The 60,948-nt window shown below is 40.8% G+C and overlaps 1 protein-coding gene across 1 annotated transcript; it reads right to left on the bottom strand.

Annotated features, from left to right (window-relative positions):
* Positions 1-3,458: 3,458 nt before the first annotated feature.
* On the bottom strand, positions 3,459-45,209 carry LOC126267655 (trypsin-1-like). Its single transcript, XM_049972955.1, has 8 exons — positions 45,093-45,209; positions 38,345-38,437; positions 35,519-35,651; positions 25,490-25,652; positions 17,703-17,911; positions 7,836-8,038; positions 6,309-6,363; positions 3,459-6,173 (listed from the first exon to the last, which is right to left on the bottom strand). Exons 1-8 carry the CDS (start codon positions 45,207-45,209, stop codon positions 6,055-6,057), a joined length of 1,092 nt encoding a protein of 363 aa, XP_049828912.1. The 3' UTR covers positions 3,459-6,054.
* Positions 45,210-60,948: the final 15,739 nt, after the last annotated feature.

Here is a 60,948-nt window from a genome sequence, read left to right as displayed (position 1 = left end):
AATTAATTTTATTGCTGGGTTAACTTCTTGTTTCCATTTTTCCATTCTCTAACAGTGTCAAAAATAGGCACACAGTGTGAATGTTAGTAGAACTACCAGACTGCAGGGACAGATTCCTGATTGGAAATGGAGGAAAAAAAGGTCCTATAAACATGTGTGTGGGAATGCATTATTGCCATGTTAGAAGGCACTGTCAATTGCAAGTTCCTCTGACCAAATCCTGTGTGATCTTTATGTGTTACAGGCTGTGACTGATGCAGCATACTGTAAGCAGCAGAATGGTTTATCAGTAGAGAGGAATGATGCCAGAAATCCCAAATTGTGATGGCCAGATGCAAAAACCATAGACAAAACCCATCTCATAGCGAGACCCCCGCTGCTGATAATCCTTGCACTTGTTGCAAGTGACAGGGATAGTAGGGGTTGTTATGCGGGACACATATGCTGGCAGACCACCTGCCTGGAACTTGGTCTAGGTTTTGTCTCAATATCCTTTAGGACCTGGTCCTCCAGATCTAGTGTATGCACAGCCCACTGCCTCCTTCCACATCTGTCAGTCTGAAAGAATCCATGATACACAAACACTTCTGCTTACAATACACTACATCAATCACACAGTCTGCCACACATAAGTAATATATGACACATGGTCATATGAACTTTCATTCATCAGGGCCATCTACTGTAGCAACAATACATTTTTGGGCACATGTTCATAGAATCTTTCTCCCTCAATTTCCAGTCAGGGAACTACCCCTGCAGTTTGTCGGTTTTAAAAATGTTCCTCAAAGAAACTGAGTGAGAAACTGCAACCTTGTTGAATTTCTTTTTTACCATAATTGCTACTGGTTCTGTTTTCTCTTTGCTTCATTAATTAAGATTTCATTATACAAATACAACTTTTTTTATCACTTTCATCAGATTTTTACAGTACCTTTGCTTCTCCATTGTACTGCACAGCATATTCCTTTTCACTGTGTTGAAGACTTTTTCACAGTCTACAAATGCAATATGAGTCTCCAAATTATGTCCTCATATCTTTCCAGTTATCAGCTGCACTACAGTAACATTACACCGCATGATCATCCTTATCTAAGACAATTTTGCTCTTCCAGCAAGAGGGTGTCAGCCACTCTTTTCAGTCTGTTGGTAATTATTCATGGATATAATTTATGGCCAGTGCCCTACAGCCTTATTCCTCTATTTTCTTTTTTATATAGTGATATTACTTTTACCATTCTCCAAGGGCCAGGTATCATCTTTCATTTTAGAAATTTATTTAATAGATGGAACAGCCTCAGTTCTAAAATAAATCCTCTGCAATAAATAAATTCTGAATTAACTTTATCAGATCTTGCTGCTTTTCTATTCTTTATCTACTTTGAAGCTTCTTGTATGTCCCCCCAATGTAAGATTGTCTTTTAAAGTATTGTAGAACAAAAGCAAACTGGTGTTTTTCATTTATTATAATGTTGTTCTACCAAGAACTGACGGAAATTAGTGTTAAAATAAGATTGTCTTCTTGGTTTATTTTATCATCTTGTTCTTTTTCCTGGGCAATCTTAATTCATTCAATATTATCATTGTTTTCAATTTATAATGCTTGATAGAGTTATATGAAAGTCAGCCCCTGCTCCCAATCCCTTATCTCATGGCTCATACCTCTGTAATAGACCTAGATGAAAGACCTGTCCCATATGTCCTCTCACCACCACCTACTCCAGTCCGGTCGCTGACATCACCTATCCCATCAAAGGCAGTGCTACCTGTGAAACTAGTCATGTAATTTACAAGCTAAGCTGCAACCCCTGTGCTGAATTCTATGTAGGTGTGACAACCAACAAGCTGTCTGACCGCATGTATGGCCACCGACAAACTGTGGCCAAGAAACAAGTGGACCACCCTGTTGCTGAACATGCTGCCAAAACACAATATCCTTCATTTCAGTGACTGATTCACAGCCTTTGGCATATGGATCCTTCCCACAAATACCATCTTTTCTGAAGTGTGGAGGTGGGAACTTTCCTTGCGATACATCCTATGTTCCCATAGTCCTCCTGGCCTTAACCTTCATTACTCACTGTCCTCACCCATCCGACCTCTTCTTTGTTCCCATTCCAGCACTATGCAGCTGTCATTCCACCACCACACCCAGTCTCTTTATTTCTCTCCTTTTCTGCTACTTCCGCCCCCCTCCCCCTACCCCCTTCTCCCTTGCCCTCTGCCTAACCTGCAGCATTTCACTTCACTGTCTGCCACCCCCCCCCCCCCCCATACTATCCCTCCTATTCTCACCCCAGCCTTTTCCTCACCCCCACCCAGTCACCGTACCCATCATGCACTGGTGCTGCTTCTTGTAGTGTGGTTTCAGTTGCCTGAGACTGCAGTCGTGTGTGTGTGTGTGTGTGTGTGTGTGTGTGTGTGTGTGTGTGTGTGTGTGAGAGAGAGAGAGAGAGAGAGAGAGAGAGAGAGAGAGAGAGAGAGAGAGAGAGAGAGAGTTGCGTTTGCATGAGTATGTGCCTCTGTGTGCATATGTGAGTCTATTGTTGATGAAGGCCTTGGCTGAAAGCTTTAATTGTGAGTCTTTTTGTTGTGCCTATCTGTGACTCAGCATCTCTGCTATATGGTGCACAGCAACATTCCTTCTCATAATAGTGTTATATGAAAGTTGCTTTGTCTGTTACATTTAATTCTGCAAAACCTTTCTCCTGTTTGTTAAATGGTTTCAGGAGTTATAAGCCATCTCTTGTATATCGTGGAGGTCATTTCCAGTGTTTCAATGTTTGGTATTGATTTATTTCATGATTTTTCTATGGACTTTCACATTACTTTTTTAGCACTGGTTTATTTTTCACTATACTGCACTTTGCTTATTTTGTATTGTAGATTTGTATGTAAAGTTTTTATTTCTGTTTAACGGCATTTGCTGTATGTTCATTCTATATTTTGATACCCTTTCTCTTTCTAAATTGCTTTGTCTTTCTTATTGACTCCATCGCCACATGGATCCCACATGGTTTTGTGTTTTCCCTCTTTGTCTTTGTACTATTTTCTGTAAATTTACTTTGTAAATAATGCGGAAGTCACTGTTGAAGAAGATCCCTTACACTGTATTGTTACAGAAGGCAGATTTTGGAAACTTCAACTTTGACTTTGCTCCTCATACTAGTTAAGAGGTTTACCTTGGCAATCACCAGGAAATGATCCATCTTGATATTGCTACCTCTATGTAATCTTACATCTCATACTAGTCCTCTGTGTTCCGTTCACTAAGGCACAATCAATAATTGATCTATAACCTCTTCCCCACATTGTGGATTTTTGATTATCCCTCTGCCCAAAGAAACTTTGATAATTTTCACATTACTTTTCATCCATTTAAATGTGAAACAGAGGGAAAACATGAAAGTGTTGATGATGAATAAACAGTGGCAAACTTACTTTATCAAAAATAGATATTTTCAATTAATGAAGCATATTTGTTTAGTCTTGAAACAAAATCATAAAGTATAAAGCAAATATCACAGGGAGGCACTAAAATCATTATACATATCTTAATATAAAGTAGACACTACCTTTGTGACAAATAATGTTTGCTGACTATCTTTAATGACTTACAAGTTGTTCATGTACAATATAACATAAATATCTTTTAGTCTTTATTGTTGAAAGTATAATTTGATTGACTACAATGATATAAATATTTTATATACAAGCATTTCACTTAAAGAAATATTCAGTGTTTAAGATTTCATAATCATTTGCTGCCCCTGCTATTGTGTATTTGTTTCAGGATTGATACCTCTCTTTTTAAAGCTTATTTTTGTGTGTTTTATTGTTTAAGAAATAATAATAATGGAAAATGTTTTTCTCATAAGAATCACACTCCCGAAAGTAGAACCCAGTATTAGAGCCATTTAAAGAATGAACAGCCAATAACTAAACCAAATAACTTCATTTCTAAAAACTGTATAAGTATTACCTCAAATTTTTGCCTTTACATTGTTATTGAAACTGTAAGTGATCAATGTTTTAATATTTTGTAATTTATTTGTATAAAATTTCTTTTACAAGTTTTTAATCAGACACAGTGGGCTGAGCCATTAGAAGACACTTCTAATCTATTACAAAAGTTAATTTCTGTCTAGTTACAGCTGTTATATCTCATTAGCTATGGCTAAAAAACTATGATTCATACAGTTACTTTTATAAGTAAGTTAAACTTCTTGAAGACTATGTAGGCTACTAACATAATTCTATAAACAGTAATTAACAATGTGAGCTACAAGCTGACTATCATGTATGTGTTCATGTAAATGAATGTGCACTGACTACAATGTACATATCAACAGTGCTGCCTTAACATTTAAAACAATTTACCAGTATCCACTCACCAACTGATCTACAGAGAAGACACCATATTGGACATTAAGGTCAGTAATCTGTTAACAGTAGTGTACATTTTGACTCATTCTGTGGACCAGAAGATACTCCATTAAGACTAAATTTACTGAAACAGATGTGTTATTGAATGTATCTTGAAACAATCTGATGTGTTAAATTTCTGTTTGAGGCCTGTTTTGGAGGACTGACATCTGTTATGCACTTAAAACTCTAGGCACTACTTCCATCTTATTGCTCTCACAATTTTTCTATTTTGCACTGAAGTGATATGACTTGATTTGGTGCCTCACTATAATTAATGGTATACTGTCTTACTATAGTATTTTGAGAGGATTAGTTGCTGTGTTATGAAAATAAATTGCAGTTTCTTGTTGTACTTTAAAAACAGCTCTGCATTCAACATTACTATGTATCCTTAAGAGTGGCTCAAGTTGGAAACCTAAAAGTTAACACTACCGGTAAAGATATAAATATTTTACACAACAGATTTATATGTAAATGTAACACTATACAGAATAAAATATACCTGTATTTACTCATATGCACAACAAATGCATATCTTCCTCTAAAAGGCAGCACATACACCACAAAAAATTATAAAGAAACAATTTTTTTACTCACATATTTAAATATATGCTGCATACAACTGTTATCCATTTCAGGACCATATGCATTAACATGACTATTTCTGGCCACTGACGGTTACCCCTCAGAATACCAAGGTGGGTGGTACATTATGTTCATATTTTTAAAATAGTGTAATCTAATTCATTATTTTCCATTTTAAAATTTTGAAAAACTATTTGCTTTAAAGAGTTCGTTTATCAGATTCTATAAACATTCAAATTTTTCAGTTAAACTTAACCAAAAACTTTAGGTTGTAGTAGTAGATGTCACTTTTACAAATGACAACTGTATTCAATATTTTCAGATTTAGGACTTTATTTACACATCAATATCTCTTTAAAAAGTGAACAAAAACCCATTACATTTGTACGTTTATAGTTTTTTTTTCTTTTGGTGGGCATAATATACCCCACCCTCCCTCAGTAGTACACATTACTGGAAGTGCGTTGATATTCCCAAGGGTGCACAAAATGATTTTTTAAGGTTCTGGATCCTACTTACACATCAGTATCCCTTTAGAAATTATGTTGTTAATATAAGTCAATAACAATTAGCTAAAGTGATTATGGTCTGATGAAGTGGACTAGAACAAAGATAATCATCTCATCAGGGAGAGTATAATCAAATATTCAGGTAGCAGAAGTTCAGTTTAAATACGATGAAGGAATAAGCTGAGGCTTTGCTAACACCAACATTTTTCTCTGTTGTATGTACTGTCAGAAATGTGATTCAGAACTTTACAGACCTAACATTTCACTTTAACATAAAGGATAGTGTGAATATGTTTCTCCAACAGTTATGTTATTATGTAACATACATCAGGCAGAAACATGTAACTGTGATATTTTATTTCTTCACCATCATTTTCTATGGAAAGCAAAATATTTGTTGAAAATAACACAGGAATAAATCATAACCATAAGGTTACAAGTGTCTTTCCAATTTGGACGTGTCACATTTTGCATTATACCATTATTAATTATTTGTAATAATGTTAAACATTCTTGTAGCAGCTTTTTATTATTAACTGCAGAAACAGCTATCCACTGTGTTCCTGGTAATCCAAGTGATGTACCTATTGACCCGAGTATACACTCCTGGATAATTTGGCTGTGCACAGCCTTCACCCCAAGACACCACTCCTGAAACAGAGATGCAGCAATGTCAGTAACTACTAATACTATTTTGGTCAGTTAATTGTGGTTGAAGGTGCTAGAAGAGCAGTAGCAGTTTGCAACAGCTTATTGTAATTGAAAAGTGATAGTCTAACAACTCACCAACGAGGTGATGCAGCGTATCATTCTTGATATGTAGAGGTCCGCCACTGTCTCCCTGTAAGCAAAACCACTAATTATAGTGTTTCCTATTATTGATGAACGATTTTTGTAGCATATTATATTTTGGGAAGTGCAAAATATCTTTGTATCTTCTATAAACTTTGTAATTTTTGGAAATAAAATGTAGAATGTTGAATTACAATGAAATAAAAATGAGTATGGTTATTATATTTTGCTAAACATGACATTGAATATAAAATTACCATTTGAAAATAATGAGATTTCACAAGCTTTCCACTACGCCACTTCTCAATGTAATTAAGAGTGAACCCATGGGCCTATTAATGTATCATCTGCTAAGGAACTGAAAATGCCGAGAAAAACTGTAAACCAATGCTAGCTCACTAGGTTTGGGCTCATAGCCCAGTTTGTAGTTACTAATAACACCTCTTGAACTGAGATGTATTTGGTAGAAAGCTTACCATGAAGACTGAACTCCAAATAATTATACTGTAATGTGAAAGACAGGTACCCAGTCTCATTTACAGTTTTTTCCATGTACTGTTACTTCTAACAAAATCTTACTTGTAGGCAAGGAAAACGGACAGAAAATTTATTCTGACATCCACAGAATGCACAGCACGTCTTCCATTTGGTGAGCAGCTTTCACACACAAAAAAATATAATCCATCGTAAATACCACACAATAACTTAAAGTTTTGAATAGTGGTTAACAGATGCATTGTGACAGTATGAACCATGCGGAACCCACAAAAAATCAATGTTAGGCTGACTTCTTCAGCTACATATTCACTGAGATCCACTGTTTCGTGTGCTGATCCGTTACATGTATACAACTTGTGCAAAGATCGTTCCATAATTAGCCTAATTTGGTCATTTACATGCAAGGATCAACTATACCAAACTAATGAAATCTTCTCAGGCTTCCATCCGGGTAGCTCCATCGAAAAACCACGACGTTTTGATGAATGTCATTCTCATCATCTACTGGTGCCAGAAGATGATGGGAATGACACTCATCAAAACATCAAGGATCTTCAATGCAGCTACCCAGATGGAAGCCCAAAAAGATTTCATCAGCAGTATACACTGGGAAAGTCTACATTCACATATACCAAACTAATCTGTGGTGAGCAACATATCCATACAATGTTAACTCATCTCCTGCACTTTTAGTCCCATTTTATACCACTCTTTTTTAGTGAGTGTACTGAGAGAGAGTGTGTCACTGTGTTCATGTTCACACACACACACACACACACACACACACACACACACACACACACACACACACACACACACACACACACACTAGGAAAATGCAAATAATATGTGGCACTTAGCTACCTTACTGCACAACATCTGTTCCTCAACATATGATTTTGATGAACACAATTAACATGTAGACATTTTGCTTTATAGTTATGAAGATTCACAGGTAAGGGATTTTGCCTGCTTCAGCTTAATTATTTCTGGAACTAAGCTCACACTGAGACAGACCCATACCTGGCAGGAATCCTTCTTGCCCTCTGGGTATCCAGCACACATCATGTTTTCAGTGATGCGCTGCTGGCCATATGCAGTCTTCCGGCACTCTGAGTTGGCCATGATGGGCACTGTCACTTCACGCAGCTGCGATGATGGCTGGCCCAACGGTTTTGTTACACCCCAGCCTGTTACCAGACCCTGCTCCCCACTAAAGCTGTGGCCTGCACAGACACCACAGGTTACACAGAATACCACTGATTGTACCTCCAACAACATACATACCACTATTGATGAAAGTGTCCTTGATAACAAACAACATTTTGACATGAGACATTCTTAAAGTATTTATTTCCCTTATCTCAGTTGCAAGTTATCATAAATGATTACTAGTTTCATTCAATTAATGATCATCTTCAGATGTATAGAAATAAAAATAAATATTGAAAAGGGTCTATTTTGAGTAATATTTAAAATTTAAAATCCTTAAAATTATATCCGATTAATCACGAGTTCTGAAAGGTCTACTAAAGATCTATGGCATAAGCTGTAAAATAAAAGGCATAGCACTGTACTAGACTTGTAACACCACTCAGTGGTATTTTGCATGGCATCAAAACTAGCGAACATTTGTGGTAATTCACAACTGAGACTATTAAAATACATATTTTAAAAAAAGTGTCGTGGTTCAATTTTTTTATCACTGTCATCATTGCTAGATAAGTTAGCTTTATACAGACAATATACAAACTGCAAGTGCACTTAAATTTTTCAAGATGAAGTTATTGATCCTTGGGTGTGTACATAAACTTTTCCACTAAGGGGAAGGGGGTGCAAGTCTCAAAAATTTCCATTTAATTATACAAATGAGTTGGTCAGTTTCAAGATATATCAAGTCATAAGAACTAAACTGGATTAGTTGGTCTTGTCTGGCTGTGTGTCCTTTTATTTCCCTGGAAATTCTTTTTCATTTTGTAGTTTGTTAATTATTTAAGTACCTATTTGTATTCACAATGCGGATTTTTAGAATTTTTAATGATGCATCAATTCCTCTGAAACAGTACACTTCAAGGCAGTCATTAGTACAGCTATGCCTCTGTACTTCAAGAAACGGAAAACAAGGATATAGCTATACTAATGGCTGCCTTAGGTATATCCATCTTCTTGGGCCAAAAAGTAGGATAACTATGAAACATCAAAAGTTATCATTTTCAAGACCGAACATTTTCTCTGACAAAGATGGAGGATGTAAATGATTAAATATGAAAAATAGCAACCTGCCTCTATGGAATTCTTCCATCAAATCTTTTTCCTATTTAATATGATGGAGATAATATACATCTAAGAAATAAAAATGGCTGATGGCAGTGTTTTCTCAAAAACCTTTCCAAAATTAGTTTGATAAAATTAAACTTCATTCTAAATCTCCTTCAAAAGTTTCCAATGTTATCAACTACGAGTATCTGAAAAATAAATATTCACATGGTCATGATGAAAACAGTAGAAAATAAAGAAATGTTCAGAAGTTTGCAATGCAGCAAGTTACTTATGAAATTAATCATTTCATGGTATTACTATCCCACATTGATGCAAACATGCTGTAAAGTCACCCCACCCAAAAAACAAACAGTGAAGAGCTACCAATTCATCCCACTGTTGTCAGTATTCTAAAAAAATATTGAAAAGGTATGTACAATAGGCTTGATAAAAAAACATAGTGTACTCAGAAAAAAAACAGCTTGGATTTCAGAAAGGCTTTCAACTGAACAGGCTACATTTATCCTGACCAATGATGAACTAGAATCAATTAATCAGAAACTATTGCCTTCGGGAATATTTTAAAATAATCAGTGATGTTGTAACATTAGATTATCTTTTGTGTCCTATGTTTCTTTTTACATATTTATTTATAATGAAATATTTTCCACCTCTTGAAAGGAGCACATTGGTTGTCTCGGAGCACTGTAGAGGTTGCAGACCAGTACAAAACAGTCATGTTACCTTCAACCACTGGCAACAGTCAGTCATGGCAGTGAAGTGGTGTGTATGAGCCAGAAGGTTGCACAGAATCAAGACACTAAGATGGTTCAATGTGGATATGTAACAGAATGGCAGAAGGGAGCTATTGTGTTTGGAACTGTTTATTACTCCACCATGAGTAAAGTTGCCTGATTTTTTGGTGTATCAATGCAGACTCTTTAATTTGTGAACAGAGAATGGTGTTTCATTTGCAGCCATGTAACACTTTGTACAAACAGTAGTCATACAAAGATTCTAATGATGAGTGTTCATGCCTTGTCAATGAAAACTTGTTTCAGACTTCACAAGAATTTGTGCTGCCAGTGGAAACAAGCCCATCTCAACCAGTTTTCATGTGTACATTGCAAAGGGAACTGCACACAATGGATATTGTGAATCAGGTCTATTGTAATAGGTCATTGGTCAAAGGGCATCTAAAGCTGCATGTTTTCATTAGGCCAAGCAAGACAGTAGTTGACCGGAGGTGTGTAGGTGGAAATGGTGGAAGGTGTTCGAAGCTCTGGCAGTGCAGTGAAGTGTTTAACCTGCAGTATGTGGAGGTTGTATTTCACGCTGTAGGTGGTTCTTTGGACGTTTGGGTCTGTTTTCCATACCATGACTGGGGCCAACTCATTCAGGTTGCAATGAATGTGAAATAGGTTGTTTGTTTCCATATTCTTGGTGACTAAGTGTTGCTCTTTCTTCCACATCTTCATTATGAATATGCTGTGGATATTCATGTCTTTGTAGATGACAATAGCTGTGTTCACAGGGCTCTACGCATACATTCCTGGTTCACTCACACTCAAGTGCCCTATTGTACTTTAAGTGGCCCACAAAATCACCCAATCTTAATCCCACAGAAAATTTCTGTGATTATTTGAAGCAGTGAGTGAAGCACAGCATTTTCTGCAAGATCTAATCATTAATGGGTGGCTTCAGTTGGGTATGCCATACCTTAAGGAACATTCGGATTCACTTTTCATAAAACTAAGGATATTATCAGAGCTAGAGGCATGCCAGTCAAAAATATTGATCATCTGAAATGCTACTCATACTTTTCTCACAAGACATCCTGAAGGTCATGGATCAAGGCAGGCAAGTAGATGTGCTATTTCTTGATTTCCAAAAAGCTTTTGACTCAGCACCACATCTTCACTTATCAAAAGTATTGTCAAAGGGATAGCAAGCATAATTCATGACTGAATTCAGGATTTTTTGCTAAAGAGGTTGCAGCATGTTATCTTGGATGGAGAGTAATCTACAGATGTAGAAGTAACTTTGGGTGTGCTCAAGGGAATTGTCTTAGGATCCTTATTTTGTGGATCATGCAGTTATCTATCATGATGTACTATCTGAGAAAAGCTGCACAATTATTCAGTTAGACCTTAATGAGATTTCAAAGTGATGCAGTGACTGGAAACTTTCTTTAAATGTTCAAAAATGTAAAATTGTGCACTTTACAATGAAAAAAATGTAGTATCCTGTGACTATAGTGAGAATGAATCACAGTTGGAATCAGTCAACTCACAAAAATATTTGACAGTGACAATGAGTCACAGTTGGAATTGGTCAACTCACAAAAATATTTGAATTTAACACTTTGTGAAGATATGACATAGAATGATCGCATAAGCTCAGTCATAGGTAAAGCAGACCAGACTTCAGTTTATTGGCTGAATATTAGGGAATGCAATCAATCTACAAAGGAGACTGCTTAAAAATCACTCATGTGATCTATCCTAGAATATTGTCCAAGTGTATGGGATTCATACCAAACAGGACTAACATAGAATATTGAACATATTTAGAGAGGGGCATCATGAATAGCCACAGTTGTGTCTGATCCATAGGAGAGTATTAGAGATCCTCAAGAAACTGAACTGGCAAACATTTGAGGATATATGCAAACTTTCTTGAGAAAGCCTACTTACAAAGTTTCAGGAATTGGCTTTATGTAATGACTAAGAATATACAACCTCGTGTGTATCACTCTTGCAACAACCATAAGAACAGGATTAAATTAATTACAGAGGCTCGGAGGCATTTAAACAGCCACTCTTCCTGCACACCATACTTGAGTGAAATGGGAAGAAGGCCAAATAACTGGTGCAGTGGGACATACCCTCTGCCATGCACTTCACAGTGGTTTGCAGAGTATGGTTGTAGATGGAGATTATTGTGATGTCTCATTGCTGTGATTAATTTTTACTCTTTGTGGTTATGTGAACGATCTTCCACTTGCATCGTCACAAGACTCAAAATTTGTCCTTTTTGCAGACGATAAAAATATGTACCAAGTCCATCACTGCAGTGGAAGGTAACAAAATACTTGAAATATTAACAGATGGTTCAAGACAAGCAGATTACCTTTAGATTTTGGAATTACTCAGTACATATGTCAGTGTTACTCATAGAACCCCACAAATTGTAAGTATGGTCTAATAAAAAATGAAATACTAGAAGTAGAAACTAGAATTAATACTGTTCTTTGGCTCAGCTGCAATCACAGTACCGGTATGAGTTTTTACCAGTGACCGATTTGGGGATCGAACCATTCCCCCTATGATTTTAAATTACCCATACCGGACAGGGATGTTTATTTCCTGCTCACTGGGTATGTACAACTTAACATTTAATTTAAATCTGTAGATCCGTACACCGAAAGTATCAATACACTGCTATTATTAACATATTTGCTCATTAATTGTGGCAAAAGCGTTGTGTATTTAAGCATTTCAAATCATTTCAAACTGACCCGTCGATCTCATGCTGTCATTGTTGTTTTCATTTGAGGTCCACCGTCCTTTACTTCCCAGCTTGCGAGGCAGGTGGAGGTGGCAGCCGTAGCACAGACTTGCGTGAGCGGCGGTTGAAAACTAACTTGTAAGCAAAGACACCTGGCGGCCGGGATTCGTCAGTCTTGACTGTGCTAGCCGCGAACCAAGTTGGGTCGAGCTTAACGCAGCTTTTCCAGTATCGCGTATGCGAAATTGATTTGTGTTGTTTGGTTGTTCACTCGCGTCCGCAAAAGATATGGTGATCTCCACACGTTCCCGCCTTGGGAAGATTGTTAGTGAGTTAAGTGCGTGCAGGCCTGTGAGAACTACGGAATTTCAGCTGGTTTTCAAAACAAAGCAAAATTTCGTAGTTCCTTAAGAGAAGTACGTTGCCAGATACGTGTGCAGTCGTTGATAGCCACGATACTAACAGTGGTGCTAAAAGAATTAAAATAGACGGTGAATCTCTAAAAACAAAAGTGTAATAATGACGTGAATAAAGAGAAAGAGAGTGAATCTTCGATAACTGAAAACTGTGAGAAGTCTCAAGGTACGAATGAGAGTAACAGCAGGCTTGAAATTATAGTACGAAATTGTGTTGCATTCTCACGTTTTCACGCGCAACACATGAGATGCTTAGAAATCATACACAACAAAGGAAAGCAAAGTTTAGGAAAATCCGTGAGTGAAAGCTAAAAGTTCTTGGAAACGCACCATCAATAAAAAGCGACAATAACTGCTTTGTTGTTTACCTACGTAGTAGCTAAACAGAAATTATCATTCAAACCATATCCGCAGTAATCGAATTACAAAAGTGAAATGGTTTATCAGTCGATAATTATGTTTAGAGGAGAAGAAAAGGAAAAAAATCTTGCTCACCGCATTACAGACTCTGGTATAAACTTTAGTATTATAATGAATGGAAGTACAACAATTTATAATAAAACCTTTTTAATAATAAATGTACGTTTGTCCTTTGAGGGATTTGCTTGTAATTATTTTTACGATATTGTTGAATTGGAAAGTGGGGCAGAAGAATGCATTTTCAGAGCACTGTTAGCAGCTCTTGAAAAGTATGAGACTAAATACGATGTACTAAAAAACCATGCTGTAGGTATCGCAGTAGATGGAGCATCAACAATGCTAGCATCCTGCAAAGCAATAGCAGCTCTAGTGGGTAATCATTTACGTACGTAAGGGTTTAATTATCGTGCACAGTGTGAACCACAGAATGGAACTAGTTGTCCACGATGTTATGAATAATGTAACAGATGTATGCCACATACAGGGTTTTTTTAGATTCCTGGTATACTGTGCCTTCTCGCAGTCCCAAAAATCAGAGAACTACTACAAGAAGTTTCACAAGAATTGTCCTCGCAGCTGTTTAAACTGAACTGTGTTTTTCATGTACGTTGGTTGTTTCCTCATGTAATGCCGTCCGATCTCTTCTTGAAGGTCATATTTCTCTTGTCAATCGCTTTGAAAAACTGAGTGATGATGGTTCCCGATCAACTCACGAGAGATCTAAATTTGAAGGTTTGCTAAAACATCTCACAAAGTGGTTGCTTATAGTGGAATTAGTTGTACTTTATGAGGCCCAAGAAGTTATGCAAGTATTATCATTCTTTATGCAAAACAGAAATTCTTCAGACCTTAAAGCGAAACGAGAAATGGGTGTCACTATAAAAACTGTTGAAACACTGAAAACAAATGACTCCCGCAAATTGGGATGATGGTATAAGGGTTAGAGGAGAAGCGCACCTTCGAAGGAATGTTAATTAAAGAACCATCTGGTAATAAATGGAAAAAATTTCAGACATTTCGGAAAAACTTTATTCAGTCTTTGGTGGAGAATATGAAAGACCGGTTTGAAGACTTGTATTTATTTTCAGATGCAGCCGAATTAAATTCAGAAACATGGCCTTCATACGATTATGAACGTGTACATTTTACGGTGACATGTCAATTCCTCGCTTACCGGTATGTAAGAAGGTGGATTTTAAAGTAAGTGAAAGTACGCTTGTGTCACTAGGTCAAGATTTTCGAATCTATAAAGCAAATCCACAACATATGCCCGCTTCTGTGTAAGAACCTGTGAAAGCAACCGAAATTATATCTATATCCACAGTTGTGTGAATGCGAATTTAGTGCCATGATTCTAACGCCGACTGATCAGAGAAATCATTTACAAATTGAGATACGTTCAGATCTATTTTAATTTCAATAAATGGGCCTCTTTTGCATTGCTTCGGTGCAGAAAAATTGCAGCAAGATGGATTAAGTCTCAGCACAATTGCGCAGTTCAAAGACCAACTGGCAAACCCTCGAAACTTCAAATGGTTCAAATGGCTCTGAGCACTATGCGACTCAACATCTGAGGTCATCGGTCGCCTAGAGCTTAGAACTAATTACACCTAACTAACCTAAGGACATCACACACATCCATGCCCGAGGCAGGATTCGAACCTGCGACCGTAGCGGTCGCTCGGTTCCAGACTGTAGCGCCCAGAACCGCACGGCCACTCAGGCCGGCTCGAATCTTCAACAGCAGTCTAATTCATCTAGTCTGTTCAGCTAAACTCTGTAAATGTGTGTGTGTTTACTGTGCAGCTAATAACCTTATTAAATAAAAAATTAATGCAAGTTAACTAAGCTTTACATGATAACTATGAATAGCCCATAGGAGCTTCACAATTTCAGGAATAATAACGGAAATACTTCATTTTGATACATGAAACAAATAGCTCAAACTAGTATAATGGATCACAAGTTGCAGATAAAGGAATGTTATTGCCAGCCGCATCTGTACAGAAATTGTATTTCGTATAACAGTATCCTGCCTAGAGAAACGTGTTTCGCTTTCATAACCAAAGAATCAAAATCTTACTGAGAAACTCTTGCCAAATTTTCAAACAAAAAATCGTCGTCATTTTGCACGTCTCACATTAAAACATCTCTGTTGTTTAGATATTTCTTTTTACCCATAGTCGCCTTTGTGTCTTCTTTTTCTGTAGCCTTTTTTTATTTCATAATAGACGCCTCGCAAACTGCCGAGCTAATAAACGGTTCCAGCAGATAACTGCAGCAAAGAGGCAACATGTGGACATGAGAATGCGCATTTGTATGTGCGTTTTTTCCATTAACATTTTGTGCGTTCGCTTTTGTTCCCGTGCATCTGCGATTGCGCCTGAGAAAAGAGACATCGTCTGGATATACCTTTAGTCCTTTCACGCTGACACGACTGAGTGGATTTGAAATGGAGAAAGGTTATACCCTGAATTAACACATATGCTTTATATTTTAATGTATATACTATATATCGGTACATGTATATGTAATATATAAAGTGGAAACATTGATACCATATATTTCGAAAAATTTACTTCAAATTTTTATACGATTCTCCAATGAACATTCGGATGGACATAGGCAATATATCTTTGTAATATACAGGGTGATTCAAAAAGAATACCACAACTTTAGGAATTTAAAACTTTGCGACGACAAAAGGCAGAGCTAAGCACTATCTGTCGGCGAATTAAGGGAGCTATAAAGTTTCATTTAGTTGTACATTTGTGCGTTTGAGGCGCTGTTGACTAGGCGTCAGCCTCAGTTGATGCTAAGATGGCGACCGCTCAACAGAAAGCTTTTTGTGTTATTGAGTACGGCAGAAGTGAATCGACGACAGTTGTTCAGCGCGCATTTCGAACGAAGTATGGTGTTAAACCTCCTGATAGGTGGTGTATTAACTGTCCGTAACTACCTGAACGTCAACTACCCGAGGCGATGGATCGGCCGCCAGGCAGCCCGTGACAGAGCACTTCATCACTGGCCTCCAAGAATCCCTGATCTTACCCCCTGCGTTTTTTTCTTATGGGGGTATGTTAAGGATATGGTGTTTCGGCCACCTCTCCCAGCCACCATTGATGATTTGAAACGAGAAATAACAGCAGCTATCCAAACTGTTACGCCTCATACGCTACAGAGAGTGTGGAATGAGTTGGAGTATCGGGTTGATATTGCTCGATTGTCTGGAGGGGGCCATATTGAACATCTCTGAACTTGTTTTTGAGTGAAAAAAACCTTTTTAAATACTCTTTGTAATGATGTATAACAGAAGGTTATATTATGTTTCTTTCATTAAATACACATTTTTAAAGTTGTGGTATTCTTTTTGAATCACCCTGTATATGAGGACCAGATTACAGTGAGAAAGGAGAGGAGGTGATGCATAGAGAGAGAGGTGGGTGTGAACAACGATATAAGCTATATGATTTTATGATGCATATAGTACACAGTTGACTTGGCTTATACGCATAGTTAGTGAGTTTCGGCAGTAACATTTATTCACAAATGACTGTTTAACCATCGGTGATATCATGGTACGAAGCTAGTAATTAACTATACTAACCCACTAGAACATCCCCCATACTGGTAAAATGACTACTATTACAGATGATCTAGTAATGAAGGAACTTGTTTATTCTATCTATTCCCATTTACTAATGAGTTACAGATTTATCTGGCTTAAATACTCTCTGGACGAGAAACTGCAGTGAAAAAAATATGTATTGTCGAAGATACAAATATGTACCATGCCGATCAGCCAGCAGAAAATGAGATTTTTTCCCCTGAGGTTCATACAGTATCATATAATCACACGACTGTATCATGTAACATATATTATCAGTCCATTTTGCTCAAGAGTTGAAGCAGAAAAACTTCTTCTATGAGTAATGGGTTAGGCCTAATCTTGCTTCACACGTTTCTACGTTTTATTAAAATAAAACAGATTTTCACTGGAAGTGACTGTCAACTTAGGTGATCGTCTGTAGGCGAAGACAAGACATACTGTCAAAACTATGCTAAATGTAATGGATAGACCTTTTTTCAATTGTCTGTTCATAAATTTTACAATTTTCAGCTTGTTTTTCTAAGAAGTTAATATCTAACCTTAACTGAAGCTGTACGTTGATAACGACCCAGAGGCAGAGTTCTGAAGCCATTAGGGAGAAGAACGTCAGTAATTTATCACTCTGAAAACACCAGTAGCGATTCTCGCAACAAACGTCTCTTCCTGGTAACTCACCTTTGGTGGGCATGCAGACGGTCCTCAGGTCTCCCTCTATCTTGACGGGTTCGCTGAGCCGAATGAGCGCGATGTCGTTGTTGTAGTTGCTCGAGTCGTAGCGCCGGTGCAAGCGGACCCTCATGACGCGACGCTCGATGACCTCCGTCTCCGACGGCTTGTCCCTGTCATGCTCCAACAGCCGCACGCGGATGCGTCGGTGGTCGAAACTTCCAACAGTGATTGCAGAAGAAATATTATACACAGTTTCCGCACTGGTGGTGTATTTGAGATCAATTCCGTTTCTCACTTTTGCATCTATGGAAATGCACTTACATTACTTGTGTACAAGCACGACTCTAGCCTCTGTAATATGTCAAATGATTGGGCTTCCACCTGAAATTTCTGTCTGCGTTGGCAGAGGGCTGCAAATAAACAAGATGAGAATGGGGAGAAATGATAGGACAGAGGGGCGTGGAAACTGTTGGGTGGAGGTTTGGGGACAATATGTTGCCGTAGATTGAGGCTGGGATAATTTGGGAGTGGAGAATGTGTTGTAAGGATAACTCCCATCTGTGTGGTCCAGAAAAGCTGGTGGTGGAGTGAAGGATCCAGATGGCTTGGGTATAGTGAAGCAGCCATTGAAGTCAAGAGTGTTAGTTCAGCTGCTTGTAGTAGAATAGGGTGGTCTACTTTGCTCTTGGCCACAATATGGTGGTAGCCCTTCATCCTGGTGGACAGCTGGTTGGTAGTAATACCAATCTAAAAAGCTGTGCAATGATTGCAGCAGAGCTGGTAAATGACATGGCTGCTTTCACAGGTGACACTACCCCTGATGGGGTAGGAGAAGCCTGTGACAGAACTGGAATAGGAAGTGGGTGGATTGGGCAGATTTGCATCTGGGTCTACCGCAGTAGTATGATCCCTTTGGCAAGGGTTTGTGACTGGGAGTGACACAGCGATAGACTAGGATATTGTCAATGTTGGGTGGGCGATGAAATACCACTTTAGGAGGGGAAGGAAGTATATCAGGTAGGATGTCCCTCATTTCAGGGCATCATGATATGTAATCAAATCCCTGACAATGGATGTACACTACTGGACATTAAAATTGCTACACCACGAAGATGACGTGCTACAGGCGCCAAATTTAACCGATAGAAATAAGATGTTGTGATATGCAAATGATTAGCTTTTCAGAGCATTCACACAAGGTTGGCGCCGGTGGCGACACCTACAACGTGCTGACATGAGGAAAGCTTCCAATCGATTTCTCATACACAAACAGCAGTTGACCGGCGTTGTCTGGTGAAACGTTGTTGTGATGCCTCGTGTAAGGAGGAGAAATGCGGACAATCACGTTTCCGACTTCGATAAAGGTCGGATTGTAGGCTGTCGCGATGGCGGTTTATCGTATAGCGACATTTCTGCTCGCGTTGATCAAGATCCAATGACTGTTAAGCAGAATATGGAATCGGTGGGTTCAGGAGGGTAATACGGAACGCCGTGCTGGATCCCAACGGCCTCGCATCACTAGCAGTCGAGATGACAGGTATCTTATCCGCATACCTGTAACGGATCGTGCAGCCACGTCCCGATCCCTTAGTAAACAGATGGGGACCTTTGCAAGACAACAACCATCTGCACGAACAGTTCGACGACGTTTGCAGCAGCATGGACTATCAGCTCGGAGACCATGGCTGCGGTTACCCTTGACGCTGCATCACAGACAGGAGCGCCTGCGATGGTGTACTCAACGACGAACCTGGGTGCACGAATGGCAAAACGTCATTTTTTCGGATGAATCCAGTCCCTTTTTACAGCATCATGATGGTCACATCCGTGTTTGGCGACATCGCGGTGAACGCACATTGGAAGCGTGTATTCGTCATCACCATGCTGACATATCACCCGGCGTGATGGTATGGGTTCCCATTGGTTACACGTCTCGGTCGCCTCTTGTTCGCACTGACAGCACTTTGAACAGTGGACGTTACATTTGATATGTGTTAGGACCCGTGGCTCTACCCTCCATTCGATCCCTGCGAAACCCCACATTTCAGCAGGATAATGCACGACCGCATGTTGTAAGTCCTGTACGGGCCTTTCTGGATACAGAAAATGTTCGACTGCTGCCCTGGCCAACAAATTATTCATATCTCTCACCAATTGAAAACGTCTGGTCAGTGGTGGCCGAACAACTGGCTCGCCACAAAACGCCAGTCACTACGGTTGATGAACTGTGGTATCGTGTTGAAGCTGCATGGGCAACTGTACCTGTACACGTCATCCAAGCTCTGTTTGACTCAATACCCAGGCGTATCAAGGCCGTTATTACGGCCTGAGGTGGTTGTACTGAGTACTGATTTCTCAGGATCTATGCAACCAAATTGCGTGAAAATGTAATCGCATGTCAGTTCTAGTATAGTATATTTGTCCAACGAATACCAGTTTATCATCTGCATTTCTTCTTGGTGTAGCAATTTTAATGGCCAGTAGTGTAGTTCAGCTGTTCCAGCTGAGGGTGATACTGGTGATGAAGGGAACACTCTTTTGTGGCTGGCTCTTGGGGGTGGTTGGCGGTGTAATGGGAAATGGCACAGGAGATCTGTTTGCAGACTAGGTCGGTTATAACACCTGTCTGTGAAGGCCTTTGTGAGATCCCACCTCTCTGCCGTGCAACCTGCTGATGCTGCGCCTGTCGGCAGTCTGGCCTCTCACACTCACCAGAAAGCGTTCGTCTCTTTCCCTGACCATACATTACTACCCCCTCCCCTACCCCCTCTGCTTACATCTCAGGTGATAGTTGCATTTGATGCTAGAATTGGCAGTCATGTGTGCATGAGGTGTGCTTGCTTGGGTGTGTGAATGGCGCGTGTCTCTCTTTTACTGATGAAGGCATTATGTAAGTGTCTTTTACATGTGCTTGTCTGTAACATTATTTGTCTTCTTTGCGGTAAGTAGCAATCTGTCTTTTCCTACTTTGTTGGTATTGCCACCTGGTGTTTCCACTGTCTGACATCTAAGAGTACGTTACACCATTTCACAGTGCTAGATGGAAGTGTAGCCTTCCTCAAAAAGCTCGGTGAGTTAGTTTAGTGTATTAAGTTTACTTACCATGTGAACGCTTGAGCCAAGTCCATACATTCAGACTCGAAATGAGGCCAATCCTGTTGGCCTCTGTAGGCTAAAGACAGAAACGATCATATTTTTCAAGGATTGTGTGGCCCGGCAAGAGTAAGCGACTGTTGTGTTAAATAGTAAAAAAATGTGCTGCAAAGCTGTCAGCTTTTCACTCTCTCGAGTTTTTTAGTAGTCCTTCCACTTTTGTAAAAACATCTACATTCGACACACGTCTTCAGATATTCTCGATTTGGTTTCGTGTGACGAAGTCTTTATACATAGCTACCATTATTTTTAGTTGTGTTTTACAGATTTTATCAACTCACAGTACTGATTAGTTCAGTCTGCAGTTTTCTAAAAGTATCTGACATCTGGATGTGTACTGAATGGCTTATTGAAACGCTCGCAAGAAATTTAGTAAGCTGTGACACATATACTTGATAATTTATAACTCAATAAAGCTAGGTGTTGCCTGAGCCAAAGCGGCTCAAATATAACATTGATAACTTCTTATCGGAAGCAACAGTGAGGTACAATTTTTGGTCTATGAGAGCACAAATACGTACAAATATATCAATCACTGATATTATGTTTTGTTATCTTAACTGGGGACCTAGAAACGATGGAGAGGCTCCGTCCCCGCCACAGCCGCAGTGGTCCGCAACCCCACGACGACTACCGCAGTCCACTTCACCCCTCTGACGCCCCACACTGAACACAGGGTTATTGTGCGGTTCGGCCCCCCGTGGAACCCCCAGGGAACGTCTCACACTACACGAGTGTAACCCGTATGTTTGCGTGGCAGAGTAATGGTGGTGCACGCCTGCGTGGAGAACTTGTTTGTACAGCAATCGCCTACATAGAGTAACTGAGGCGGAATAAGGGGAACAGCCCGCATTTGATAAGGCAGATGGAAAACCGCCTAAAAACCATCCACAGACTGGTCGGCTCACCAGACCTCGACAAAAATCCGCCGGGCGGATTTGTGCCAGGGACCGGCGCTCCTTTCATCCCAGAAAGCCGTGCGTTAGACCGCACGGCCAACCAGGCGGGCCATCACTGGTATTACTGACAAACATACTGAGTTCTTCCCTGCTATAAAAAGACTCTATTAACTGCACTTACATTGCCTGAAACTAAACGCATAACTAACATAGTACTTTTAAATAAATTTTTGCAGTGTAGTCTTCGAAATCCTTTACAATACAGAGCACGGAATTTCGTGGATTCGGACTTCATATGCCGAGTCCTCTAAGTAAACATATCGGACCAAACAATAGTCGTCTCGCCAGACGTCCCACTAATACCGCGTAACACCGCCTGTGGCACTGCTAACGGCCTCAGTTCAGCGAGAAAGAGAGTTGTGTGAATGTTGATATCTATCTTTCACCGGCTGTTCCAAAACATAGTACGAGACGTATTCTGTTGGACTGAGATCGGCTGACTTAGCGCGTGAGACGAGCTAGGATGAGGTGCCAGACTGTTAGTCAAACCAGGAATGTTTGCGCACAGACCTGTGAATACGACTGTTGTCAACTTGGAAGACAAAACGTGTCCACCGCATCCTCTTCAGGAAGTTTTAGAAGTAAGGGCAATACTTGTTATACATTTCCTGTTTAATACACATTCTTCAATTTTACAGAAAAAAATTCTGCGAAATAATGTAACGATACAGAACTGTGCACATTAAACTCTCCAGGCATCTCCGACATCATCGTATCGATTAAAGCTCCAGGCTACAACAGTACCTAGATGTATTTTCAAGTCTACTGAATTTTTATGCATTAGTGAGAAATTTTGTTAAGTGACATGAAAAGTTCTATGAGTCGTACTTGACATGACGACAGCGTGTTCTGCTTTTGGCCAGACACATGGATGTCTTTTTATAGTGTTAAGGCCGGCCGAAGTGGCCGAGCGGTTCTAGGCGCTGCAGCCTGGAACCGCGCGACCGCTACGGTCGCAGGTTCGAATCCTGCCTCGGGCATGGATGTTTATGATGTCGTTAGGTTAGTTAGGTTTAAGTAGCTCTAAGTTCTAGGGGACTGATGACCTCAGAAGTTAAGTCCCATAGTGCTCAGAGCCATTTGAACCATATAGTGTTAAGAGAACAATTCCTGAACTGAAACCGCACATATCTAATGCGCTCGTGTCGGTGAGTCTTATCAGTGTGTCGCTATGCAGTAAGTAATTATAGGCGTTCGTGGTCGCTATATTCATTTGGAACTGCCCTGTGCCTCACAACTGCTGAAACCAGATCCACCTTAGCGATGTATTGCCCGTCATTTCTTCATAGAAATGATTACTTTTCCTTTATATCATTCTACAGAGTGCTGTAAACCCCTGCGTGTGTCCACTAGTCCATATTTTAGAGAAAAGTTGGTATCGCTTTGTCCAATTGTTGGTATAACACCAATGATAACCCAGTACCAATCAGAGTTTCTGTTTACTTTTCCATATAGGGTGTATTAAAAATGTACGCCATAAATTACACGACACATTCTTCACAGGTAGATGAAGAAATTTTGTTGTATGAACATATGTCTGGAAACACTTTGTTTCCATGTTGAAAATCATTTTCTCCAACGAGTTTCAACGAGATCAGATTGTAAATTTTCACAATCGGTATGTATGGGAAGAAGCAAGTCGTAAACAAAGTTGTTTTGTCAATGTTTGGTAGGGCCTCATATTCTTCTACCCAGGTTCAACGGACAAAGTTATGATAATTTCGTAGAGAATGTTCTATCTGATGTGCTAGTAGACGTGCTTTTAGCTATGCGGCAAACAAGTATTTTATGCACGATGGAGCAACTCCTCATTTCAGTGTTAACTTCCGTGGGCTTATAAGTAACAGGTTCGGTGAATGATGGACAGGTAGAGATGGACCAACTGCCTTGCCTCCGTGCTCTCCGGACTCCCCAATGGGCTTTTATTCGTGGGGCATTTCAGAGCTCTTGTTTGTGGAACCTCAGTACCAGATGTTCAGAGACTCGGTGCCCGTATTGGGAAGACCGCCAAACCATAAACAATACTCCAGGATACATGAGCGCGTCCGAGATTCAGTGTGACAACGGGTATCAGCCCCCATGGAGGGCATACTGAGCATCCATTGTGAGAAGGAGCTGCATGTGGTACGCTGGTACTTTCTGTTCGTGTGTATTTCGCATGATTAATGAGTCGGAGGAAATGAGTTGTAACATGGAAACAAAGCGTTTCCAGACCCATGTTCATATAATACTCGTATAATTTCTTCGTCTATTCGTGAGGAATGTGTCCGCAATTTGTGACGTACAGGGTGACACACGGGAGACGGACGGTTTTGAACTGCATGAAAGTGAGGGCGCGGTGGTGGGAGGTATCGTGTTGGGGATAGTTGTGATCCACACAAGACGCCATTTCATTTACTCAGTCACTATGGAGCAGTGGGACTTGCAACGTCGAGTGTTTGTCTATGAACGGCGAGTCTATTATTGATACGCAGCGATTGTTTCGTGCGCGGTTTAATGTCGGTCGACGGTTCCGAGCCGTAACACAATCCTCAGATGAGTGGAAAACTTCAGATCAACTGGAAACATACTGGATAAGAAGCATCCTGGCCCGAGACGCAGATTAACGACACCAGAAAATGTTGAAAGGGTAAGGCAAGCGGCAGTCAGAAGCCCAGGACGGTCAGCTAGATGTCATGCTAGTGAGTTACGAATCAATCGTGAATCGGTTAGATGAATTTTGCATAAAGAATCAAATCCCTAAAAAATGCTCATTGTCTAACAACTAAAGGAAACTGATTTTGCTGTCCGAGAAGACTTCGCTTACAGAATGCAAGTGGTTTTGGGATCGAATGAAAATGAAATTTTATTGATGAGCGATGAAGCTCATTTTCATTTAAACGGGACCGTGAAGAAGCAAAACCTACGTTACTGGGCTCCAGAGCATCCACACCTTTTCCACCAGCGTCCTCTACACTCAGAAAAAGTAACAGTCTGGTGTGCTCTTGGCTCTGTTGGCATAATTGAAGAGAACGGGGCCACAGTTACTGTTAATTCGGTTCGTTACATTCGTATGCTTGAAACATTCTTGAAACCAGAACTAAGAAGACGACTAATCCCTTTAAAACGCGTTTGGTTCCAGCAGGATGGGGCAACATCGCACACCGCAAACATTTCCATGAACGTTCTTAGACGCATGTTTCCTGGCCGGATTATCTCACGTTTTGGCAATGTTTCTTGGCCTCCCGACTTGTCAGTACGTGACTTTTTTTTCTGTGGGGGTATCTTAAGAACTGTGTCTATAACCACAAACCACGAAATTTGGACGAGTTGAAGAATCCAATCATTCAAGAAATTGCTCACATCCCTGCAGAGATTTTAGCCCGTGTGGTGGAGGATTTTGAGAAGAGGCTTGAGTCCTGCATTCGAAATGATGGACATCACCTTGACGGCATTATTTTTCACAAATAATTTTGTTAACTAAAATGGCAAATAATGAGCTCTGATTTTGCGTAAATAAACATGCATTAGTTTTAAAGTTGGCTGAGTATTATTTCATTAAAAGGCGTTCGTCTCCCGTGTGCCACACTGTACATTTCCGTGTCGCCCTGTATATTCCTCATGTTACAGTGGGTGCTTCGTGTCTGTCCTGTTCTCGGCTAGAGAGGCTGGTGCAGTGGGAAGAAAGCGAGGAGCACTCACCCGTAGAGGCAGTGTGCGGCGGTGAGCACGTACTTGTCGCTGATGAGCGACCCGCCGCAGTAGAAGGTGCGGCCGTACATGAGCATCGCCATCCACGGGTACTGCTTCACCTTGGTCACCGTGCCGCCCACGATGCGCCTGCGCTCGTTTGCCATTCCGCAAGCTGCCGGAAAATTACAAACCAGTGTAGCGTCTAAGCAAATACGACAAATGAAATGAGCTTTAAGATACAAATGTGTCGATAGGGAGCATTTGTTGTGAACGAGCCTCTATTTTTTTTTTGTTTGGTTGGCATGACATCTATCAAAGATATTTAGTATACATCAAGTCATGGAACAAACAACATCATATGTTTTCATCATGTAACAATGTCGAATTTTGTACCAGAAAGATACGATTTGCGGAAATCATTAATTTTTTGTTTTCATTTGAAAAAAAAAGTGCTGCAGAGTCGCATCGAATGCTTGTCGAGGCATATGGTGATCATGCTCTATTAGAAGCAACATGCAAAAGATGGTTTCAACGGTTCAGAAATAATGATTTTGATTTAAGAAATGAAGAAAGTGGAAGACCAACAAAAAGTTCGAAGACGCCGAATTGCAAGCAATATTGGATGAAAATGATACTTTGTAGTCAGAAGCAAATGGCAGCAATGCTAAATGTTGCACAACAAACAATTTCTGACCGTTTGAAAGCTATGGGAAAGATCAAAAAGTGTGGAAAATGGGTGCCACATGAATTGAATGAAAGACAGATGGAAAACCGAAAAACCATTTGTCAAATTTTGCTTCAAAGATATGAAAGAAAATCAGTTTTGCTTTGCATTGTTACTGGCGATGAAAAATGGGTTTATTTTAAGAATCCTAAACGGGAAAAATCATTTGTTAATCCGGGAAATCATCAACATCTACTGCAAAACCAGATCGATTCGGCAAGAAGACAATGCTCTGTGTTTGGTGCGATCAGAAAAGTGTGGTGTATCATGAGCTTCTAAAACCCAGTGAAACTAATCGCTACAGACAACAAATGATCAATTTGAACTATGCATTGATCGAAAAAAGACCAGAATGGGCCAGAAGGCATGGCAAAGTAATTTTTTTACACAACAGTGCACCTGCACACAAAGCAAAACTGGTTCAGGACACAATCAAAACACTTGGCTGGGAGCTGCTACCACACCCGCCGTATTCACCAGACTTGGCCCCTTCCGACTACCATTTGTTTTCATCAATGGGACACGCATTGGCCAAGGAACACTTCGATTCCTACAAAGAAGTCAAAAATTGGGTGTCTGATTGGTTTGCTTCAAAAGACAAACACTTCAATTGGTGTGGTGTCCACAAATTTTCAGAAAGGTGGTCAAAATGTATAGAAAGCAATGGTCAGTACTTTGAATAAAATGTTTTTACTTTTCAAAAACTAGTGTTCCATTTTCACAAAAAAACGCTCATTTCAAGCGGGACACTTGGTATTTATTGCTATGAGCTCGAAAAAAACCAACATTCATTAGTGCTATGATGGATATCGGTTTATGGCTGATAATTTATGCCATACAAAAGACACAGATTTATAGAAAGCATATACTGCTTTTTTCTTCTTATTGCATACCTAATATCCTAATGTAAAGTTAGTGCTAAACCTAAATTAAGATCTAAACGAACCCACTACTCGAACCATGATTGCGCTGCTTCTCCTTGTCTCTCATGATCATACCTTCATTAACACTTATGCAGTTTCCAGGGGATTCTTTACGCCATTCACGACTTCTTACAAGGTGCAAATCCAAAAGTTTTAGTAAAGTACACTACTGGCCATTAAAATTGCTACACCAACAAGAAATGCAGATGATAAACGGGTATTCATTGGATAAATATATTTTACTAGAACTGACACGTGATTATATTTTCACGCAGTTTGGGTGCATAGATCATGAGGAATCAGTACCCTGAACAACCACCTCTGGCCGTAATAACGGCCTTGATACGCCTGGGCATTGATTCAAACACAGCTTGGATGGCGTGTACAGGTACAGCTGCCCATGCAGCTTCAACACGATACCACAATTCATCAAAAGTAGTGACTGGCGTATTGTGACGAGTCAGTTGCTCGGCCACCATTGACCAGACGTTTTCAATTGGTGAGAGATCTGGAGAATGTGCTGGCCAGGGCAGCAGTCGAACATTTTCTGTATCCACAAAGGTCCGTATAGGAACTACAACGTGCGGTCGTGCATTATCCTGCTGAAATGTAGGGTTTCGCAGTTATCGAATGAAGGGTAGAGCCACGGGTCGTAACACATCTGAAATGTAACGTCCACTGTACAAAGTGCCGTCAATGCGAACAGGAGGTGACCGAGACGTGTAACCAATGGGAACCCATACCATCACGCCGGGTGATATGTCAGCATGGTGATGACGAATACACGCTTCCAATGTGCGTTCACCGCGATGTCGCCAAACACGGATGTGACCATAATGATGCTGTAAAAAGGGCCTGGATTCATCCGAAAAAATGACGTTTTGCCATTGGTGTACCCAGGTTCGTCGTTGAGTACACGATCGCAGGCGCTCCTGTCTGTGATGCAGCGTCAAGGGTAACCGCAGCCATGGTCTCCGAGCTGATAGTCCACGCTGCTGCAAACGTCGTCGAACTGTTCGTGCAGATGGTTGTTGTCTTGCAAACGTCCCCATCTGTTGACTCAGGGATCGAGACGTGGCTGCACGATCCGTTACAGTCATGCGGATAAGACGCCTGTCATCTCGACTGCTAATGATAACGAGGCCGTTGGATCCAGCACGACGGTCCGTATTACCCTCCTGAGCCCACCGATTCTATATTCTGCTTAACAGTCATTGGATCTCGACCAACGCGAGCAGCAATGTCGCGATACGATAAACCCCAATCGCGATAGGCTACAATCTGACCTTTATCAAAGTCGGAAACGTGCTGGTACGCATTTCTCTTCCTTACACGAGGCATCACAACAACGTTTCACCAGACAACTCCGGTCAACTGCTGTTTGTGTATGAGAAATCGGTTGGAAACTTTCCTCATGTCAGCACGTTGTAGGTGTTGCCACCGGCACCAACTTTGTGTGAATGCTCTGAAAAGCTAATCATTTGCATATCAAAGCATCTTTTTCCTGTCGGTTAAATTTCGCGTCTGTAACACAGATTCATGGTGTAGCAATTTTAATGGTCAGTAATGTATTCATATTTTTCCGTATACCAGTTCCTAAATTTCTCAGCTATCTTTCAGAGAGTAAAGTAGCATGAGCGAAAATGGCAAAAATTCTGGAAACTTCCAGACGCTTTGTTTAACACAAGATACTTTCCAGTAACTTGCTTGATTGCTGTCCACGTGGAATGGACTTAGGATATAACCACATGCGGGAAAAATTACAGTTAGGAAAAGGCTTCCATTCAAAGGCTAACAGTATCCACCGTCAACAGCAAATCAGACACAATTCGTGAGTTAACAGACACAACCGGCAAACCACTGCCAGTGGAGTAAGGAAGGTAGAAAGGGAAATACTTTCCGCTAAGAAACGGAGGGGTAAACGACTGAAGAAAACAGCATTTCACTCATTAACAAGCTCGTGTAACGTAGTCTATATAGCTGTGTTCACAATCGTAGAGCAAAGTGAAGTACTGATAATGACATGATCACACTTTGTCGCATTTTAGTTCTTAAATCAATTACATCACACGTGATATCCTTTGGGAAATTTCAGACGAATGCCTTTTGCAATTTCTTAGAACATATTCTAAAACGACCTACTAGCACTAGTGTAAACAGTTTATTTTATTTATTGTTTGGGAATAAGCTCATTAGGATTACACAAAGTACCCCATTACCCCCTATGTATTACATAGATGTTGATGAATTGTTGTTTCTTAAGGTTACAATTGCTGATTTATCTCTAAATCATGGCTGATGAGTCTACTTACACCATGGAGAAATGGATGGTAATGAGCATGTGGGCTCACGAACGACCCAATACAGAAAATCGGAGATATTCAGCATCATTTCATTTTACAATTTCAGATACCTTCCTAACCAAACCCAACAATTGTACTGTTCAAGAAAACGCTCTTTGCAGCTGGTTCCGTGAAAGATAAGCCCTGCTCAGGACGACCACCAATACGAATGAAAAGATGTGTTTAAGCTGCAGCATGTGTCGAACGTTAGCCAAAAAGTTCATTTGTAAGCTGTCACAGCAATTGAGAGTTCCACACTCGACATTAAAAAGAAACACACACATGAAGAATGATTTGAAATTACAGGTCTTTAAACCCGCGTTTGTAAACGAATGGAGTGATAGTGACAGAAAAAAACATCAACAGAATTGTGGGCGAATGCTCGGTGTCTTTACAACTCTTTCTTCAAGGGTGAAAGTGTTTTTCTCGGAGGAGTGCTCAATATATGGCAGTGCAAAAGTAAGAAACATTTACTTCTGAAGTATAGGAAAAGCCATATTTTTTAAATAACTTTAACACCATCCACCACATGTCATGAAATGGTCTAAATGTCTGCAACGCACTTTGTAGGTCAATATTTCTTTGAAGGTGAAGTTTATCAAACATCTGCATGATCTGAGACCGTTCAGTCGTGTGTGGCTCCAGCAGGATGAAGCACCAGCCCATTATGTTATTGCCGTTAGAGAATATCTCAGTGAGGTATTTCCTGATAAATGGATTGACTGTGGTTCTGTCTATTTGCCTGCACTTTTGGAGTGGCCACCCCAAAGTCCTTATCTATCATATAGTGACGATGCATTGTGGAGGGTTCATTAAACAGAAAGTTGCTGCCACAAGTTACATGACTGTTCACGAGCTTAAGGATGTCTTTCACTGTGCATTTACTTTACGTTGAGGAGAATTCCACATGGTACATGAAGGAGAACCACATTCCGTTATGAAAATGATGGTGTACACACAGACACTCTGGAATGAGTGTTAAAGAGAATTCACTCTACCCCAAATCTGTCTTCTGCCATGATCCCACTTTAATACAATGGGGCGACCAATGGAAATGTGGACACGCGATAAGGGCTAATGGGACACTGTGAACACTCTGTACTTAGGGATGGGCGTCTGCTTCCCTTTATGCCCATGTTTCATCCACTGTCTTCCTGTGAGCTTCCTTTCTCCATTGAGACCACGTTGTCCCAGTCGTCTTCTTTGGTTTTTCCTCTTGGCCAGCTTTCTTCTAAACATTCATGGTGGTGTCTGATTGTTCTATATCGTGTCTCCCTACCACTTTCGCGCAACGACGCTCTGAGCGTGTTTTTTTAGGGAATTAACTAGTTTGAACCTGGGACCTGTTGCTGGTAAGGAGACGCCAGACCACACATGACATGTAGAATTCAGAAGAGTTCAGTGAGACTAGCGATGATATAATCAAATGCTTAATGATCTCAGCGTCAGCTCCACTGCACTCCCTGTAAAAGAATCTTAATACTAACTAAATTTAGTGGAAAGGGTTCAAGGCTTTCCTATTTTTAGTTAGCTGGTAAAATAACGTCGAAAAATCAGTTAAGTTTACCATTGGTAACTTTATCCTACTCACAAAACATCATTTATAAATTGCACTATTGATAAAAGGAAATGTTTTAATACAGGATGGTAAAAACCAACTGCGTTCAACAAAAATGTGAACGAATATTCCCTGAATGGGTTTCCAAGTTCTACAATCGATCGAAGGATGACCTATGCCATATCACATCTATAATCTAGGTTTAATTTAAGTTTCACAAAAGAGAAAACTATAAAAATGGTCTACAGTGACCCTCAATTATCTTTAATTACTTATTTAACTTGTCGTAAATTACAGTGGCTGATGTGGCTTCTCAATAACTATATAAAAGAGAAAAAGTATCGCGTTTCAGATTTTCACTTCAAATGGCAAATGTGAACACCATGAGTTTTAATTAACGATCGACACTAGTATTACGCAAAAAGGGGGTGTAACAGATGAGACTTCTACAGTTCTGAGTGAAGCCTTATGCGCTCAAAAATGCGGCATCGCGTGCGTTCATTACCTTGTCGGTGTTTAAGCAGCGTCAGGGCGGCAGCGGCCGGCGCAGCAGCCATCCAGCTCGCCGTCTCGGAACGAACTCTCCTAACTTCTCCTTACTACAATTTACCGAAGTTAGTTTAAAAAAAACTATCTGGCTATGTTTTCATCTGACCAATCAGGGTCTCAATGTTAACCTTAAGCTCCGCCTACAAAAATTCTGTCCATCCAATGAGAAACGTTATACTTTTCGTGGTGGGGCAATGTTTTTAAAGTTTGCAACGTAACAGAGACGCTAAAAAGTCTCACGCTAAAACCTGCAGCTGATGTGGTCCTTTTAGCGTTATCGTGAGATCTATACTGTTCTTCTGGAGGGCTCTATCTTTTAACATGGGCTGGAGGATTGTCCTAATGTAACAGATACGCGAAAAAGTCTCACGCTAAAACTTGCGGGTGGTAGTGGCCCTTTTTGTGTTATCGTAAGATCTATACTGCTTTTCTGGAGGGCTCTAGCTTTTAACATGGGCTGGGGGTGGTCCTTGACGTACCTGAGACGCGAAAAATCCTCACGCTAAAACGTGCGGGTTGTATAGTCGTACAGGTAGGCTCGCGGCGTGGGTGCCCAGCCCCTCCCTTATCTAGCTTAACACGGTTCTGCTCTCGGCTTCTGTCCTCGTTTCTCCCCTCGGAACTGCGTCTGCCTCACGGTGGGAAGGTACGACATGCATTTAGGCATTCTTGTGTTAGTCTGTGGTATTCCATTTGCTCACTCGTTACTCGTATTACTTTGGTTAATTTAATGTCACGATTTATTCCGAGCTATGTGACATACTACTGGATTTGCTTATGATGTCAGGGTTTTCATGTAAGGTGTTGGATTTGCCTGACACCTTACCTTCTGTTTGTGAATTTTGGACCTGTGGATTTCACGGTTTTGGTCATCTTCTGGTGTAATTCCTCCCAATTTCAGTTCAGCTTTGATTTCACCAAATAATTTTGTAGTCTCAGTTTAAGTTTTACTCCTGTTGTCAAAGATTCGACTATTTGCTTCATAAATCCGTCTAGGTTCGCTCTTTTAATGTGTCCATAGAATCTTAACCTCCGTTTTCTAACGTCGCTACAGATGTTTATGTGTTGTTTGACTTATTATTATTGTGTCATAAATTATTATTATTGTTATTAGTATATTTTATATTTATTATTAGTATTATTATTAAATGCGAATTCATCTGTGGTTCGTTAAAATGAGAGTGGCGTTAATTTATATTTCGGGGTGTTGGGTGGAGGTGGGGAGACGGTAGCAAACCGTGTCCCTTCCCTTCACCCCTCCACAGGACCGAACCCAGGATCCGCGCCTGCTTGTCACTCGCGTCTTGCTCCACGCTCTCATTCTGTTCCGTGTCCGAAGTTTCGGTGGCGGCAGCAATGACACAGCCATAAATTTATATTCCTGACTGAACCTCTACAGGTTCATTATCGATGCTGATTTGTAGGTAACGCTTAAGTTCCGTTTGACAGAATTTATTTTGCGGTTCATTCAAATCCCTGCATTTTTCTCTCATCTTCATCAGCCATTTATCATCAGTTAGCATGATATTCAGTTGTTCAAATCCAAATTTGACCTGAATACTTCTCTAACTCATGGATGCATCTTTCCCCTCTAGTCTCATCACGAGGAATCCGTCTCTGAATCTCCTTCGTCTATCACCCATATATCGTCTCGGTACATGCCCAGCACACTTCAGCTTCGTAGTAGTCACTAACATGTACTTCACTTCTGTCTTTTATCTTACCCATTTCTTTGCTTTTATATTCCTTCTTGTTATGTTCAACACGCATCGTTCCATTGTTCGTTGCGTGGCCTTCAGTTTTGAACTGTTTGTGTTTTCAATGTTCATGATTCACATCCGTAAATTAGTAAGGACAATACGCACTGGTTATAGACCTTCCTTTCAAGGCTCAATGCAAATATACTTCTGAATGCAGCACTTAGCTTCTAAAATGAAGTCAACGCCACTCCATTGTTTTCAGTTGACCTCAGTATAAAAATTCGACATCTGCTTAATTTCATCAGCAGATTTTCCTGTTTTCCTATCAGCATACTTATTACACGTATTTTTGTTGTTACTGTAATTAATATTCAGGCCTACTATCATACTTGTTCTCTACAGTTTCTCCATCCTTTGCTGAAGTTCTTCTGGATCCGAAGCAAACAAAACAATATCATCTGCATATAGCAGTGGGTCCATGTAAGGTCCATTTCCGTGTATTCCTGTTTCGCCCAAATTTAATGATCTGAGGTCGTCTTTCAAGACTGCAGAAAATAGTTTTGGTGAAACGGACGCACCTTGCCTGACTTCTTTCTCAGTTCTGAACTTTTATCTCTCTTGATGTAATTAAATGGAAGCTTCACCCTTCTTGTCAAGAAACAGATGAAGGTGTAATCTATCGCTTGGCTCTCAAGTACTGCAATCACAGGTTTTCTCGTGACAGTCAGACATTTTGTCATATTTTTCTAGCCTCATACAGAATGGTAACTGATGTGCGTTGCTTCTTTCTTCACCTTTCAATATGTAGACAGTCAATTGCGCTACACCCATTTTCTTTTCTCTAATTAAATTTTTCGAGACGATTAGTATGGATTTTTGTAAAAATCTCGTATGCCACCGACAAAAGAGTAACTGTTCTGTAGTGCTTCATACTTCCCATATTCCATTTCTTGCGGAAAATAACAATTTGTACAGTGTGCTAACTACCAGGTATCATCCTCTTCAGAAACATTCGTTGAATGACTGCTAGTTTTGCTTCCACCATCTCTGCTCTTGTTTTTATTTCGTTTGTTATCTCGCCGTTCCCATGGCTTTCTCCTCTTTCCTTGAGCCGAAATGTTTTCCGCAGTTCTCTGGTAGTACTTCCGAACTGCAAATTTTCGCGTAGTTTATTACCCGAGTGTTCATTTCTTAGCTACACTATACAGAAATTTGAAGAAATCTTCAAACTTTATTGGTATAGTCTGCCAGTCTGTTATAACAGTGCCGCCTAACATCCATTACAAACTACATATTTTATCTATGACATGTCATTCCCACTCACAATGACTTTCATGTGCATAACGACAGACTTTCATGTGCAAAACGACAGACGAACATTTCTTGAATGAATTGACCAGCTCAGTCTCCTGACCTAAAAGTGTTACAGTATCTTTGTGATAACTTCTGGAAGCATTTCACTTCTCGCAGTCTTTTTCTCGCACTTCTCGTGTTAAGAGAAACTTTGCAGCGATAGTGCCGTTATCTTTCTATAGGACACTAATATTAAACACCGCTGGGGGATATCTGTTGATGCCTGGGGTAATCGAACCTTACACAGAAGTTTTTTCATTACACCTGACGTATCCATTTTGGAAATCAACATGGTTTGAAAATAAATTTATTATTTGGAACTATGTGTATGTGTGTTTCCTTCACTCTGTGTCGTGTCACTTTGGCTACTCGTCATGACCAACGAAACATAAATTTTTGACTTTTGTTATTTCTCATTTGTGGAAACCACTGTAGGCGACAGGATCTTCAGTTTATACATGAGAGAGGCGAGGCTTTAATTTGCCATGGTGAGTATATATTTTAGAAACTGTGTATCTAGGGATTACTTTCTCTTGAATTCAGTATTACTGCAGTAAATTAGTTGTTTAGAGCTTTTGTCGATTTTATTGGAAGTAAGTAGTGAAGAGAGGCAACAAAAAATGGACCACGAGTAATGTGAGTATTGTATTGTGAGTGGTGAGTCGTTAATTGGCTCTACATTGCTACGTATAAGAGGAAAAAATTGTGCTATTTCGATACCATGGCTATCTCTGACCGAGTATATTTCTAAAGCAAGCGAATGCACAAGAATAATTTCGGAGTCAGAGTTTAGATGCTCTTCTTAGACGATGCAGAGCTTGTAAGAGCAAATACGGCACCAAGACCTGGAATTGAAAGTGTAACTATTGTGTCTGTGAAAATAACTTACAGCACGGTTCGCAGCGTTCCGGTGGCTTGAGGTCAACATCGTCCGTACCCCCAGGTGAGGTCCAGAATCCAAATGGCCCCACGATGCTCAAGAACCATTGCGTAAATGACCACTTATTTTCGGCATAATCGTTCTGCAACACAAAAAAACATGTGTGAGTACAAGACCCATTGCGTAAATGACAGCTTGTTTTCGGAGTAATCGGTCTGCAACACAAAAAAAAACAAGTGTAAGTACAATAGCCATTGTGTAAATGACCACTTGTTTTCGGAATAACCGTTCTGAAACACAAAACGCAAGTGTGAGTGTGGGTCGTCCAGGAATACTGCTTTTTTGGGAAGGTGGCAAGGCGGGGAACGGGGAAGGGTCTGCATCCTTCTGACATTTGCGCCCTGATTTCCTCTGCTGTGATAATCTCTAATCTCGTCTTACAGCAGCTCTTACATACAACATACTCAATTATGTCTTGTGTATATCCCACTCTCTGATGTCCTCTACAGTTACTGCACTTTACAGCCTCCTCTACTACCATGCAAATTATTCCCCGATGTCTTAACAAATGTCGGAAAATCCTCTCTCTTGTTCTATCTCTTGTCCTAACGAGTGTTCTCCATGTATTCCTTTCGTCATCGATTCTATGGAGAACATCTTCATTTCTTATCAGTCCATTCAATTTTCATTGTCTTTCAGTAACACTATCTCTGAAACACTTCTGTCGTCACCGTTAACGATTTTACCAAGTCCGTGATCCACTTTCTCGGAATACTATGGTCTATACGTTCATTTGCGAAAGTTTCTATCACAAATGAACGCCTTTGTTTGATACTAGTAGGCTTCTTTGGCGAGAAATTCTGTCTTTTCTTGTGCTAGTCTGCTTCTTATGTCCTCCATGAGCAGTCCACCATGTGTTATTCTGCTTCCGAGACGCTTGAATCTCTTCACTGCGTGTACTACGTAATCCCCAACTGCGATATTAAGTTTCTCGTTAATCTCAATCTCATTTATGCTTGTCCTCAGTACTTGCGTCTTTTTTAATTTTCTATCGATCTATATTCCACGTTGAGTAATCCATTTATTTGAATCAACGTGTCCTGGATTTCTTCTTTATTTTCACAGACGACAAGAATTTAATTAGCTAATTTTATCATTGGTATCCTTCCACTTTGAATTTAATCACGCATTCATTTATTTTCTTCATTGTTTCTCAGTATATAGGTTGGACAGTCTCTGCACCCCTTTCTTACGACTTTTTTAATCCGAGCTCTTCGGTTTTGGTCTTCTTTCTTATTATTCCCGTTTGGTTCTTGTACATGTTGTAGACCACGTTGCTCGTCATTCCCTACAGGTTATAGCTATTTCTTTTGGGAAATCAGTATTGTGAAAGTGGCAACTGCCTTGCCGGAGTGGTAACACCGGTTCCCATCAGATCACCCCTCCATATCCGCAACTAGTGACGCCTGTGGGCTGAGGATGACGGGGAGGCCGGTCGGTGCCACTGGACCTTCCAAGGCCTGTTCGGACGGAGTTTAGTTAGCTTTTCTTTTGGTTGTGGGTATCAGAAAATGGCAGAGCAGGAGGTAGCAAGTTGTATCGTATGACGAAGAAAAATGCAAAGAATTTTCAGCTTTCTTTCCTGTGGTGAGAATACCCTGTATAATTATTTGCGGTGAGCAGACCTGCGGAAAATCCCGTTCCAACCAAGTTGCAAGACAGAAGTTAGGTGTCTGAAGACGAGGTGTGAATATGTCACGGTCCGAAACTCCTAGCTTTTCGAGAAAATTTGTTATTTCTTTTTCACTCTTTCCTTTTATTTTCTATTTTCTTGTCGTGATGGAAATGTTGATACGCGTGGTTATCGACACGTAAACAACTCACTGAGGCGCTCTACGACAAATAATATCTACCTCATTTCCTTACGCATATAACACTTCGCAAAAGATCTAACCAAACAGTACATTCCTTCATCACGACAACGTACCTGCGCAATAATTGACATCTGAATTAACTATTTACCTGTCACAAGCAGTAAAACTCTTAAACATTATTCCTATAGTTCTATATTTACAGATGCCCCATGCGACTACTTGTTTCCACTCATGAGGGCTCGTTTAAAAGGAAGGCTATTTTTTGTATTCGAAGAGCTCTTGCAGGCGCGAGTCAGTTCAACCCCAGTGTAATCACTGACATGGAAAATAAAATTTGACTAGTGGCCGGAAAGTCTGAAAACGTTTCTCAGGTATGAAATTTTTCAGAAAAGAAAGTACACTACTCTCTAATACTACATTATCTAAATAATAATAACACCTTACATTTTGGGTTCCACACCTAAAACCTTTTAAAAAGATGTTTATTTTCCAACTTGCTTGTATTTATTGACGAACGCGCATTAATTTACCCACGATTCGCAGAAATGAAGGATAGAAAGCAGAAGATGGAAAAGAAGTATGTTTCTCTGGATACCCCTTATAGAGCAAAATTATAAAATTAAGAGGTGGATGTGTTGTGGAAGAAGCAGGTGGCAATGTTGATCTAAAGTGATGTCGAATTCTAAATGTTTGTCACTGGAATAGGAAGAGAACCGAGAAGGAGACATTTATCGGCAACCTAGTTTCGTGAGGGTAAATTCCACTCATCACTTGAGCTTTATTGGCAACAGTTAAATGAAAAAGATTTGAAGCCGCGCCAGATTCCTATATTAAATTAGGAGAAAAAGTGGTAGATACTACGAAATGTTTAAGGATGGAAATAACCATAGTGTTTCCGATGTTGCCTGGTGATATTTACATTCTGCGTGCACGGAACTACAGAATTTGCTTCAGTACTAACCTGTATTTCCGGGAATGGTATGTCATCATCGTCGTTGCCCTGACCGTGCGATACGTCGTCATAAATGTCGTCGATAGACGAATTCTCAGCAGGCTGTAACAGAAATACAAGGTATAGAGGTTTTTATTTCCGACAGCGACTACTGTAAGCAACAGTGACAGAAATTTCAACATACAGAAGAAATACTTTACATAACTTCTACTATTCCCTTTTGCCAGGCTGCATTATAACATTCACAACGGTTCTCTTCTCATATTTCGTGCTTACTGGTCTGCTAGATTCCTGTATTTAAAATTTGACTGCTATACCAGTCTGTTATACAGACGAATTGTATCTCAGAGCAGTATGTTTGTGACTTACAAGTAAATTTTGCAAGACGACAAGTTGCTCCATTGCACGTTATTCCATTACAGAATAGAAACCGGTGCATCAACACACATGTCGATGGGGTTTTTAAAGACTAACCTCCTCCTCCTCCACCAGGACACAGGCGTGCAAGGAACAAGTGCGTTTCCAACTGCGCTTGAGCGTCGCGAGAGTACGGTTCTTAAAATAACGACTGAACGTGTATGAGACAGCATGAAGAAAGAATGTCAGCTCTAATTTGCGTCAAGTGTCCGTTTAATTACGAATGCACAAAGTCGTGTTAGAACGCATCGCTTGGGGTTTCCCTATTTTCACTTGTCAGAACGTACTGTAGCTGTTGGAGCCTGCAAGCCAGGAAGTCATACAAGTGAAAATTTCTTTCCATTCCGCAGAGAACATTTTTGTGGGTTCCACAAGCTCTGAATGATGATTAAAGAGAATGAAGACAATGCAACGGGTTTATCATTTTAATAGGTGGAAATAAATTAAGAATAGTATAATTAGTCAGTAAAGACTGTTTTTTTTTTTTATATCTGACAGATAAAATCCAACGACACTGCCAGCTGCCTGCAATAAATGCCAGTGACAGAAACAAAAACACCTCTCGCTCTGATAAAACTTTCACGCTATAATTGTTGCGAAACGGACACTTTCACTAAAAGGCAGAACCTTGCCGAAGATTGCTTTTCGTGCTCCATCGAGCTGCAAAAGAATGAAGGAAACTTTGCATCGACAGCAAAGCCCATGTTTATCTTAAAGCTGTAACTCTCACTTATGAGGCTTAACGATATCGGGTTATCGCGAACCTTGCATCCTCATAACCGAGCACATTGTTCTGTGTAGAGACTAGCCTAAAAATGCTTCGCAAAGATAGTTTCTGTTTACTCGTGATTCACTATTTTCTTCGAACGAATACCATACAAGTGCGACGAATGAGTCATATGTATCCGTTAAAGTACAGTGATGTACGGCAATAGACACGTCTTCATCAGGTTCTCTTAACAGTTGGCATATGAAAAGTAGCCAGTTTAAGAATATGCGTTGAGGAGGGACAAGAAAAAATAGGTGGGGAGTATGGCGAATGTTTAAAGATAGGTTCATTGGCCATAAAAATTGAACAGATTGAACTGAGGACCTTGCGCGGTACACGCTTTCTAGAAATACTGATCATGAGAATGGACGATGAAAGTGTGTGAAAATAAAGACTGTGTGGAAGGTGCAGGAGCTTTATGTACTTCTCGTCAAGTGCTCATCATCCTATCCAGAAGTTAAGTAAAGTAATTTCAACTCGCATATTGATTTGAACTCCGCAATAATGTCTAAAGACAGAGCGCAGTGATTATGAACCAGTGAAACTCTCTTCACTTTGTGCTCTGTGATGTGACGAAGCGCGAAGAATCACTGACGTCTGTGGTGCATCCGCGAGCTCCTAACGATATGCGGCATGCCATCCAGTTTATGTGCCATATTAACGCACTGATTAGCAAGGAAACGTTTATGTATGGACTCTGAACAATTCTCGGCAGTGTTAATCTTCTGAAACAGTTTCAACGAAGGTCATCAGTCGCACGTTGACCCGCAAGACATGGCTTAAATGTTCACTATTCGTGCATCAGTCTAGATACACTCAAATGTATCCCCCTAGTGGGCCTTTGGACTGACAAAAGTACACCACTGACAGTACATCGTCTCCAATTAGCTCCTTGGAACTTCCGCTAAAGCCTTCTCTAAGGGAAACTGGAGTAACATTTCAAAACTGCAAAGCGTTTCAAAATCAAAACACTTCAAATTTACACAGTAGAAAATATATTTTATTTACTTGCAGTAAACCCCCCTGTCCCCCACGCCTACCTATTTCATCAAGATCCCCTTCAGCTAGTTAACCGCTCCACACTCCCGTCCGAGGACTCTGCGTTCCAATCACTTGCACTCACATTAATACACCTTACAAGTCCACAAAAACAGGAGATGTTGACCAGTACTCCACGACAACGCACTTAAATCACAAACTGTGGATTTACTTAAGTTTTACATACTGAAACAATAGTTGTGTTGATCATTGTGGATCACTAACTCCTGAATTTGTCTATATATTCATCTACATGATTCCACTCTCGAAAAACACGTGAAAGAAATGGGTACTTGAATCTTACCGTGCGAACGTTGATTTCTCTTACTTTATTACAATGGACATTTCTGCCTATAGAGATGGACGTCAAAAAAATATTTTGTCGCTCGGAAGAAAAAGTTGACGATTGTTATTTCACGGAAAGGTCTCGTAGCAAATAAGAAATTCTTTCAACTCGCTTATCAATGAAAAGAAAATGGCTCTGAGCACTCTGGGACTTAACATCTATGGTCATCAGTCCCCTAGAACTTAGAACTACTTAAACCTAACTAACCTAAGGACAACACTCAACACCGAGTTTATCAATGCACGGCTTACTCCTATTTCCCAATAACACAAGACGAGCTGCCCTTCACTGAACTTTTTCGATATGCTCCGTCAATCCTATATGGTAAGAATTCCGCACCATGCTGCAATACTCCAGACGAGAACGAACTAGTGTAGTGTGGGCACTCGCTTCAGTAGGTCTGGCGCGTCCTTTAAGAATTCCGCCAATAAACGTAATGTTTGGTTCGCCTTCCCAACCACAGTTGCTATGTAATGGTTCCAATTTAAGTTGTTCGGAATTGTAATCCCTAAGTATTTTGTTGAATCTTCTATCTCTAAAGTTTTTTTAATGTTTTATCATTTAATCGAAATTCGACGCAACTTTTTTAGTACTTATGTGGAGGACTTCGTACTTTTTTTTTGCTTAGGATCAACTGGCACTTTTTGCACCATTTAGATCAAATCCTTTTGGAGTTCGTTTTGATCTGATTACTTTACTAAACGGTGAAAGACAGAGTCATGTGCAAACATCGTTTATATAGATTAAGAATTGCAGAGGGCGTACAACACTTCGTTAGGGAACAAACCCGTTGTTCTTGCACTTACAAAATGTAAAACTGATTTTTGTGTATGTTTTACCTCAAAATGTTATGAGTTTTAACAGCATAAAATTAGCAACGAAATTGTTACTATGAAACTACTTTGTCTGTAATGGCTAACTTTGCATGTAATTGTAAACTTAATTATTTTCTGCGCTACGTTTACGAAATTCTTTTTTCTTTCATTATCCTCACGGCAAATTTTAGACTAATAATGTCAACGAAACAGCCGACTAACCGACGGCCTAAGAGAGCGAGAGCATACTGAAAATCCGTGCAACTGCTCTGTAGCTCAGGTGCCTTTTGCCGGCCAATTTGAGGTCATTTCCTGTATTAAATTGCTCGTCTCGATTTACCCTACACATTGTGGTATACTGTAAGTAGCTAGCTACTGTAAGTAGCTACCGTTTACTAAACTAAAATTAACTCCGTCCCAACTGGCCCCGGAAGGCCTTACGGTACCGACCGACCGCCGTGCCATCCTCAACCGATAGGCGTCATTGGATGCGAATATGGACGAGCATGTGGTCAGCACGTCGGTCCCCTGGGCTTAATTAGATTTCGTGCTCGGAGCTGCACTTCTCAGTTGAGTAGCTCCTCAACTGGCGGCACAAGGGCTGAGTGCATCTCCCTTACCAGTCCTGGATCGTCACCAATACAAGTGGTAGCCAGTCCCGACAGCGCTTAATTTCGGTGATCTGATGGGAACCTGTGGCACCACTGCGGCAAGGCCGTTGTCCAGTTATCGTTTTCACTCTGAATAAAAGTTGAGTAGAAGAAGGAACAATACTTAATCGGCAAGTTCAAGTGGTTGCATATGCGGATGACGTAGCATTCATGGCAACGAACGCAAGGGCACTAAAGGGGAACTACGATACGTTAGAGGAAGCAGCAAGAGATGTAGGTTTAGAAGTAAACATAAACAAAACAAAGTATATGGTGATGGGGGAGACCAATATAAACGGACAAAAGAATTCAATAGTAATGAATGGGAAAGAATATGAAAGAGTGAAAACATTTAAATATTTAGGTTCTGTAATAACGGAGGACAATAAGGTAGCAGTAGAAAGTTAAGAAAGGATAGTGAGTGAAAATCGTTGCTATTTTGGCTTGAAGAATGTATTTAATTCCAAGAATGTTAGTAGAAATACAAAAATCAAAATATGCAAGACCATATTAAGACCTATAGTAATATATGGATCATAAGGCTGGGTATTGACATTAAAGGAGGAGAACTGGTTATTGAGATGGGAAAGAAAGATACTGAGAAGGATTTTTGGAGCAGTGAGAGCGGAAGATGGCTGGAGAGTAAAGACAAATGTAGAACTACAAACATTTTTTGGACAGATGGATATTATTGTTAAAACTAATCAGGGAAGAATAAGATGGGCACGACATATACTGAGAATGTCAAAAACTCGGAGTGTCAAGAAAGTTTCCTTGGGAAAACCTGACGGAAGAAGGAGAAGACGTAGACCCAGGTGAAAGTGACTGGAGGATATGGAAGAAGAACTAAAGGCGATGGGAATAAGAAATTGGAGAGGGAAGGCGATGGACAGAAAAGAATGGAGGCAGGGGATACAGAAGGCCAAAGTTCTTCAAGGACTAGAGCCAACCAAGAAGAAAAAGAAGATTTTTTTACGTGTTACGTACTAGTTTAGGGAGATTAGCATACCTAATAACCGGCCGGCCGGGGTGGCCGAGTGGTTCTAGTCGCGGAACAGCGCGACCGCTACGGTCGCAGGTTCGAATCCTGTCTCGCGCATGGATGTGTGTGATGTCCTTAGGTTAATTAAGTTTAAGTAGTTCTAAGTTCTAGGGGACTCATGACCTTAGAAGTTAAGTCCCATACTGCTCAGAGCCATTTGAAGCTATACCTAAGGACCATCATATTGGGCGAACTGACCGTAAAACAATAGAAAAAAATTTTGCGATCAAAGACTGTTTTCAGTTCCGCAAATTATATTAATTTTATGTCAGAAAGCTTGACCGCGTTTTCATAGTAAGGAAAGATTCGTGTTAAGTGCTTCACCATATCTACAGTATGCTTCTAGATATTGAATTTACCAACAAGTTTGAATTTCAGGAATAATAATGCAGCCCGTTGCAATGGATTAAAATTTGTGGTAGTACCAGGATTCGAACAGAGGTATCCTGCTAACCAGATAGACATGATACCTGTTACTCCAAAGTGGCACTACAGACGAAACACCTCCGTGGACGACCCTTCTATGCCTCCTGTCTCCCTCACCGATACAAATTCTAACTCATACCTCAGCCCATTGATCTTCCCCTTCTAAATCCGCATCAGTATTGACAAGGCTCTCTGATATTGGATTAGCACCTTAGGAATGAGCGAAATATCGTTAATCCTGCCTGTATATTCTTGACAACACTGATGTGAGTTTAGAAGGGGAATAGCAATGGGCTGAGACATGAGCTGGTATTTGTATCGTGGAGGGAGACGTGCTAGACTACTCCCTGTAGCTGTGGTATCTATAGTGTCAATATGGCATAAATGGTAGCATATCTGCCTCCAAACTACAGACCTGTGATCGAATCCTGGTGCTGGTATAAATTTCAAATCATTGGTCTACATCAGGGGTCTCTAAACTACGGCCCGCGGGCCGAAACCGTTATCTGGCCGGACATCCCCGGTATCCGGCCCGCCAAATATTTGAGGTGGTACCTCTACTGCCAACAATTGAGTTTCGAGGCCTATCGCGAACAATACACCGCGACATTGGCTCTGCTACTTGCTACAAGACTACATAACTAAACTTAATTTTGCGCCGCTTGAAATAACAATGCGTTGACACGCTCTACCTCTGTTACGTCTTGCAGTAATAGTGTCGCTAACAATGATTTTGAGATTTCGTTAACTTTGCAGGACGCTTTCGTGAAGAATGTGCAGTGACATACTATTTTGTCGGTGAAATTCGCCAGACTAAAATACGGCAGAATTTCCAACAGGTACGTCCACCAATCAAAATTATGTAATTAAATAAACGTCGTAGTTCGTTTCATTGCTAGCTATTCCCACAACCTTAGATTTTTGCGATTTCATCTTTCCTTTAGCCTTACATTATGGTGATCGTGGAGTGCTAGGGTGCTTTAATCCCACTAGGTAGATCTTGGCCCTTATGACTTCGTGGAGGAGTCAATGTGGCCCGCGGACTATTAAGTTTGGAGACCCCCTGGTCTACATCACCATCAGATATGAAGATTAGATTCCATGTGTCTCAGAAATACCAGGTATACATATGATTAATTGCAGGAATATTGGCAGGAGTACGATAATAAGTGAAAGAACACTATAGAACGCCTATTTCCTAACCTTTCTGACATGATTTTAAGGGCGTTATAAACTGGACAAGAGATGTCGCACCTGGTAGCGTGGGAGGTCGCCAACAGGTAGGAAGGCGGCGGTGGCGGCGGCGTTGGCTGTGGCCGCGGCGGAGGCGGCCAGCGAGAGCAGCAGGAGGAAGTTGGCGCCGCGGCTCATGTCTGCAGACAGCGGCGGCGGAGCGCGCGAGGCGCTATATAGCGGCCGGCGGCGCAACTGTGTCACGGCCGAGGCCCGTGTGCTCGCCGCGCCATAGGGGCTTCTCTGACAAACTGCGGCCCTGGGCGCGGGGGAGCGCGGGAGCGCGATCCGTTCGCAAACTAATGAGCCTGCCCGCGACGAGATGTCGCACCTTGCTTACGTCACTTCACCACGTTCACTGGGTTCTTGCACATCGCCCCATTTTGACTACAGGGCTTTGATATTTCTCACCTCTCATTTTCACTTTCGGCCATGATAGCTGTGCTCTACCAACTGAGATACCCAAGCACGACTCACGCCCCGTCTTCACAGCCTTAATTCTGCCAGTACCTTGTCTCCTACCTTTCAAGCTTAACAGAAGCACAGAGTTTTAATCTGCCAGGAAGTTTCATATCAGCGCACACTCCGTTGCAGAGTGAAAATCTCATTCTGGAAACATCCCCCAGGTTGTGGCTAAGCCATGTCTCTGCAATATCCTTTCTTTCAGGAGTGCTAGTTCTGCAAGGTTCGCAGGAGAGTTACTGTTAAGTTTGGAAGGTACGAGACGAGGTACTGGCAGAAGTAAAGCTGTGAGGACGGGGCGTGAGTCGTGAATGGGTAGCTCGGTTGGTGGAGCTCTTGCCCGCAAAAGGCAAAGGTCCCGAGTTCGAGTCTCGGTCCGGCACACTGCTTTAATCTGCCATGAAGTTTCATTTCATGGAATATACGATAGAAACTTAGAACTGCACAGCACCACTTATTGGAAGGTTTATATCGGGATTCACATGGAAATAAAGATGTGCTTCACCTCGGTTCCGAGAGTTCCGGAATCTGTACAGAAAATTGGAATAGAAATCCACATAAACATCATTGGCGCCCTTTTTTCTTGCTCATGAAAATCACACATTGTATGTTGTACCTCCATACACCGAGAACTTCAGAGGAAGTGGTCCACATTGCTGTACACACCGGTACCTCTAACACCCAGCTCGCGTTCTCGCTTCCCGAGCACGGGGTCCCGACTTAGATTCTCGGCTGGGTCAGGGATTTTCACCTGCCTCGAGATGACTGGGTCTTTGTGTTGTTCTCATCATAATTCCTGAAAGCGGAGAGATTGGACTGAAGAAAGGTTGGGAAATTGCGCGGGCGCTGATAACCCCGCAGTTGAGCGCCCCACAAACCAAACATCATCATCGTCATCTAATACCCAGTAGCACGTCCTCTTGAATGGATGCATGCCTGTATTCATCGTGGCATATTATCCAAAAGTTCATCAAGGCACTGTCCCACTCCTCAACGGCGATTCGGCGTAGATCCCTCAGAGTGGGTTGGTGGGTCACGTCGTCCATAAACAGCCCTTTTCAATCTATCCCAGGCATGTCCGAAAGGGTTCGTGTCTGGAGAACATACTGGCCACTCTAGTCGAGTGCTGTCGTTATCCTCAAGGAAGTCATTGACAAGATGTGCACGGTGGCGGCGCAAATTGTCTTCCATGAAGACGAATGCCTCGCCTATATGCTGCCGATATGATTGCATTATCGGTCGGAGGATGGCACTCACGTATCGTTAAGCCGTTACGGCGCCTTCCATGACCACTAGCGGAGCATGTCGGCTCCACATAATGTCACCCCAAAACAGCAGGGAGCCTCCATCTTGCTGCACTCGCTGGACAGTGTGTCTAAGGCGTTCAACCTGACCGGATTGCCACCAAACACGTCTGCGACGGTTGTCTGGTTGAAGGCATATGCGACACTCATCGGTGAAGGGAACGTGATGCCACTCCTGGGTGGTCCATTCGGCATGTTGTTGGGCCCATCTGTACCGCGCTGCTTGGTGTCGACCTCGCCATGGACGTCGGGAGTGAATTTCCGCATCATAGAGCCTCTTGCCACAGTTTGAGTCGTAACACGACGTTCTGTTGCTGCACGAAAAGCATTGTTAAACATGGTGGCATTGCTGTCAGGGTTCCTCCGAGTCATAATCGGTAGGTAGCTGTCATTCACTGCAGTAGTAGCCCTTGGGCGGCCTGAGCGAGGCACGTCATCGACAGTCCCTGTCTCTCTGTATCTCCTCCATGTTAGAACAACATCGCTTTGGTACACTCCAAGACGAGTGGACACTTCCGTTGTTGAGAGCCCTTCCTGGCACAATGCGGTCGCGGCCAAAGCGCGGTAATGACCGTTTAGGCGTGGTTGAACTACGGACGACACGAGCTGTGTACTTCCCTCCTGGTGAAATGACTGGAACTGATCGGCTATCGGACCTTCTCCGTCTAATAGGTGCTGATCATACACGGTTGTTTATATCTTTGGGTGGGTTTAGTGACATCTCGGAACAGTCAAAGGAACTGCGTCTGTGATACAATAATCAGAGTCAACGTCTGTCTTCAGGAGTTTTGGGAACCGGGATGGTGCAAAATTTTTTTGATGTGTGTAAAAGGCAATGTTCCGCCGACTGACTGACTCACTCATTGACTCATCATCGCCGAGCAGAAACCACTCCGGGTAGAAACTTAAAAGTTGTAGAGGGTGCTGATCTTATACAAAGACGATGTTGAAATGGAGTGTAAGGGTCAAAGACTGTCCATGAGGAAGACAGCCACACCGATGGAATACAGACCTGCGGAACATCGTTGGAGTCAACTGTCTGAATAGCGCGGAGACTTTTCCTAGGCGAGGAAGAAGCAGTCGACGTACCTGAGCACAGTAAGATGTAGATCCGCAACTGTAACAGTGTGTGGTGCACCTGAAGCACTTTCAACTTCATGTTCCATTCACAGTTGGTGCCGCGAAGAAGATTGCAGCTACCCGTCTGAATAAGCGCGAGTTTATCTAATCGAGGATCCGAAAGGCAAAGTGAACTTCGCTTGAGAGGGGACTAGTTTAGTTTCAGGAGAAGCAGAGGCATCTGAGAAGAGCTTTCAGCAGTACATTCAATAGATTCCATCTTCCTCGATTTCCGAAAAGCATTCGAGACTGCTAACCAATGTATGAACATATGGAGTACAAACAAGTATTTCAGCGGATATGTGACTCGCTCTGTGAGTGTAAGGGTTCCCATCATTACCGACTAAGTACTGCGTCATCCTCCGCCAATTGGATCATTGGATACGGTATGGAAGGTCGTGGGGTAAGCACACTGCTCTCCCAGCCGTTTTCTTCGTGATCTGGAGCCGTTAGTACTCGGTCAATAAGCTCCTCAATTGGCATCACGAGGTTGAGTGCACACTGATCAGTCCTCTCGAGAAGGAAAAGACCGTGAGAGTAAAGTAAATCAAATCCTGGTCCTTCGCATGGCAGTCAAACATGATTATCACTCAGCAACGGAGGTGTTCAAGGTTTAACCACCACTTCAATAAAATAGTCAGTTTGCAGGAATCTCTAGCCATTCACCAATGTATTCTGCGGTAGAGAGTTCTTCGGTCTTCGTCAGCATTCTGTAATATTTTTGTGTGGACAGTGATATTTCGCTCTAAATCATGAGACGAATCTGAAAGGTGCACACTGGGGAGCGCCCTGTCCTTTGAATCTGACATAGAAGATGGTTTGAGCGACCAGGGTGCTGATCAGATATATCATTCTCTAAGAAATTCCAGATTCTGTCAGCTTCTTTTCGATTTAGTTGTTTCTTATGTTGAACAGGGATTTTTCTTTATGCGGCGGCGAATTTTTTACAGATATAGCAAAGCCATCTTTCCCATCGAAATAGTCATTCCTTAATATGACATAATTTTTAAAACAAACCTTCTGCTGCCACTTGGACCACATTTAGGACAACAGGCCTATATCAGACTGACTTCTGAATATTTACCTTTACAATCTTCCTCTGATGAAGGTAACTGACTTTGCATTCTGTTGCAATACTTTTATAAGTTTCATGATTTAGGCTGGAACGGAATTAATGACGCCTGTTGTGTAGCGAGTTTCCGGACTGAGCCAACTCATGTACACATGACAGTAAAAGTGGCTGTTGATATACTTTCCGGGATGTGAGGTCGTGGTCCAAGAACTTTTTCTGCTCCTTACGTTTCGTCCAGCGCAGTCCTGGACGAAACGTAAGGAGCAGAAAAAGTTCTTGGACCACGACCTCACATGCCGGAAAGTATATCAACAGCCATGTCACCCGGTCGTGAAAGCCTTCATTCTACAACAGTAAAAGTGGGCCACTGCTGTATGCAACCAAAATAACAGAGCTGTGTTGCAGGTCCTGCAAACTCCGAAACCCTGTGGGATACAGTCGTCCGTCTATACACAATGGTTACCACAAGAGGCCACTTGTGAAACACAACTACCTCAGTCTACTTCTACATCTACATGGATACTCTGCAGATCACATTTAAGTGCCTCGCAGAGGGTTCGTCGAAGCACCTTCACAATTCCAATCCCGTATAGCGGGCGGAAAGAACGAACACCTATATCTTTCCGTACGAGCTCTGATTTCCCTTCTTTTATCGTGGTGATCGTTTCTGCCTATGTAGGTCAGTGTCAACGAAATATTTTCGCATTTTGAGGAGAAAGTTGGTGACTGGAATTTCGTGAGAAGATTCCGTCGCAATGAAAACGCCTTTCTTTTAATTATGTCCAGCCCAAATCCTGTATCATTTCAGTGACACTCACTCCCATATTTCGCGATAATACAAAACGTGCTGCCCTTCTTTCAACTTTTTCGACGTACTCCGCCAATCCTATCTGGTCAGGATCCCACACCGTGCAGCAGTATCCTAAAAGAGGACGGACAAGCGTAGTGTAGGCAGTCTCCTTAGTAGATCTGTTACATTTACTAAGTGTCCTGCCAATAAAACGCAGTCTTTGGTTAGCCTTCCCCACAACATTTTCTATGTGTTCCTTACAATTTACGTTGTTCGTAATTGTAATACCTAGGTATTTAGTTGAATTTACGGCTTTTAGATTAGACTGTTTTATCATGTAACCGAAGTTTAACGAATTCCTTTTAGCACTCATGTGGATGACGTCACACTTTTCGTTATTTAGGGTCAACTGTCAATTTTCGCATCATTCAGATAGCCTTTCTAAATCGTTTTGCAAACTTGTTTTGATCTTCCGATGACTTTATTAGTCGATAAACTACAGATTCATCTGCAAAAAACTTAAGACGGCTGCTCAGATTGTCTCCCAAATCGTTTATATAGAACGCCAGAAATCACTTCTGTTTTACTCGATGACTTTCCGTCAATTACTACGAACTGTGACCTCTCTGACAGGAAATCACAAATCCAGTCACATAACTGAGACGATATTCCATAAGCACGTAATTTCACTACAAGCCGCTTGTGTGGTACAGTGTCAAAAGCCTTCCGGAAATCCAGAAATACGGAATCGATCTGAAATCCTTTGTCAATAGCACTCAACAATTCATGTGAATAAAGAGCTAGTTGGCCGGCCGGAGTGGCCGTGCGGTTCTAGGAGCTACAGTCTGGAACTGAGCGACCGCTACGGTCGCAGGTTCGAATCCTGCCTCGGCCATGGATGTGTGTGATGTCCTTAGGTTAGTTAGGTTTAATTAGTTCTAAGTACTAGGCGACTGATGAGCTCAGAAGGTAAGTCGCATAGTGCTCAGAGCCATCTGAACCATTTTTAAAGAGGTAGTTGTGTTTCACAAGAACGATGTTTTCTAAACCATGTTGACTGTGTGTCAATAGACAGTTTTTTACGAGGTAATTCATAATGTTTGAACACAATATATGTTCCAAAATCCTGGTGAATATCGACGTTAACGATATGGGCCTGTAATTTAGTGGATTACTCCGACTACCTTTTTTTTTTTTTTTTTTTTTTAAATATTGATGTGACCTGTGCAACTTTCCAGTTTTTGTGCACGGATCTTTCGTCGAGCGAACAGTTGTATATGATTGTTAAGTGTGGAGCTAATGCATCAGCATACTCCGAAAGGAACCTAACTCGTATACAGTCTGGAGCAGAAGATTTGCTTTTATTAAGTGATTTAAGTTGCTTCACTACTCCGAGGATATTTACTTCTACGTTCCTCATGTTGGCAGCTGTTCTCGATTCGAATTCTTGAATATTTACTTCGTCTTCTTTTGTGAAGGCATTTCGGAAGGTTGTGTTTTGTACCTCTGCTTTGGCAGCACTGTCTTCGATAGTATCTCCATTGCTATCGCGCAGAGAAGGCATTGATTGTTTCTTGCCGCTAACATACGTCACATACGACCAGAATCTCTTTGGATTTTCTGCCAGGTTTCGAGACAAAGTTTCTTTGTGGAAACTATTATAAGCATCTCGCATTGAAATCCGCTCTAAATTTCGAGCTTCTGTAAAAGATAGCCAATCTTGGGGATTTTACGTCTGTTTAAATTTGGCATGTTTGTTTAGTTTCTGCAACAGTGTTTTTACCCGTTTTGTGCGCCAATGAGGATCAGCTCCGTCGTTTGTTAACTTATTTGGTATAAATCTCTCAATTGCTGCCAGTACTATTTCTTTGAAATCAAGCCAAATATGATCTAAACTTATATTATTAATTTTGGACGAGTGCAGATTGTCTCTCAGGAAGGAGTCAAGTGAATTTTTATCTACTTTTTTGAATAGGTATATTTTTCTCTTATTTTTGGAGGGTTTGGGGTTTACAATATAACGCGCCTAACGTTGGAACTCCCAACTACCAATAATCTAACCCTCTGTGATTGGCCGGATGTTGCAGGCTGAGTGGTTTTCTCTGAAACAGAACATGCTACAGCATTTGGCTCAGTGACAATGTCAGCCGCAGACAGCACCTGGAACCTGTTTCTCAGACAAACCCGGGGGGCCTTACGTCCGGCCGCCTGGGAAGTCTTTCGCCGCCTGCTTCGCACCGGGGCGACCTCCCACTCTGCCACAGGTGAGGGGTCAGCCTCAGTGCGAGCAGTAACTGGGTTGGCCACCGTTGAGGACCGATCGGAGTTCTCGGACGTGCTGGACGTACGTTGGATCTCCTGATTAGGAATTTGTAGTGTGTCACAAAATCGGTCTACTTTTGACGCAAACGAAAACGTGAGAACTGTGGCTATTAGATATTAAATTTACACGCAGAAACTCGAGAAACTAAACTATTAAAGCACACAGTTGATATAATAAAATTCGCTCCTGGTTAGGAACACGTAAATATCACAAAAGCGGTTACTTTCCTGTTGCTGCGTCTGTCTCGGTCGGCTACGACTGTCAGACGTAAACGAATACCACAGTACAACAAATATATTATTAGAGATGAGACAGTCCCTAACGCTTGTAAATTAAACTTCATTACAGTAAGTGACACTGCAGAAGCCTTATCACTGTCATCAAATGACATGACAAGTTGTCCATGCGCCGTTAACAAAATAAAGCTTGTGTGTGTGTGAGTGAGACTCAAATAGACCTAACGAGACGTAAAATTTTCGAAATGCTCAGCAGTATCAGTTTACATGGCCAAATGTCCGATCCTGGAAATAAATGACGATACATTTAGCACTGCACTGGGAACCCCATAAAGCTTACATTGCCCATGACAAGTAACCACGAAAGGTATGTAATAAATTGCAACATACAAGAGTGAAACGCCATGATGAAAAGTTGTGGTGATGGATCGGGAGTAGAACCCAGTACCTATATGAATTGTTAGTGAAGCACAGTCATATGTCAGATGTTAAATATGTTCACCAATAGTGTGATACAGGAACCTGAAACGACGACAGAAATGATTTTTGCCTTGCAGGATTCGAACCCGAAATCTACTGCTATTGTTTTATAACTACGAGTAGACATTAAATCCTTATTGTTTCTTCACCAGTAGCGATATGTGCACATATTCGGGAAGAGGTAAGGCAACGAACAGTTCTGGACTGCCTGGGACTCCAACCTACGAATATCGCCATTGTTGACCCCCGACGAAGATGTGTCAGCTATCAAAGTCTCTTTCACTAATAGTAATTAGGACTGTGTCGTTCATAGAGACGTGGAGGAGTTTGGCATCGTGAGCAAACAACGAAATGTTGGGACAGTATCATCTCGAAAGGTTCAAATCCAGAGAAAGAGTTGACTCACAAATGTTTAATGTTGATCTGGAACCATAGCATAGTCCTGCGTTCTTTTCTTGGCGTTACTGGAGGTGAAGAGGGCACGTATGTGGCTGTTGAAACCTGGTAGCCCCAGCGGGAACCCACACCTGAACCATTACAGGTTAGCCTCAGTCCAACCAACCATCGAATTTTGCGTGTGTTAGCATCATGTTTTTGTCATAATGTGGTAAGGAACGTACAGTACAAGATGTGTGGACTTCCACTTGAGCTGTTGTTATGAATAACCTGTTCGTGGTCTAGCAGTCACTTCATGCAGTGCGGATGCAAAGTCGTGATATCAAACCCATACTTTTCCTCAATTTTTAAGCTGTATTCTATCTGTCTGCTAAGAATATCAGTCTGACAGAACGTGAAAGGAATCGCGGGCGTCTATTATGATAAGACCAATTACAGCACCATCAACCAGCGGCCAATTGATGCAGACCGACGGCCACTCAAGTGATCGCGATGGTTCGAGCATGGAGCCTTTGACTCCAGCGGACTTTTCTGTACTCCTATTAGAAAGAATAACATTACTTCAAATGGTTTAAATGGCTATAAGCACTATGGGACTTAACATCATAGGTCATCAGTCCCCTAGACCTAGAACTACTTAAACCTAACAAACCTAAAGACATCAAACACATCCATGCCTGAGGCAGGATTCGAACGTGCGACCGTAGCAGCAGCGCGGTTCCGGACTGAAGCGCCTAGAACCGATCGGCCACAACGACCGGATAATTTTACTTGTGTTATAATACTATGTTTCAGCATGGTCTGTCGCGATTTTAATGTGGCATGTTGGTTTAAGTGTGTTTAACTACGGTTTTATTTTGTTCAAGTTTGCAGTATAGCTCGTGCCATGACAACTCGAATATTTCTCTTTTCTGGCGTTGTGAGGAGCGTGTTTGTACATTAGAAAACCGAGTCTGAAACGTAGTAAAGTCTAACATTTGTGGTACTGTGTTCTGTTTGTGTTTAGTAAAAGGGAGAGAGCAGTGGAGGCATTTCGAAGCACCTGTGCCCTTTATGGAGTGAGTGCTATCGAAAAAGTCAAATTGTATCATTTAAAGTACGATCGTTTTGAAATAAATTAATCACCACATTCAGGATGAAACGTCCCCTTAGAAAAATTATACAAGACTGCTTAAACTGACACACAATATTTTTAGCGCAACGCAATCTGACTCAAAAATCCCTACAAAAAAATGACTCTGACTAACATTAACCTATTCGTTTCACAAATCGCATACCTCACAAAAATCTTGGTTACTCGGACTACTGCAATACAGCGAGCGCCATTACTGCCAGCTCAATAAAAGATTCAAACTACGGAAGGCACTAATTACTGATAGGAATAGTTAGCAAATGAAAGATTTTAATAGAGAACAAACAATGTATTTATCTTAATATCATCAAAAGTCATAATATATATAGCAGTTCATGACATCCAGTCTTACAAATTTCAAAACTCCGCCATTTCTCTCCCCACATCCACCACTGCTGGCGTCTCACCTCCAACTGCGCAACGCTACGCGCTTTTAACATCCAGCTGCCCAACACTACAATGGCAGACAACAATTCAAACCAGCCACAGACTGCACACAGCACAGCCAGTGATCTTCATACAGAGCGCTACGTGGCGTTACCAGTAAAAAATCCACACAGCCTACTTACATAGCCCCTATGCTCCCCACAAAAAATTTTACAAATAGTTTTGGGCAGTGGCCAATACAGATTTGAAAAAAATTTTCATAATTACAATAACAAAGAAATCAAATGCACACACTTATTGATACAATGTTGTTCAAAGGCTAAAATTTTCTCACAGTCCATAAAGACAGTCCTGATCATTCATCACTGTAAAATTGCAGTGCTTTTTTTTCTCAAAGTCTGAGCAGTAAAAGAAAATGCACACAGAAGTAGTGGATTTCCATGCAGTCTTGAAGAAGTAGTGTTATCCTTCCAAGGGAAAGACAGTGCTGACTCTTGACATGCAGACAGGTAATGGGCCACAACAGAGCAAACCCACAGCAGAGTCAGTCGAAGTTTTGAAGAATATTGGTAGGTAGGTCATTACAGAACAGACCCACTGTAGTCCTGGTAGAGAGTATGGTATTGGTGAGCCATCAGAAGTCCAGACACACTGCGGTCCTTGTAGAAATAATGGTATTGGTGAGTCATCAAAGATGGACACCCACTGTAGTCCTTGTAGAGATGGCCAGCAGCCATCTGTTGCGACTGTGCAGGTGCACAGTCACCATCGAAGAGTCTTGTGGACAATATAGCAAGTCCAAAACCACCACTTGTGCACTCACAAAGGCTTTTTTTTAATTGTCCTTAGAAGCAGCAATGCTGTTATCCAGTCCCTTGCTGAATTATTAACACACGTGCAAACACTATCAGTCCCTACTTCTCACATATTGTCCATATACAATGACGTATACAGAAACGTGTGCAGTGAAATGTAACTCACATGTTACTTAATTTGATGAACTGGTATTAATTACAATTTTATAACATAAGAATACAATAACAAAGGTACAAAATACATCATTAAAGAACATAACAATACAGATAACATTTATATTAAAACAGGCTTTACAAAAGAATGGAAATAAACATGTACATCAGTGTTACAGGTATTATGACATAAGTAAATATATAAAACAATGAGAATACTTTTCGAAACATTAATTTCACACATGAGCATTAAAACAAAACAGAATAAATAACGTCTAAACATCTTTACAAAGAAAATAACATATTATTAGAAAAATTCTACAACATAACTTGTATCAGCTAAACCCATAAAGACAAGAAAAACACAAATATACAAGGGTACAAAAACACATAGTGGGATAACACAAGGAACGGACAGGGTTTGTTTCACTGCACTATTTTGCAAACAAAACTTTCTTTACTTCTTGGAGATCTCCCTTCGTTCTTCATTATTCCCAAAAATTGCTATCTATATCTCCTTTCTATATTCTTATGTTCACATACTTCTTACCTCATTGTTTATTTTCCAGTATCTTATCTCATCATTTATTTCCAAGAAAATCCTACCTATACCTGCTTTCTGTGCTTTTTTCGTATAACTTCTCAGTGCATTTCTTCCAATTCATCGCAACTCATTCTCTTATATAGTCTACCCCCTCTTAAGCTAACTTAAATCTACTGGGCTCATGCTAAACTAAGGGATAAGGCAAAGCAGCAGCACACAACAATTAACACAAACAGCAATGATAAAAAATGGAAACTGTCAAAGCAAGCAGCAGCAAATGCAATAACTTATATCTAAAAATGACAAAGCTCAAGCAGAAAAAATATTACAGTAAAAATGACCATATTTAATACCCATATCACGTAGTAGTGATGAAGAGTAGGCTGAAGTTCAAGACATTAGTGAGGAAAAATCAATATGCAAAGAAGTGGGATACGGAAGTTCTAAGGAATGACGAGATACGTTTGAAGTTCTCTAACGCTATAGATACAGTAATGAGGAATAGCGCAGTAGGCAGTACAGTTGAAGAGGTAAGGGCATCTCTATAAAGGGTCATCACAGAAGTTGGGAAGGAAAACATAGGTACAAAGAAGGTAGCTGCGAAGAAACCATGGACAACACAAGAAATACTTCAGTTGATTGATGAAAGGAGGAAGTACAAACATGTTCCGGGAAAATCAGGAATACAGAAATACAAGTCACTGAGGAATGAAATACATAGGAAGTGCAGGGAAGCTAAGACGAAATGGCCGCAGGAAAAATGTGAAGACACCGAAAAAGATACGATTGTCGGAAGGACAGACTCAGCGTACATAAAAGTCAAAACAACCTTTGGTGACATTAAAACCAACGGTGGTAACATTAAGAGTGCAACGGGAATTCCACTGTTAAATGCAGAGGAGAGAGCAGATTGGTGGAAAGAATACGTTGAAAGCCTCTATGAGGGTGAAGATTTGTCTGATGTGATAGAAGAAGAAACAGGAGTCGATTTAGAAGAGATTGGGGATCCAGTATTAGAATCGGAATTTAAAAGAGCTTTGGAGGACTTACGGTCAAATAAGGCAGAAGGGATAGATAACATTACATCAGAATTTCTAAAATCGTTAGGGGAAGTGGCAACAAAACGACTATTCATGTTGGTGTGTGGAATATATGAGTCTGGCAACATACCATCTGACTTTCGGAGAAGCATCATCTACACAATTCCGAAGACGGCAAGAGCTGACAAGTGCGAGAATTATCGCACAATCAGCTTAACAGCCCATGCAACGAAGCTGCTTACAAGAATAATATACAGAAGAATGGAAAAGAAAATTGAGAATGCACTAGGTGACGATCAGTTTGGCTTTAGGAAAAGTAAAGGTATGAGAGAGGCAATTCTGACGTTACAGCTAGTAATGGAAGCAAAGCTAAAGAAAAATCAAGACACGTTCATAGGATTTGTCGACCTGGAAAAAGCGTTCGGCAATATAAAATGGTGCAAGGTCTTCAAGATTCTGCAAAAAGTAGGGGTAAGCTATAGGGAGAGACGAGTCATATACAATATGTACAACAACCAAGAGGGAATAATAAGAGTGGACGATGAAGAACAAAGTGGTCGTATTAAGAAGGGTGTAAGACAAAGCTGTAGCCTTTCGCCCCTACTCTTCAATCTGTACATCGAGGAAGCAATTATGGAAATAAAAGATATGTTCAGGAGTGGAATTAAAATACAAGGTGAAAGGATATCAATGATACGATTCGCTGATGACATTGCTATCCTGAGTGAAATTGAAGAAGAATTAAATGATCTGCTGAACGGAATGAACAGTCTAATGAGTACACAGTATGGTTTGAGAGTAAATCGGAGAAAGACGAAGGTAATGAGAAGTAGTAGAAATGAGAAGAGCGAGAAACTTAACATCAGGATTGATGGTCACGAAGTCAATGAAGTTAAGGAATTCTGCTACCTAGGCAGTAAAATAACCAATGATGGACAGATCAAGGAAGACATCAAAAGCAGACTCGCTATGGCAAAAAAGGCATTTCTGGCCAAGAGAAGTCTACTAATATCAAATACCGGCCTTCATTTGAGGAAGAAATTTCTGAGGATGGACATCTGGAGTACAGCATTGAATGGTAGTGAAACATGGACTGTGGGAAAATCGGAACAGAAGAGAATCGAAGCATTTGAGATGTGGTGCTATAGACGAATGTTGAAAATTAGGTGGACTGATAAGGTAAGGAATGAGGAGGTTCTACGCAGAATCGGAGAGGAAAGGAATATGTGGAAAACACTGATAAGGAGAAGGTCAAGAATTTGCGTTACAAATCTGTAGAAACAAAATCCTATTGATATAACAGTGTCCAAAAAGTTTTCGTCGGCATTGTAATATATTCACGCATTTACATACATTTCATAACTCTTAAAGTACGATTCTTGGTTACCAACCACCTTCTTCACAAACCAGAGTCCCTAACCACTACTCATTATTCCTTACCTTATTTGTCGACACTTCTTCAATATTTAATCATAACAGATATGTAGCATGTAGCGTAATCAAATAACTCATATAGCATCAGCTTATTGATCATAAACATACCGCAACAGCATAATACACATAGTTATCGTAATAATAACATCATAACACCTCAGTCAAATTCTCAAAATCGTCGTAGCGTTCTCCAATAATTTCAAAACCTAAAAAAATTCTCTGCTCATGTCAAAATTGCCATCTATCTCAAACGTACTTTAAAAATCATGATCTCATACCAAATACATCATTCATAGCTCTCATAGTGTCACAATGGTTCCGAAAAAATATGAAAATTTCACAAAGTACAGACAAAATACAATTTCATAAGTGTGAAGTTATCCAACCGTGTAATTACGTAAACATCTGTCACTGATGTAGTAAAATAAATATTTGCCTCTCTCAGTTAAATGGTCAGATGTCAGATAGCTATGTAATTCTGTGTTAGAGAAATATGGTACCGATGTGTAAAGCTGTATAAGCAAATACCATATTAGCTAGGGCCCCTTGTGCTTGCCATACACATGGTACACAAAGTAAGCGTGTACCCCCCTGACGATTAATGTAATTATACCCTCAGGTGTTACAGATTACAGAAATGGAATGAAATGTATCATGGAAAGCTCTCTTTGTAATTCAAATATCTTTAAAAACAAATGTTTTAAGTACAAAGTTAATCACTCAAATACGTGTACTGTAGCGCTAAACTGTGTGTCTTGTTGTAAGATAATCTCTGTGGAAGTGTCGCAGTTATCGTCCTCCGAAAGCTAAGTTCTGCAGAAGTCAATGTACTTACCTCATGATAAACAAAAGTGAAATGCTTTGCGTATAGATATCTTAGTTATTACGCTTATTGCCATGATGAAGAAAGTACTGTGCTGTAACGTGTTGTTGTACTATGGAAAAGGCTGTCTCAAAAGTTCCTACTAAAACGTGTTTTATTTCCCAGAAGAATTCAGAAAAACTGTGCAGATATAAAACAGAAACACCGCAAAAGCAACATTGTAAATTGTCACTCATTAGTAGCGTCGTGATAAAATCGTGTAGCTGTCACATAAACTAAGCACTGTGTCATCTGGTATCTCACAGAAAGAACTTTAAATCCATAATGTATTTTCAAGTAAACGAAAATGTTGCATTAAAATCTCATTAACAGTACTGGTAAATGTTCTAAGTATGTGAGCCTTATAGTCGTTACGTAATCGTGCAACTAACAAGCAAGAATGTACACACACAATAACACTGTGTCGTCTGTTCACTACAACAATGCAATTCGTGAATCTCGGTGGGATCTCCAGAGTTTAAATAAGTTCTTTTGGTTCTTGAATGGATATTTAACTTCAAACATTGTTGCATGGTAACAGTTTCTAAGTCTGACAAAGCGTACTAGAAATGTGAATTGAAACGTTTTATGGCAAAGAAAAAGTTAAAAGGCAGATTATCTCTGAATAAATGGTTTTACATGTTAAATGTGGTGCTATCCTTTATTCTTCCTAGTGGACAGAGTTTAAACTTCAAAGCAATTATCACGTTGTATACGTCGGTAAGGAATACTGCAATTTTTCTCAATGTTAGCGTCTATGTTATTTTCCTCTGAGCCAGGCGGCGCACGTGGCTGCCTGCGATGCGAGTCATGGTCTGTCTCTTTGTTGGCGCGCGTCGTTATTGGGATTAGGAGGCCTTACTTCTACAAATTCCCCTTGACGAGAAGGCCCTGCCCTGTTTGAATGTTTTGTCGGTAGTTTACATAGTTTCTTATTTGTCGGTCATGTGGTGGAGATTTTCTCCCTGAATTATCACTGCACAGTGGACCGTTGCGTCTGAATTTATTGTGTCTCCCGTGATAATAATAGTTCTGGTTGCCATATTGTCTGTTTCTATGATTGTCGCTGTTATATTCATTACTACAGAAATGCGATCTTTCTCAGTAACTATTACTCTGCCAGTGGTTGTCATACGGGTGGTGTCTGTTTTGGTCACGATTTACGTTGTAAGAATAGCCTTGTCGCGTCCAGTTATTATTTCTTTCCTCTCGGAATTGTGACGGATGTGACCTGTAATTGCTGTGTCCCTGTTTTCGCGTCCCGCGATTGTCAGTGTCAATTTCCAATTCTTGTAAGAGTCCCTGAAAGCTTCAATGTCGTCTTTGCA

Source organism: Schistocerca gregaria, chromosome 4 (assembly GCF_023897955.1).
Source record: "Schistocerca gregaria isolate iqSchGreg1 chromosome 4, iqSchGreg1.2, whole genome shotgun sequence".
In the NCBI taxonomy this organism is placed as follows: domain Eukaryota; kingdom Metazoa; phylum Arthropoda; class Insecta; order Orthoptera; family Acrididae; genus Schistocerca; species Schistocerca gregaria.
Note: the sequence above shows the minus strand (reverse complement) of the source record. Positions and strands in the feature narration are given on the sequence as shown.

What these genes read in the sequence shown, in the direction of transcription:
- LOC126267655 (XM_049972955.1), bottom strand. Translation starts at nt 45,209, where the DNA reads ATGAGCCGCGGCGCCAACTTCCTCCTGCTGCTCTCGCTGGCCGCCTCC. An exon ending in GGAACGCTGCGAACCGTGCT is followed by an intron (nt 25,653 to 35,518) that starts GTAAGTTATTTT and finishes ATTTTCCGGCAG; the next exon opens with CTTGCGGAATGGCAAACGAG. An exon ending in TACGCTGCATCACCTCGTTG is followed by an intron (nt 6,174 to 6,308) that starts GTGAGTTGTTAG and finishes TCTCTGTTTCAG; the next exon opens with GAGTGGTGTCTTGGGGTGAA.